Below are 72089 nucleotides of genomic sequence, written 5' to 3' on the forward strand. Positions count from 1 at the left end.
TAAGGGTAACGATTGCTTAGTGTTCATGTCTCTACTTTGTGTCTTGACATGGCACGAGGTATTCGAACGGTTCCAATTTCCCATAAAAATTGGTGGCGACTCCAACAAAAATGCAAACGCTTGTTCTCTTCCTCCCAAGCGCCCCCGTGGGCACCCCCGCTGTCCACAAACCGTCTATTTGGGAAGCTTGACAAGTGTATATAGGCCCTAGTAGATGCTTTCTCTTCTTAAGACTTTGCTTGTTAGAATACTTGTAAAACACCCTAGGATGTGTCATGCTAGTATCCTTTGACCCATGGATTAAGGCCTAATTAAGAGTACCTTGTGGTGTGATAACTCTTTGGCTACCGTTTATTCCAAGGTGACCCTTGAAACCATGCAACCATCATTCATCCATGTTCTACCATACAATTTTGTCATCAAAAAAGAGAATGGGCACAAAAATTGTTCAAAATTTGAGTACAAAAAATGAAATGAAAAGTCAAAAAGTTTGCAAAATGCATCAAAAGAAAAGAGGAGTAACAAAAATGAAAACTCCTATGCTTCAAAAATAAGGCACCCTCGTTACTAATTGGGGTGACTGAAAATGTTCAAAATAAAATGCAAAAGTTAAAAAGTTGTCAAGTGTTGAAATGCCAAAATCAAAAGAAATGACAAAAAGAAAGTGTTCTCAAATGTCAAATGCCACAAGAAATTGGGGGAAAAACAACAACAAAAAGCAAACTCCCAAATAAAACTCAAATACTATTAATCCCTTTATCCATCGTATCCATTTTTGTGCATGGTAGAGAGGGGACGACCCTTCTTCTTGTCTAGGCAAGAAGGGGAATTCCGCGATCCTCCAGTGTTTTTAACACCATAGGGAGTCTATTCTTGAAAAAAGCATTTAACGATTGAGTACAAAGGTACCCTAGCTTGACACAACTTGGAGGTGATTTATTGGTATCCTTCTAGGCTTAGTAGTTTGAAAAAACCATATCTATGAAGGAATGTGTACCCTTGAATTGTATCTCCTTTAGATAATTTCCGCCACTTAGATGAGGAAAGTGGCTATTATTTTTGTAGATGCATCCATTACTTGATTTTGTGTCCTTTAATGATTGGATGTGTCGCCATTTTGGCAAGACCCACCTTGCCTTGCAAGAAGGCATCCTACCTCATGGTTGTTTTGTTGTGAGTTGAAGGGGCAGAGTAAGACCCGCTAATTGTCTCATATCAGCTATATTAGTAGGATAGTTTAAATAAGGGTCCTAGTTTTGTCACCTCTTTACTCGGGACGAGCAAAGGTTCGGTTTGAGGATATTTGATGTGATCAATATTTGAGCATATTTAGTCCCCGAATTAGCCTCGTTCCTATGCTTTTTAGTACATATTTGGGTCATTTACTATCTTTAGTCCTTTGTTTTGCATATTCTTTGAGGTTTTGTTTCCTTGGTAGGAGAGGAATGGAAACCTTGTATTTTCATGGCAAAATAGAGCTAAATTGATCGAATCTAATGACCAAGCATCAAAGAGAAGACAAGATTAGAAGGCCTTTGTACATAATGTAGTTGATGGGCAATGATGAAGAAGACCCTTGCGTCCACGACAAAATCCCGGAGGATTGTTGGAAGAAGAAAAGAAGAAAAGAAGAAATGGAAGCAGCTCCCCAGGACGCTCGTCCAAACCACCCAGCCGCTCATCTAGCAGCTCCCCAATCCGTCCGTCCCGACCCTTGGACGCTCGGATTGTACTCCAGAGGGGCACGTCCTCTTCTTCCTTCCATTGAAGATGCGCATATTTTTGGAAGACTAGCTAAAAGGAGACCCGCATCTTTTCTTGAGAGGAGCGATTCCTCAAGGACTTAATCGTCATTTAAGCCCTTAGTAACCCTAAATTTGTGCACCTAATCCCCACTATAAATACCCCATTAGTCTAATTAAATTATCATGTTCTTCTTATCAATCTTTAGTGTAGTACTTCGTATATATTACTCTAATCTCTCTTTAATCTTGTAATCAACTTCTAATCAAATATTAATACAAATCTCATTTCCTTAATTTCTCTTTTCTTCATCTTTTATTTTGGATAATTGAAGATTATTTGGGTTTATTGGGAGATTGACAACCTTCCATCAATCATCAAGTACTTCTATTATTCTTTGCGTTATTATTTTGGAATCATCATTAGGTATAACTCTCTTAATCCCTTTTTAATTATTGTTAATCATCTTCATTTATTCATCATGTTTTGCTTTGTTAATATGATTGACAACCTTGTTAACATGTTAAACTTGATAATGAGTGAGTCGTTTCCTAAACTAGGGTTAATGGGTAATTAGGAGAAACCAACATGGGGGATGATTCATGCTTAATTTAATATGTTTTCATAATTTATTTGCTTGCTTGTTGTGATCTCAACTTATGCACATGTTATGTTTGATGAAATGCGAGCCTATGAATCCTTGCATTTTTTACCCATCACTTACCTTTTCAATGAGACTTGTAAGACATAAACCAACTCAAGTCTCATTAGACCATGCATATATTTGAGTAAGGAGGATTAAGTCGACTTGTAGGTGTTGTACAATCTAATCGATTCGGCTCCGGGACTCAAACCTTCTTAGGATTGTAAGATATAAACCAACTCGATCCTATCACAACAATAATTGCTTGCTTATAATTTGAGAATATGTTTGTATGATCAATTCCCATGAATTCCTTATGAACCCATGACACCCTAGTGCTTTTAATCAATTGTTTACATCTCATTTTAGTCATCTTGCTTGTTTACTCTTATTGTTATTTAGTTTAGAGATCTTATCTCAACCCAAATTGTGACACCCCTAGACACCACTACTTACAATCGAAAATCCTACATCAATACCCGTCCCTTGGGATCCGACCTTTACTTGCCTCTTTACTAGTAGTAGAGTTGTTTGTGAAGTTATAAATATTGTTTTGGTCTAGTTGCTCCTAACGACAAGTAACCGAAATCTAAGCTCAAAGCGGATCGACCAAAAACTATATAAATATTGGACACATCAAGTTCTCTAAACATCCAGTAGCCCAAACTTCTCTACCCAAAATTTCAGACTAAAGACTAGGAAAGGATAAGACTTAGTATGTTGTGCTGAGAATATCGGATGAACAATGTACACTCCTTGGCGAAGACTAATGGTACAATTCCATGGAGGATAGCAACCTGAAAATGATGCGCCAAAATCATATTTATGTAAATAAAAGATACCCCATTAATCAACAAGACTAAACATGGCCATTCCAAGACCAACATCAGAGAATCTGTATTGCTAGTCCCATAACTAGGTTGGTTCAGATTTGTCTTCTGTTCAGTGTATGTGCTATCCTTCAATTATAAAGTGAACCTACTATGGATGGTGTTGCGAATGTAATCCATGTAATAATCATACGTACTAAATTACCAAAAGAAAAACATACTCTCAATACTGAATATAATTCACAAGTAGTCTAACCATAACTCCAAGCGAATACTCCATACTTCGCATTGGTTGCGGTGAGAATGATAAAGAATGCCTGCAAGTTAATACCCATAAAAGATAAGAACTTGACATACACAATCACTCACCATTCAACAAAAGTAGATAAGCAGCTAAAAGATATGCTAAGAATTTATCGTAAAACTGATCAATCAATAGGAGGGAAGCTTAGCAAACACCACCAGGGTTTCATATTCTCGAATCGGATCAAAGGTGTAAATGTGTAATAAGTGCAAAGGTTATATTAAGCTTAACCATAAGTAACAGGCAACAGACCTGCAGAAAATGTTCTGCATAACTGATCAGTTTTTGGTTTAATCGATAAACTTAAACAGTTTAACATTAGAGAGAACAGTGGAGTGGATATAGACAGGTATTGCACCGCACTTGTCCTAGTTGAATTGGATTCGATATAGCCACATTTTTTCTCTCCTGATGAATCTAAGAAAAACTTGAAAAAGAATTCGAGGAATTCCCAGACAAAAATAAATAAGCTCCGAGAATATTCTAGGAACAATATGTATCTTCGCTGAAGCGAAGGGACTGCCAGAAAATAAATAAATAAATTACTCATGACAAAATGTTAGGAATAATATGTATCCTCACTAATTAAAAACCAAGTAGGATGAGTAGCCATTGACATACCTATATTCAAAATCTAAAATTGAACATAAAAATAACGGAATGGCAAACAGCACTCAAAAAACTCACCATTTTCTCTAATCTCCCTAGAAAAGTCAATTGGCTATTAATTTATCATGCCTTCAATTAGAAGAAATATTAACATTCTTAAAACAGGGAATCAATGAAATCTAGAAAAAAACTAATTAGTATTGTTTTCAAGACAAGTAGCAACACAAAAAAAAACTATGATTATGGGGAAGTACATTCCTGAAATGACTGATAGGTTATGTGAGACAGGCCTTCTGCAAATGCTCGAAGTGTTGAATAAATCTCTACATGGTCAAAACTATGATTGTAGGGAAATACCACACTAGGGATAACCAGAGACCCGGAATACAAAAGAAGGGCTAGCCACATGAAAAAGTTCTTCAAGAAAACGTAAAACATGTAAAAAAGTTGAATTAGCTCATGCTCAGTGTTAAAAGGGGATGCATGTTGAAAGACGTTTAGCTCATTTCTAACTGCAGCAAGTATCTGCAATTTGTATACACAGCAAATATAATTTCAGATTTGCTGTTCAATAATATTTAATAGGAGTTGGGTTGAGTGCAGGAGATATGGGTTCAAGTAGAAACATAAATATCACTTCCCATGTTTATGGGGAAGGAATATTTTGCATAGGCCTCACTGGAGAGTGGAGACCATCGGCTACAGTAAATGCACATAATGAGCCCTTGTTTGGCTTAGAGCCCAAAATGTGATACTCGTACTCTCTCTACTGCAGTTATGCTGTCCCAGTTTGAATCAAATGATCAAATCAAATCGACGTTGATTGATAATATATCATAACATTCAATATTTTTTACAATAAATAGCCTTGGTCAAGAAATAATTTAGGTAGTCTAACACATACCAACAAATACAAACACTCTAAATATCGTAACTACAAGGGAGAGGAAATTAATTTGACTGAACTCAGCCTTAACACACACTCACACAGCAGAAAGGACATCTTGCAATTAAAGAAGGACGAATCGCTTTACCAATGAAAGTCCTTCGGTGAGGCATACATAACACTGAAGCAACATCACAGCAGGAGGGATATGACAATTCTTAGCTGTGTCTATTACTGAATCTCTTTTCTTCTTTCCTTTATTTTTACCTGATAAGAGAAGTATACACAAGTTAAATACAAAGGGTAAAAGGCGCAGGGTGAAAGAGAAAGTCACTTTGATAGAGGAGTCATTAGCCACCCTGGTGTGGTTATTGTTTAATAATCACTAAACAGTTCAATTGTTTTTCTGCAATTCAAATAATGAACTTGATACACTGTGTCTGAAACAAGCACTTCATTTTAATAATTTCTCTAAATTAAATATGCATTCAAAAAAAATGCATTCAAAGGGAAAATTTATCAATGATTGAGAGATCATTCATACAAATATATAATCACCAACACAGCATAATCATTCACACAAAAATAAAAATTGATTTGATTTCAAATCAATAGTAGATTCATAACGTTTACCGCACTCTGGGAAACATATATTCTTGTGTGAAAACGTGTCTATAACTTTAACTATCAGAAGTTTAGAAAATGTAGCATAAAAGTATGTATCTGAGACGACCAGATCTGAAACAACTATTTTTGCAACGAAAAACCTTAATGAACACGACCTGAAAAATAAGATGACTGACCGACTGACGCAAACCATATCAATATGAAAGCACGCAAAATGGCTTCAACAATTAAGTGTCTCTATCTGGACATGTATTCCTGTATGACAAGAAGCAAAGTACATAAGTTGAGAACATGTATAGTAAATGGTTCTAAAAAAATATTCCTTCCATACCAGACCAATGTTAACATGGTAAAAAAATGGGGTTTTTAAGAAAAGAGGGTAAAAGTAAGGGTAAAGAGGGAAAAAATAGGTGGGGTATGTAATTGTGGGTTTATTTGTGGGTTGATAGGTGGGGTATGTAATGACATTTTATGTAAATATCAAATGGGTATAAGGATAATTTAGTAATGTTGTGGGCCAAATAAGGAATGTTACCATTGGTGTGGTACGGCCGTATTAGGTAAGTGTTACCATTGGTCTGGTATGGAGGGAGTATTAACCAAGGTTGCCACAATAACAAAAGATATACAAGCTTCCCAACACACCAGCTCATAAGAATATTAACGAGAGTATATGGAGTACAAATAGAATTGAATGCAAGAGGTGTGAAAGAATGGGACAATTTTCACTTACTCCATTTCGTTGATTTGCTTCTTTGGTGTAAAAATTCCCAAATTCTAGGGTTTATTGAGGTTAGCACCTCATAGTGATGCCACCCTAGAATTTTCAAAAAAACAAGTAAGTTTCAGTACTTATGAGCGCAAATCGAACCTAACATACAAAAATCCCCAAATTCGAACCTGATATGCAAATCCTAGATATTTCGAAACACAGTCATCAACAGCCTAATCGAGTTAACTTAAGGTCAGACATCTAGATTTTCAATTCGCAATTAAATGACAAACAAATTTAAAGCACGGCGAACAAAATCAAAAAATTAATCACAGCACAATCGAGATAAACATACCTGATTATTATTGGCAGTACAACAGTAGAGCATGGTCTTACGATAACTTGAGCAATAGAAGGGAACGGTGGTGGTCGACGGCAGGAGGGCAGCACGGTGTTGGTGGCCTGGTCTAATAATTAGCGACAACAGAAAGTGAAGCGACGACATGAGGGGACAGCAGCCACGCTGCAGTAGATATTAGGGTTTATTTAATGATCAGGGACACGATAACTCAAGAAACGATGGTGGTGGTGGTGGCGGCGTGACAGGAGCAATGTGGTGGTGATCGGTGGAGCACGTTTGGTGTTCGGTGGAGGAAGAGCAAGGGTTTGGTAATAGGTGGAGTAAATGGGAAAGGAAGGGATTTTGTTTAATTTGACAAGTAATAGGGAAGTCTTGAGTGTACAACGGATGGGTTTTTTTTAAATTAATAGGAGTATGATTTGCATCGGTTTTAGGTACAATGCAAAAACAAAATATCAAAAAAGTCGGTTTAGGAACATAACTGATGTATTTAATCAAGTACATCAGTTTATCTCATAACCGACGTATTTTAAACGTCAGTTTTTAAAAATAACCGACGCCTTAAGCTTAACTATAAGGCGAAATTGCATTCCCGCCAAAAGTGAGTACTTTTTGCGTCGTGTTTGTTAGAACCGACGTAATTCAGTTGACGCAATAGGGGATTATTTTTCTACTAGTGAGACGATCCATTAACGTTGGTAAATAAAGAACAATAGAGACAATCTTTTGTTGGTACACTCTGATTTGTTCAGCATTTGTAATTATTTGGTATTGTTTGGGTTGATGTGAATGAACTGGGATGAGCAATCGAGATTTATAATAGTGAATGAGCTAGGTTTATGTGAATGGACTCGAAAGAGCAAAGAGTATTTATAATTAAGTTGATAACGGTAACATTTTTGAATTTGAAACGGTTATATTTTTGAATTTTAAACGGTTACATATTTGAATTTGAAACGGCTACATATGTGAATTTGAAACGACTACATATTGAATTTGAAACGGTTACATATTTGAAAATCAAATGATAACAGAATTTGAAAGGGTTATATTTTTGAATTTGAAACGGTTACATATTTGAAATTCAAAAGGTAACATTTTTAACATTCAAACGGTAACATTTTTGAATTTGAAACAGTTACATATTTGAATTATTTGAAACGGTTACATATTTGAACGACTTAAGTTGATTTATAAAATACAATGATAATTCATAACCTAATTCAATTTTGATATCCTCCATATACTTGGAGAACATCATCAAAGTTTAATTTCCTCGACTTAAACCTGCGTTATCTTTTGTGTGACGCCCTATTTGGCGACGTACTCTAGGCATAGTTCCCATATACGTATACCAGTTTTCGAAGTTTGTCTTGTACAATTTTGCATAGTGTGCAATACTAGGGTCTCTGGCCCTTCCCAAGACATATCAACTGGAGGCATCGGTACTTCTCCCAATGGGCCTCTACAATGAAATAGCATCCAATGGAATTTGTGATTTACAATCCACAAAACACCGTATGGCACCGAACTTTGAGTTGAGCTCCTTAGGGGTAAATACGTACGATATTGCCAAGTACGCTCTGCTCCAAATTTATTTTTAGCGATGACACAAATGGTCCAATTAAACATTGATGCAAACACAAACAAATCTTCCCCATGCATCCAATGTTTCTCCCCCACAACCCGTTTTCCCGGAAAGTTCGATGCGTCTCAAGGTGTTTTCATATCTAGTAAAACCACTATTTGTCGAATTGAATGATAAAAAAAATCTTGTAGAAATCGTATCCCTCAATCTCCTTAACACACCACTCTCTCATGACTAAATAGTCACTTTCTCGCCCCCGCACAGCATGCGAGATTACTCGAAAACCACAATGACTATCATCACCAAAATCTACCCAGCCATCAAAATAACTCCATAGCTCTTCCGGGACCCCCCATATTTTACTTGAACATGACAAATGTCCCTTAGTGTAGCCAATTTCCAATGGTGCGCCTACTATCATTGATCAAAATCACCTACCATGTTGAGCATTTGTCGATCCATTTGTGGTAGTGTCCTGTACTTCTTCTTTCAGTGCTCGAAACCCGACTTGTTCCGAGTATTATAACCTCTCGGTCGCCACTTGGGGTTTTCTCTAATAGGGGTGGATGAACATCCTCGTCCTCCGGATGAAGACCATCGCACATTTTCTCAATGAATACCCTCCTATTTGCCGGGTCACTAACTCTCGCTTCCTCTATAAGCTCCTCCAACGCATCACTATCGTTCTTGGGCATTGCATTAGCATTGTTGTACTCTAAGGTTCTCCAGAAAGCGTGAACGTCATCAAGATGGACCCTCTTACCTCTTTTTTTGCAGTTGAATCAATTCACAAGTACAAGGTAAGTCATGAGTAACCCGTAAAGCACATCCACATCGATCTTCCAAGACGACCCCCAGCTCAATCCCTGTAACACCCCAAGAGTGTGAGAGTTAAGTTGTCCCACATCGGGAAAATAAGGGGCTTGTGTTATGTTTATAAAGGATTTCACCCACCACTTAGTAACATGGCCTTGTGCTTTTAGGCTTAAGTAATGACAAATAACGGTCCAAAGGTGCACATCCCATCTTATTGGGGTTGTGTTACGATGGTGGCAAGTCGGGTTGTAACACCCCTTTCTTACCCGACCAAGGTAATTGGGAGATGTTACCATCTCGGCTTCCCGAGGCGGTGAAATCGGAGTTGTAATTAAGAAACAATTAATATAAATAACGGAAAATGCACACGGTGCTCTTGAGGTTTGCCATTTTGCACGAAATACCCAAAATTTTGATCCGAAAAACTTTAAGATGCCATAAGTCATGTTTACGAGATCGGAATATGACGGGTTTTTTTTTTTTCAAATCGATCGTCTTTTCGAGAACTATGATTTGGAAAAACAAATTGTCGTATTCGGATCCCGTGGCTAGCAGTTTTTGTATGTCAAATTTTTTTTGACCTAACAAACTTTGAGTGACCATATCTCTTGGTCACGAATTCCAAACTCGAAATTTCTTTTTTTTTTTAATCGTAGTGCTCGAAAAGACGATTTATTTGAAAAAAAATCGTCACATTCCGATCTCATGAACCCGAGTTATGATCTCTTAAATTTTTCCGGATCAAAATTTTGGGTATTTAGTGTAAAATGGCAAACCTCAAGAGCACCATGTGCATTTTCCCTATAAATAAAGTGTTTAGTGGATTACATAACTATAATTGAATAAATAAAATAAATAATACAACTCATGACTACTATCCTATTCTAATGAGATGACACTCGGCTCCAAGTCCAAAGCTCGTCGCGCCTCTCACGTGACACCAACTCAACCTGTACTCAACCTGCTCCTCATATGATCGTAAATATCATATGGATTGACATAGGCCACCCCGAAAATAGGTGGCAATTACACAGACACACAACACGTCAGTTTCAATGCTTTAATATGAGACATAACATAGTAAATAAATATGCAACATGCTAAAATATAAATGAGATACAATTACCATGTCGGCACCGGAACACGTCTAGACATACCCGTAACCACCAGTGCCAGGGACAAGCCCATGACACCACATCTTACCATAAGGTACCGGGACACGCCAAGACGTATCGGGTCCAGAAGCTAACCGGATCCCCTGCCAGACGTCGTGTCTTACCCACATGAGTCCCTCCTAACTCAAGCCATTAATGTGCACACCCTCTTGGAGTGGGAAGGTCCAAGAGGCGACCCGAGCGTAAGACGGTTTCCCAACCGTCTCACGTCTCCTTAACAACCAAGTAACTCCACCAATGATCTCCAATACAACACAACAATAACCACACATGGAAAATGTAATACAACACAAATTATATGACTCATCATGAACTCAATCTCAACATATCATGGATAGAATTTCCTCAAATACCAACATGATATCCAAATCGACTCATACTTGAAATGATGATGAAAGACACACAAATATGCATACAAGATATTGAAACCGAGTAGGATAAACCTACCTTTTATCACTCTTCATAAGCTACTCGAATCCCATATGATTCCGTCTCGCAAGACCGTCTTATTCCTAAACAAACCATGTAATACCATCACAAATACATCCTACACTATTATACATTACAAACCTCCTTATTATTACCCACTAATTACCCATATTACATAGACTAATTACAACAAATTAACCCAAGTGAAAACCTCCAAAATTAGGATTAAGACTTAAACAAGGATGAGTGAAATTCGACTTAGAAGTGTGGATGATGAAGAACAAGGTGAGAGATTCCCTTAAAGCAAGTTTGGATCCATAGAAGAAGGTGTTTATGGGGTTTTAGAGAGAACGGAGAGGATTTGGAGTGATAATGGATAAGATAGAATGAATAAGGATAAGGTTTGAGATTTCTTGTCCCGTGATTCAGCGCCACTCGACCGAGGGCGAGTCCACTCGATCGAGTGTCACTCACTCGGTCGAGTGCCACCCACTCGAACAAGTGTCAAACCATCGATCGAGTGACACCCACCCGATCCGGTAAACGTCTTACTCGGTCCATTACAGCCACATTAGGTCTAGTCTAGGTCTCACTCGGTCTAGTGTATGGTCATACTTTCACTCTCGAGTACATCTTAGCTCGTGCGATGGTCCTCTCACGCATTCCAAGGTACATCTGTGGGTCCTAAAAGGTACGGGTATTACACGGGTAGTTATAATCCCTCTCTTAACTTCGGCTTCTATAATCTCAATAGTCTTGATAGACACATTTCCTTACAATAAAGAAAATATACGATTTCCAGATCGTGGCTACTCCTCGATTTTCTAGGTCATATCTGATTTTGGAGTGTTGAGATTCAAGCATGGAATTAATATAGTACCACATAGTATCAAGGTTCAGGTTAGAAGTTTTTAACCAAGCCTTCAGAAGTGAATGGGCAGACTCTACCCGAGAAGTGGTCGTGTTTCCAAGATGGAAGTATCGGTTTGTATAGCATAAAACAAACTTCTTCGTGTGCTTACCACATGCTTTCGCCACATAAGTCTCCAAATCAATCCACTTGTTACTAAAAACATCTCAACCGTTCCGAAACTCATCCACAGTAGTTACATCAATCACTAGGTTCCAACCGCTTTCTGAATTGTTCATCATAAGATATTTGTACCACACCAAATGTCACTTTTGAGTGCTTTTTTCTCCATAGCATGGTTCACGTGCCAATGACACAATAGGTGAGAAGTGCGAGGATATACGTACTCAATAACGGCGATCAACCCCAACTCTCGATCAGCAACAAAGGCTGAAGGAGATGCACTAGTACACTCGAGAAGCTCCACTAATCTCTCCAACATCCTCGCGTAATCTTTTTCCGACTCAGAATGAAGCATAAACACTAGCAATTAAGAACGAAGAAGCACATGATGTGACACCAATAGCCTCAACGAATGCAACCTTGTAGACGTTGGTCTTGTAGGTCCAATCAATGAGTACCACATGGGGATAAGCACGAAACAATTTTACAGCTTCCAGATGAGACATGAAAACATGAGAGAGCTCATTTGTCTCGGGATTTGTCTTGTGTCATTCCATATACTTCGCACTTACACGTAGAGCCAACATTTATTGAGCGGAATTATAACACTACGGATTTTCTTTGGTGACTACTCGACCGAGTAGAGCCTACTCCGCCGAGTAGTGCTGTTGTTATGAGTTGTTTTGATTCTGCCGATGAATACTCGGCCGAGTATAGTGAATACTCGACCGAGTAGAGGATACTCGGCCGAGTATAACTTTACTCGACCGAGTATTGGCCCAAGCGAGTATTATTTTGACGGTTTGATTAGGGAGCGTTTAAGATTTATTTTATATCCCGCGTCAGTTTTCAAAACATCATTTCTACTTCATCAGTTTTACGTTAACCCTAATCTCTCCCTAATCACTCCCTAATCATCCCATTGCTTTGTTGTTTGCGAAACCTTTGGAGTCCTTACATACAATTCCTCATCCTACTGTTGGTAAGTTTTATTCTATGTTGTTTGTATTTGTTGGGGTTACTGTATATTTACGGAATTGGGAATATGGGGGTTGTGCAATGTGTAATTGTGTGATATGATTATGTTATAGGAGAAGACTTCGTTGAGGAGCCTTTCTGAGTGTTCAAGTTCTTTCCCAATGTTGATTTCTAAGGTAGGGTTTCCTACTCAGTTTACTGTTATTATAAGACATGTTGTTGTGATTATTGTTATCTGTTGATCATCGGAATATGCATTGTTGTGACGATGTTGGTGTAAGGGTGTTGAGATGGCTGTAATATCTTGTGATTGTGATTGTGGTGGAGTCACTTGCGGGAGTGGCTTCACACCCTAGTTCGCCCTCCGTGGAACCCGCCACGGGAGGGGATGTGCACATTAAAGGACAGGGATTGTTGTCGCTCGTTGAGGAGCTGGACTAGGTGGGATCGGCTGCGGTCACCCACTGGCGGCGAGGATTACCTGTTGCGATGGGTAATCTGGCAGGGCTACACACTTTAGTGTGTAGTCGGTTACTGTGTGAGGATGGTGCATTGGGAATTGGCGATGATCAGTTGATTTCTCCGTTTGTTTGTCTTAATGTTTGAGTAATACTGACCCCGTGTTGTTTGTGGAATCTGCGGTGATCCATTCGGGGATGGTGAGCAGGCTTGACAGGTATTGCTAGTGTGAGCTTGGGGACTGTCTTGGGAGTATCGCCATCACCAGTCATAGCATCACCGTCTGAGTCTTAGATTGGATTTTCTTTATTGCTAAACTTTGGAGTTGTATTTTGTTAAACCAGTGTTTGGATTTGGGATGTTGTAAACTTTATGCTTTACAGTACTTTAATAAATGTGCTCAGTTCAGACGCTTTTGATATGTACTAACCTCGGGCAACCGAGATGGTAACACACTTTCATGGTAAGGTGGTCCTGGTAAGACACCTTGGTATGAGGGGGTGTTACAAAGTGGTATCAGAGCCGAAGATTCCGGCACCTAAACAAATGAATTTAATGAACCTAGAGAGTCTAAATAAAATGAACCCGGGGAGAGTTGTTTGGAGCTACCGCAAAGACTCGGGAGACGTCCCGGAGTCGCAAATTGGCCCTCACTAACTCGAGCCGGTAACATGGGGAAGTGTGATGAGAGTTAGGTTTTGTATGTACATGTATATGAAGATGCATGTTGGTAAAAGTTGATAGTTGAAAGTATGTGTGTTGAAGTTCGTAAATGTTGTGATGGGAGGAATGGTGGATGTGACGAGTTGTGAATGTTGGTCATGTTGGATTTAGCATATGCATGAATTGTATGCTGATATGATTATAATGTGGCATTAAAGTTCTTGATATATGAATTGTATGCTGATGTGAATATAACATGGCATTTAAGTTCTTAATATTATGTGTTTGCCGCGGGGAATAGTGAGCACGATAGGGGAACTTTATACTGTATACCCGTCTATTTTGTGACTCGGCCGAGCAGGGCAGGTACTCGACCGAGTAGAAAGCACTCGGCCGAGTAACCAAGAACTCGACCGAGTAGTGATTTGCAGTGAGTAGCAGTAGCTACTGTATGTGATAACTCGACCGAGTAAGAAAGTGTACTCGACCGAGTAGTGTCTACTCGGCCGAGTATTGTTTTACTCGACCGAATGATGTTTTTGAGTTTCTGACGTTCGCTTCTGGAGTCGAATACTCGACCGAGTATCTAAGATACTCGACCGAGTAGTCGTTACTCGACCGAGTGTGTTTTATACTCGGCCGAGTGTTCTTTTGGCGGAAGATTATTACGTTTTGAGTCGTAAACTTTGTGTTTACGTTTCCGTCTTTCTTGTCAGCTCAGTATACCGCCCAAAAGAACTCCCGCGCAGATCCAAGCTTCAGAGATGACTCTTGATGAGGTTGCTCGCATGATTGAGCAACAAGAGGCTCTCCTTGAAGCTCTCAAAAATGTGGGAAAGGGGAACGAGAAGTCGATGGATGCAACTCAGCTCAGCATCATCATTGCTCGCTTCAACCCTCCCACATATGACGGGGTAGGTGAACCAAAGCTACTCGAGAAGTGGCACCGTGAGATTGAAGCTCTCATGGAAATGGTTAAGTGCCCCGAGGACATGATTGTTGAGCGGGTAGTGTGCTACCTAAGAGATGAGGCAGATTTGGTGGCAAAATGTCAAGGAAGATGCTAGAGCTTTTTACCAGGCGGAAGGAGCTATTCCTTCGTCCAGGTTGAAGAGTGCTATGAGGAGCGGTTTGTCTTTGGAGCATATCCGACACAAGATGAGATCCGACTTTGATTCCTTCACCATGTCTGAGGAGATGACGGTCACTGACTACTATCATCGGTTTTTGGAGCTATCTAAGACATGCAGCTAGGACAGAGAGGTTTGGCTCTCCGTTTTGAGAGGGGTTTATCTGCTAAGATAGTGAGTCGTATGCCAGTGGGGTTGCTGCGACCTCAAGGAAGTGTACCCGAGAGCGGGTCAAGCTGAGAGAATGGTAGATCTCTCAAGAGAGATCGATGAGAGGCTGCTGCGAGAAAGAGGAAGGCCGATGGTGGAAAACAACGGTCACCGACCAACAAGAAAGGGAACTTCAACCATGCTAAGGCTTTTTCGGGTGGAGTGGTTTCTCGGGAGGATCTCGTGGGTGGGGAAAGAATGGGGGTCGGGCTGTGAGTGACAACACCAACCTTACTTGCTTAAACTGTGGTGGGATAGGCCATAAAAGACGGGAATGCACGAGCTACAAGCCCGGCACTGGTTCAGGAGCACGGTCAGGGAATTTTTCTCAGGGGCCGACTCAGAGTTTTGCTAGTAACCGACCGGGGGGGTCATGGGGCAACAGAGGTGGACGGGGGTAACCGGGCGGTTACAACCGCGGTGGTGGTGGATCTTATCGCGCGAACAACAAAGCACCACTCGAGATTTGGCCAAGCCAAGTACCTCCAATGCTTGATTCGGGGTGGAGGACGAGAAAAACAAATGGAAAGCTCTTCATGATGGACAAGCGGGAAGCACAGGATGATGCTCATGTATTTACCGGTACATTTCTTGTTCATAATGTACCGTCCTTTGTTTTGTTTGATTCAGGGGCTACACATTCTTTTGTGTCTAAGAGTCATCTTTGTGTCTATGGGTTCGGGAAAGTTTGAGGTTGTAAAAGATGATGTATTCATACCTTCGGGGAGTCGTGTCGTGTCTCAAGTCTGTATAAGGGAGTATCCATGGTAGTTGGAGGGGTAGATTTACCAGTAGACCTGTTAGAGTTTCCTATGGATGGGTTCGAGGTGATTGTCGAGATGGATTGGCTGGGTAAGTATGATGCCAGGATAGATTGTCGGCAAAAGAGGGTGTCCTTAAAGGGTCCCAAGGGTGTTAGAGTGTCCTATAGAGGGTTTGTGGTAAAGCCTAAGTGTAGGTTCATAGTTGTGATGACTTTAAAGTCATGTTTAAGGAAGAAGTGTCCCTTGATTCTTTGTCATGTGAGAGATCACCGAGTAGAGCCACCGACAGCTTCTGAGATATCTGTGGTGAGAGAGTTCGAAGATGTTTTTCCTGAGGAGATACCGAGTTTGACTCCCAAGAGGGATGTTGATTTCAGCGTGAAACTTAAGCCGGGAACGGGCCCTGTATCTAAAGCACCTTACCGTATGGCACCTAAAGAGTTGGCAGAGTTAAAAAAGCAGATACATGAGTTGCTAGGCAAGGGTTACATCAGGCCTAGTGTGTCACCGTGGGGAGCTCCAGTTCTTTTTGTAAAGAAGAAAGATGGGAGTATGAGACTGTGCATTGATTACGGAGAGCTCAATCGGGTCACCGTGAAGAACAAGTATCCGTTGCCGAGGATTGATGACTTGTTTGATCAGTTAAGTGGAGCAGGTGTGTTTTCCAAGATTGATGCGAGGTCGGGTATCACCAGCTGAGGATAGCAGATGAGGATATTCCTAAAACAGCGTTCCGATCTCGATATGGTCACTACGAGTACGTGGTGATGCCTTTTGGGTTGACCAATGCGCCAGCAGCTTTTATGGATTTGATGAATCGGATCTTTACACCGTTTTTGGATAGGTTTGTGGTTGTTTTCATCGACGATATCTTAGTCTATTCTAAGACTAAGGAAGAGCATGAGGAGCACTTGAGGATAGTTCTACAGACTTTGAGAGATAATCAGCTTTATGCCAAGCTATCCAAGTGTGAGTTCTGGTTAGAGGAAGTGGCTTTTCTGGGCCATGTAATATCTAAGAAGGGGGTATCCGTGGATCCTAGTAAGATTGAGGCCGTTACCAAGTGGGAATCGCCGAAGAATGTTGCTGAGATTCGGAGTTTCTTAGGCCTTGCCGGCTATTACAGAAGATTTGTGAAAGATTTCTCTACCATAGCGCGGCCTATGACATCCTTGATGAGGAAGGAAGTCAGATTTGTTTGGGATGAGAGTTGTGAGACGGCGTTTCAGACCCTAAAGGAACGCTTGACCACAGCTCTTATCCTAGCCTTGCCAGAGGGTTGTGAGAACTTTGAGGTTTATACCGACGCTTCAAAGAATGGTCTTGGTTGTGTTTTGATGCATGGAGGGAAAGTCATAGCCTATGCTTCGAGGCAGCTGAAGCAATATGAGGAGAACTACCCTACTCATGATCTGGAGCTGGGTGCAGTTGTGTTCGCTCTTAAGATTTGGAGACACTACCTTTATGGAGCAACTTTTAAGGTGTTCTCTGATCATAAGAGTCTAAAGTATATCTACACTCAGAAGGAGCTTAACATGCGACAGAGACGGTGGATGGAGCTGATTGGAGATTATGATATGGAGATCATCTATCACGAGGGTAAGGCTAATGTTGTTGCAGATGCATTGAGTAGGAAGAGCGATCATTCGCTATGTACAGCTATGTCCTTGCTGAAGTTGAGGGATGAGATGTCTAGTTTGGGGATCTTTATGATTCGAGAGGGGGATACCATCGGGGATTTGACGATCGAGCCAGAGTTGTATGAGAACATCAAAAGTAAGCAAGAGCTTGATCCTAAGATTCAGGAGTGGAAGTCAAAGGTAGTGAGTGGAATGGCTTCCAGGTTTTCTATCCATCCAGATGGGAGTGTTCGTTTTGATGGGAGATGGTGTGTTCCTGAGGATGCAGAGTTACGGAGAGTGATCTTGACGGAGGCTCATTGCACTCCCTATTCAGTTCACCCGGGTGGTGACAAGCTTTATAGAGATCTTAAGAAGACTTTTTGGTGGCCAAACATAAAGAAAGATATAGCTGAGTTTGTGGCCAGATGTTTGACCTGTCAAAAGGTCAAGGGTGAACAAAGGAGACCACAAGGTAAGATTCAATCTTTGAAAGTACCCGAGTGGAAGTGGGAGTCGATATCCATGGACTTCATTGTGGGGTTACCTAGGTCACAACAAGGTAACAACATGATTTGGGTGATTGTTGATCGGTTAACCAAGTCAGCCCATTTCGTTCCCATGAAAGATACTTGGTCTAAGATGCAGCTGGCATTGGGTTACAGGAAGCATGTGGTTCGGTTACATGGTATACCTAAAGATATCGTTTCTGATCGTGATGCGAGGTTCATATCCAAGTTTTGGCAAGAGCTGCAAGAGTTGATGGGTACAACTTTAAAGATGAGTACAGCCTTTCATCCGGCAACCGATGGTCAGACAGAACGGACCATCAAGACCTTAGAGGACATGCTGAGGGCATGTGTTATGGACTTTGGGGGCAGTTGGGAAGACAGGCTTTATTTGATCGAGTTTTCATACAATAACAGTTATCATACAAGCATTGGGATGGCACCTTTTGAAGCTTTGTATGGCCGGAAATGCCGAAGTCCAGTTTGTTGGGATGATAGTTCTGAGACGGTGGTTTTAGGGCCACAGCTGGTTCAAGATATGGTTGAGCAAATCCAGTTGATTCGGCAAAAGATGAGAGCAGCTCAAGATCGTCAGAAGAGCTACGCCGACTTGCACCGCAAGGACATTGAGTTTATGGTAGGTGACAAGGTTCTTTTAAAAGTGTCACCTATGCGAGGTGTTATGAGGTTTGGGAAAAAGGGTAAGCTAAGCCAAAAGTTTATAGGTCCTTATGAGGTTTTGGACCGTGTTGGCGAGGTGGCCTACAGGTTAGCGTTACCACCAGCTTTGGATAGAGTACACAATGTTTTTCATGTATCTCAACTTCGGAAGTATGTGAGCGATCCGTCGCATATCCTTGAGATGGAGAACATCGAGCTTGATGAATCCTTGTCCTACGCCAAGATTCCTAAGGAGATTCTTGATCGCAAGGTTCGTAAGACCCGGAATGGTGAGACGGTCTTACTCAAGATCCTTTGGTCTAATCATAATGTGGAGGAAGCCACATGGGAACCCGAGGAAGCTATGCGAGAATGTTTTCCTAACCTTTTTGATCAGGTATGTTTGGTTACGGGGACGTAACCGTTGTCTTTTAGGGGGGTTGGAGATGGTCGCGGTCGTGTTTTGTTTTGTTTGTTGTTTGCTTTGAGTCGGGGTAATGACTTTTGTGGTGACTTGTATAGTTCCTTGGTGTTGTTATATGTGGTTAGTATAGTCTTGTGCTGTAGTGTTGTGATTTGTTTTATAGTAGAATGTGAACTTCGAGACGAAGTTCTTTTTAAGGGGGGAAGATTGTAACACTACGGATTTTCTTTGGTGACTACTCGACCGAGTAGAGCCTACTCGGCCGAGTAGTGCTGTTGTTATGAGTTGTTTTGGTTCTGCCGATGAATACTCGGCCGAGTATAGTGAATACTCGACCGAGTATAGGATACTCGGCCGAGTATAACTTTACTCGACCGAGTATTCAGTCTGGCGAGTATTATTTTGACGGTTTGATTAGGGAGCGTTTAAGATTTATTTTATATCCCGCGTCAGTTTTCAAAACATCATTTCTACTTCATCAGTTTTACGTTAACCCTAATCTCTCCCTAATCACTCCCTAATCATCCCATTGCTTTGTTGTTTGTGAAACCTTTGGAGTCCTTACGTACAATTCCTCATCCTACTGTTGGTAAGTTTTATTCTATGTTGTTTGTATTTGTTGGGGTTACTGTATATTTACGGAATTGGGAATATGGAGGTTGTACAATGTGTAATTGTGTGATATGATTATGTTATAGGAGAAGACTTCGTAGAGGAGCCTTTATGAGTGTTCAAGTTCTTTCCCACTGTTGATTTCTAAGGTAGGGTTTCCTACTCAGTTTACTGTTATTGTAAGACATGTTGTTGTGATTATTGTTATCTGTTGATCATCGGAATATGGAGATTGTTGTGACGATGTTGGTGTAAGGGTGTTGAGATGGCTGTGATATCTTGTGATTGTGATTGTGATTGTGGTGGAGTCACTTGTGGGAGTGGCTTCACACCCTAGTTCGCCCTCCGTGGAACCCGCCACAGGAGGGGATGTGCACATTAAGGGACAGGGATTGTTGTCGCTCGTTGAGGAGCTGGACTAGGTGGGATCGGCTGCGGTCACCCACTGGCGGCGAGGATTACCTGTTGCGATGGATAATCTGGCAGGGCTACACACTTCAGTGTGTAGTCGGTTACTGTGTGAGGATGGTGGATTGGGAATTGGCGATGATCAGTTGATTTCTCCGTTTGTTTGTCTTAATGTTTGAGTAATACTGACCCCGTGTTGTTTGTGGAATCTGCGGTGATCCATTCGGGGATGGTGAGCAGGCTTGACAGGTATTGCTAGTGTGAGCTTGGGGACTGTCTTGGGAGTATCGCCATCACCAGTCATAGCATCACCGTCTGAGTCTTAGATTGGATTTTCTTTATTGCTAAACTTTGGAGTTGTATTTTGCTAAACCAGTGTTTGGATTTGGGATGTTGTAAACTTTATGCTTTACAGTACTTTAATAAATGTGCTCAGTTCAGACGCTTTTGATATGTACTAACCTCGGGCAACCGAGATGGTAACACACTTTCATGGTAAGGTGGTCCTGGTAAGGCACCTTGGTATGAGGAGGTGTTACAGGAATTCCGTCCCCTCTCATTTCTCGCCTAACCTTGGTTGACTCGCTATAAATTTGGGTGCTAGAAGATTGGTATTTATCGGGGGTTCTTTGATGAAGACGGTTTTTTATATATCTCGGGGAAATCGATGCCCGAACTTGTTGCCTCACGTACTCTTTCAAGTCTGCATCCAAAGCCGCAAAATGCCAATCCCCGTCTTTATACTTTGCTAAACCGTGGTTGTGAAATCCACCCTTGTCGGCGGTTAATATGTTCTAATGTATCGACTCTTTATCATCTATATACCATAATGCCTATTTTGCACGGCTCAAACACGGAATTTACACTCACATTTAGGTGAATTCCTTTTCTTCTTAGGCTTGTAGGGCTTGTCGGGAGTGTGGGGATCAATCTTCTTTTTGGATCGCCCTTCCCTTGAACAACGAAAGTATGAACCCAATAACTCGAGTTGTCTACGATTTTTGGCCTCATTTGTTACTTTCACCAAAGCAAACCCGTTCGCAAAAGCCATTTTCTGATTCCAGTCAAACACGTCATCCCGATATGAAAAGCTTATTTACATCACAATAAATGGTCGTAATTAACCCCTTCACTACCAAATTCCTCAAATGAATCCTGTTAAAAATTTAATAATGATTAGGTGGTTAAATACGTAAAACGTCCGAAATACAAGGAAAAAAAAGTAAAAAAAATGGCGAAAATTAATTTCAAAATCCGATCCATGAATAGACGTTAGATATCAACATCCAGCACGAGCCCAGACGTTGATACCCAACGTACAAACCAAGCCATGACATTAAAAGCCAACGTCCACACTCAGTAGAGACACTAGGCTTCAACGTGCATGCCTTCTGCACAGTTGATAATCAAAGTCTAGTGCCATCTCCAATGTTGCAATTCAATGCCTAGGCCACCCCTAACGTTAATTCCCAATGTCCCTGACCACACCCGTCGTCTCAACTCAACGTCTCACACCACCAGAAACGTTAAAAATCAATGTCTGTCACCACTATCAATGTTAGGTTTCAATGTCTATACCCATTAAAAACTCAATAAGAACGAGCAACAACGATTAATAGTATGCAATGAGACGATTAACAAGGCAATGTCATGCGGATTCAAACGTTTAAAAAAAATACAATCCGAGAGATTATACGTTAGTTAACTAACCGTGATTCATAGTTCGATGGTTCGTCGTTTGACATTCAATTCGATTAACAAGTTAAATTTTTGTATTTATTTTTAATTTGTTATTTTGGAGAGAGAGAGAGAGTGCGCTAAGGGTAATGTTGGTCCGTTTTAAAAAAAACGTCGACGATTCGTTAGAAAACGCCACCGACCTTTTGTAGTCCTCAGTTTACTGCATGTTAGACTTCTACTCTGCATTTGCCCCCCTTTACTGCAAATGAGTTGGAGACTCAATTGATAATAGCTTCGCTTGAGAGGAGTACATGAACTCTCGTGGGAGATCGTACCTTGAAATTGAAGTAATCTCATGGGAAATCATAACGCCCGAAACATTAAACTAGTAATTTTGAAATAAAGTTAAGCGAAATAGTCAACGTCAACCTTGTGGGCTATGTGTATCGCGCACCTCTTCCCATGCACCATGCTCGTGGCATGGGAGATACTCTAGATGCGGTTTTGACGAAGTCACAAAAAACTCGGCGAGCGTCAAAATCATTTCGAAACCAAAGAAGCGACCAACTCCTACCTTTATTCAACCTCGTGACACCATTAGATCTTAAAAGCTAAAACGCAAGATTCGAGCAGCTATAATCTTGCAATCATCATGAACAATTTGGGGATGAAACCCTAACAAATCAAATTGAGGGTTTCCGAGTTCCGCCACAAATAGGTGTTTTATTCTTGTTCTAATTAGGCATTAGTTGTGGGACATGTATGAAGATTTGTTTGCTTGAATTGATGCAAAAATGGCTTCATTTTGACCGAGTAGGAGCCAACAAACCCGAGCCCTAGGCTTTCAGTTCCAATTTGCTTGATTTTTATGCTTGAAAACTAGTTTGAATGCCCGTGCGTTGCAACGGGTAATTCGCTTATTTATAATGCAAAAAAAAAAACGTTATAAGTGTTTAGTGTTTACATTATATGTCTAATGATTTGTTTACATATTATTATAATATCTCTTTCCAAAAAAAATAAAAGATTAATATATATTTGGGTTAACTCTTATTTATAATCATATAATCACACCACCTTATACTAATCTTTCGATGTGGGACAATTCTACTATTTATAAATAATATATTCACAAAAATTGGATTTTTTTCTGATGTGGGACAATTCTAATATTTATACGTAATATATATTTATCAAACCTGCATTATTTTTCAATGTGGGACAAATAACATACTCATAATTACACCATCTTTTTTGCACTTAGTTCGACATCCAACCAGATCTCGAATACCGAATACAGACAATTGCTACTCATTATATCTAATAGTTATATTTAAATTTAATAATATGATCAAGTACTCTCCATTAATATTTGTACGTTGTTTTTCTTCAAAAAAAATTTAACATAATTGAGATACGGAAATTTTCCGTGGTACCCCTTAATTTTGTTAGATTTTCCATGTTACCTCTACTTTTAAAAATCTGCCTATGGTACCCTTGAGGTTCCATTTTTTTGCCCATGGTACCGCCTAATGTAAAGGTTGTTAAATGGACGTAAGTTTGATGGCGTGACAATAAAATAACAATTAAAAAATAATACCCCTTTATTGTTTTATTGGTACGGATATCTTCTTTTAAATGCAAATTTAATTAACTATATCATTATAATATTGGAAATTTCTCATGATAACCTTGAACTTTGATAGTTTACACATGCTACCATGGACATTTGTTTTCTATTTTTTTATCATAATTAAAATATGTGCAAATGAGAAGAACCTATACTCTAATGAAAGAATACTTTTTTAACACAATTTTAATTATATTATTTAAACATAGTATATTTACCATACCTACATTATTTTTCAATATGAGACATATAAAATCTATAGGTAGAAAATATAATGATATAAACTTTTAAGAGCTCTCCAAGACAATACTTACGCGACTCAAAAGATTTTGGGTTGATGCCTAAGTTCCAAAGATGCTCACAGAATCACCCACCTTATGCTATATTTCGATGTGGGAAAATTCTATTTTTTATATGTAGTATATTTATCACACTTATATTATTTTTCAATGTGGGAGATATAACATACTATGAAATACACCATCTTTAATATGTGTAAATTATATGGAATCTATATATACTCTAATGATAGCATTTCTTACCATGAATCTAATAATATTATTTTCATAATTTTTTTACCGACATTATTTTCTCAAATGAAATTTAAAAGTTTTTATATAAAAATTAGAAACATCACTTGAATATAAAATAAGAAATACATGGTATATATATTATAATAACTAAAAAATTTTCCAAACATTAACTTAAGTTAGAAATCATTATTGTTGAGACAGTAATACACACTCTTTTAAGAGTTATCTCTAACAATACTTAAGGGAATCAAAAGATTTTGGATTATGACTTCTATTTATAATCATAATATCACCATGCCTTATGATAATCTTCCGATGTGGGACAATTCTAATATTTATACATAGTATATTCACCACCACTTACGTTACTTTTCAATGTAGGACAAATAACATACTAAGTACACCATTTTTTTTTTGCACCTACTTTGACATCAACCCGATTTAATAATGAGAAAATACAATACAATACAATATATACACTCTAATGATAAGATCACCATGACTTATGGTAATCTTCCGATGTGGGACAATTCTAATATTTATACATAGTATATTCACCACCACTTACGTTACTTTTCATTGTAGGACAAATAACATACTAAGTACACCATTTTTTTTGCACCTACTTTGACATCAACCCGATTTAATAATGAGAAAATACAATACAATACAATATACACTCTAATGATAGCATTTTTTTGTCACAAACTAATTATATAATTTTCATACGATACTATTTTTTCAAATGAAATATAAAGTTTTTATATCAAAATTATAAACATCACTTTAATATAATATAGAAAATGTATATATATGGGACATTTCTATTATTTATACATAATATATTCACAACACCTACATTATTTTTCAATGTGGGAGATATAACATTCTAAAAAGTCTATATCTTTTATATCAAAAATTTTGGATTAATACCTAAGTTTCAAGGATGCCTCCTGTTTATATTTATAGAATCACCCTACCGTATACTATTATTTCAATGTGAGATACATAATTAAATTATTTAGACGTAGTATGTTCATAATGCCTACGTTATTTTTCAATATGAAAGATATAACATACCAAGAAATACATGTTTCTTCTTAAAAAACCGCTATTGTATACATATTATTTTTCTTTGAAGGTAAAACCACTTAGTCTCGATCATTAGATATGGATCTTTACATCGTACATATAAGGACTCATTAACGCTCTATTACTGCATTCAGAAGACAACAATTAGTAAAATCTTTAGTTTTGTATTGTGTTAGGAGACTACCATTAATAAAACCTATTTTTTGATTTTCTTGTTCATGTTCTTAACTCTTTCCCGGGTAGTTCCCAACGATTTCCACTTTAATTTTTATTATCATATCGTAGATAATGATAGAAAATCTTAAGAGCTCTTTAAAACAATATTTATGAGACTCAAAAAATTTTGGGTGGATACATAAGTTCCAAATATGCATCATATTTATACTCATAGGATTACATCACCTTATACTAATCTTTCGATGTGGGACAAATCTTTATATGTAGTATATTCACCACACCTACTTATTTTCCAATGTGGGACAAAACATACTAAAAAGTACACAATTTTACGTATTAAGAAGTACATCATCTTTAATATGTGCAAATAATATAAAATTTATACTCTAATGATAGCATTTTTTAACACAAAGCTAATTATATTATTTTCATAATTTTTTTTTCGATATTTTTTTGCCAAATGAAATGTAAAAGTTTGATATAAAAATTGGAAATATCACTTGAATATAATTTAGGAAATATACATATTATAATAATTAAGAGATTTTCCACTTTATTTTTTACATCAAAAATTATACTTTCCTAAATTGATTTTTGATGATGTGGACGCTCTCAGATCGCTCGAAAAAACTCTCTTTTATATATATACTAGATTTAATGCCCGTGCAATGCACGGGCCTTTTTGTAATGTTTTATCGTAGAAACTGAAAAATGTTAAAGGGTATAATTTAAATTTCTTATCAAAAATATTGTTTTTAAATTAAATATATATTCACACTCTTTCATATTCATTGAAATTTAATCAATAAATCTTAAGCACCTAATAAAAACCGAATCATCTAATATAGTATACAAATCTACACTACTACAAATTTAGGCAACTACAACGCCCCTTTAACAACGAATATTCACGAAAATCACAATAGACGTTGTAGAATGTATGGCGCGAATTTTACTAAAATCAATTACAACGGGTATGGTTATACAAACCGTTGTTATTATTTTTAACAACGGGTCACACATGCGGAACCGTTGTTAATAATTTGGCGCAAAATTGGCGCAAAGTTAGTGAAAAGTAATCACAACGGTTACTTTTGAAACCCGTTGTTAAAACATATTTGACAACGGTTGTTGTTTAATAACCGTTGTCAATACTTTCCATACTATAAACCACACAAACAGAAGTCTGCTGCAGCCACAAAACACAACCCTTAATACACAAACACAAACACAGCAGACAAACAAACACAAAACACATACACACTCTCTTTCTCTCTTTCTCTATTTCTCTCTTTCTCATCGTCGCTTTATCTTCTCGCCGTCACTGTGATTTCATCGTCTTACGTTCTGTATTTATCAGGTAAATCTCTCCATCCACCGTTAGTTTCATCGTCATTATTTTCTTTTTCTATTTATTTCTTTTGCATGTATGTGTTTTTATCGACCATTATGTTATTTGTTTAAGTATTGTTCGCATAATTAGTTACTAAAACAATGAAGAAGCAAGATGAAGAAGTAAGATAAACATAATTAATATATATATATATATATATATAAATACATAAATTAAAAAAAAAAAATTACATATGTAAAAATGCAATTCTTATATTTTCATGGAGGATCTTATTGTGCTCTATCGTATCCATCCTCTCCTCCTTGGCTATTTGGAGGTTCCGTTCAGCAGTTGCTATATCGTCATATAGCCGCAATCGCGCCGCTCCGTCAAGCCATCTTCTTTGGCGTGCTTCAGTGCGGATCGAGCTTCCGCAAGGTAGCTCCTGAAACTTTCCTCAATATGGAGGAACCGGCGGATGAAGTTGTTGTTGTTCTCGATCATGGTAAGAGTCTTTAGGATGAAATCAGTCATTTTGTTAGAGTTTTTTGAGTTTGATTTGAAAGATTTAGTAGAGTTTGTTTTAACAGTTAGAGTTTGGAGATGAATATATGAGATAATGGAAATGTTAGTTGAGATATGCAATGTATTTATACTAAGCAATGTGTGGGTTGAGTTAATTGCTTTTTAATTAATAAATATGTTAGGAAGTTGTGCCATAATCATCATCATATCTCTCAATAATGCTGCTTCAAATCCTATTACTAACCCTTCTCATTCCATATTATCCGTTCATATGTACAGTGATGTCAGTAATAATGCATGCATTGGAATTCTAACAGGCCGTAATTATGCATGCATCTAGTAATATTTAATTTAATTTTTTTTTATTTTTTAAGAACAAACAACAACGGTTATTTTATAACAACCCGTTGTCTTTAGTTATAACAACGGTTTTGTATATTAAAACCCGTTGTTATAACTTTTCCCCCAAAATTGTGTCACACTTTCCAAAACGGGTTTTAATACATAAAACCGTGGTTAATAGTTTTAACAACGGTTTCCTTAAGTAAGCCAACCGTTGTTAAAACCTTCTACAACGGACGCTTTAACAACGTCCGCTTTTTTATATAACAACGGTTTTTGACCGTTGTTATAGCCTGTATCTGTAGTAGTGCTAATTCAACTCCTAATAAAAGCGGTCGTAAATAAATTTTCTGAAATGTGTTTTAATTATTAAGACGCTACCTAAAAATGTAATGTACACGTATGCATGTTTAGGTGAAATACACTTGTTATACTTATATAATTACACTCTTCAAATTTCACACACAAAAACGGTTCTCGTCCCTAAGCTATCAAATTAATACGGAGTACATAGTACTATATAGTTGTCGACGAACTTTTACTACTACAATGATCTCGTCTTTATACTTCTTTTTAACCCAATCATATATCAAGTCCACCTCCAAACGATAGTAAATTACTTTATATCTTAATCATACTCTCTCCGATTCTCAATAAACTTCTTCTCTTCCCTTGTCCACAAATTTTAAAGAAACATATTATCCCATCATACAATTAAATTTGGACCACACAAACATTTATTCTACAATTAATTTAAAATAGTGTTTTTTTTTATCTCGTTTGTGTATGCATCCTGATACTCTAGGTCTTACCCATCTAATAACCTTGAAATATTATTTCACTTTAATAAAATCCCACTAAAACTCTTACAAGTCCTTTTTTTCGTACAACTCTGTCACACGTCTTTAAGAAGCTCTAACCATACCAATCTATATCTGTATAACCATAAAAAGAAAAAAAATTATAGTTTGATTTTCAATTTAATTTTCTTCCATAATTAATTACGTTAATTTTTAGTCCTAAGCCAAATAGGTCTAAATATAGATGAAAGTAAATGATACTCATGTTAGAGAAGGCACGAGATACGTAGAAATCTCATATAGATAAGAATGATTTTGTTTTATTAAACATTGATAAAATTCCTAAATGGTACATTATATAAACATGAGACATAAATTTTAATATTTTCCTTTGGTGTAATGGAAAAAAATTGATTATTTGATTGCTCAACAAAATTAGAGCACGTAGTAAGAAGTTGTTGGCTAAAATTTATATGAATTACGCTATGAACCTTAAAAACTTCGTGTAAGATACTAAGATTGCGATTACTATGTATCAGTTCATAGGAAATATGAAATTATTAAGTTTTGACTTGGTTATAATGATATCCAATTATCCATATAAGAACTTGTATTCTTTTCGTTACAATTAGTGGCTAAAAGTAATTATGAAATCTCGTTTTATAATAAACTTTATGTAAGACAGTAATTCTCGAATATAGATAACGACGCTGTATAATTAAAAAAGATAGTCATGACAATATTAATGCGCGGAATATGTTGGTGAAAAACCTAGCGTAAAACACAATCCCATGCACTGATAATCTGAAAGGAAAACTAAAATAAATTCAATCTCTTATACTATGCAATATTAGTATATTGCCCACAAATAACGTAAGAAGGAGTCTCTTGATTTCTCACTTAGTCCTGCATTATACAACATAATATTGTATAAGATGTTTTTTTGTGACAATATAGTTATAAGAATCCTAAATTAGTTGTACATACTATTAAGTTTACAAATTAATTATAATAGTTAGTAAAACTTTTAAATTTTAATAAGAACTCTATCGATGATTAGGATGAAGAGAATATAACTTAGATAAAACTTACCTTAATAATAATTAATATAAATTCAACTAATCACCTGCAAAATTGAACTAAATATGACATAGTCAAATTAAATGAAGTCATGTGTTTAGTCTAAATTCATAAGTACCTTTGTATACGAACAATTAATAAGTACCTTTATATATGAATTCATAGGCACCTGAAATTGTAACACACCATCGATTAGAACACGAAGATCTCAAATATAGGCGAAATTCTGTATCCACACATGTAATTAAAAAAACTTGCATGCATAAATCATATAGTATACAATAAACAAAAGTTATCAAAGAAGGCAATCAAAATACGAAAGATGAATGAGTTGAACGCATGAAACCATTCTTTTTATACTATACAGATCCAAAGTTCAAGTTGTATGCAAATTCTTTTTATACACACATACAAAGTTCAAGTTGTAGTTGAATTCTAAATAATTTATCTTCAATATTATATCAATTTAACTAAAATTCTATTCATAAATTAATTAGGTAGTTTTAAAAAGCTGGACTCTCTATAATCGCTCCAAAAAAACTTCCTTTATTAATATAGATAGATACTAGATTTAATGCCCGTGCGATGTACGGGCCAAGATGTACATGCTTATGTAGTGTTCAATAGTTTATAATGTAGTTACTGAAAGATATTATAGGGTAGGATCTAAAATATGTGCTACGTTGGTGGTGTTCTACAGAAATTGATCTTTTGTTTAATAGCAAATTAATCTATCATATCTTTTATAATTATGTACTTTTCTTTTTCATGTCAATGACTAAAGTTGATAATTTTTCCTTTTTAAAAATTGATATGATCATTTTATTCGATTTCACGTCCTTTTTGCTAATCTTTAATCGTATGAACAACGTTCACATATTTTATAGTTCAACTTAAATACAACAACAATGATTTGTGTTTATTGGTCCATCATCAACTTGTTATTATAAGTCTCATAGATTATTAAGATTTTTTATATTCAATCTGATAATTAACTTTTAATTGTCAACCAAAAGATAGTGATTGTTTTGACTTTTAATCGTAAGAAAATTTATGATTATTAAATTTTAGTACCAATATGATGAACACATTACACTCATACCAATGAACTCAAAAAAATTCATCTTCCCATTATTTAGGATAATAAAAAAAGTTTATTTTGTTTTTAGAAAATATATATGGTTTGTCTACAACATGTAGTGTCTATTTTAATGGAACATGGTTTGTTTACAAATACTCTGCCTTCCGTTAAACTACTCCCAATCTTTTAATTGTATATGTATAGCTATTACAAACAGTTCTATTATTCATCGAACTCGGCTGTATGGTAGTATTAGTTTGACGCAAGGCAGCGCAAAGTCGAGTCCTAGAACCCATTTTTTATTAATTGCAACCAATTAAGCATAGTACTCAATTGCATGGACAAGCTAGTTATAGCATGCAAAATAGAAAGAGCTGTTTGTGAAGATTCTAGTTAAATGAATTGAATACCTCCTGCAAAATGAAAACCAACATTATCAACTTAACACAAACTATCATAACAGCAAGTTCATTGTTACTTCATCCGTATTCTTGTGGTCTCTCATTAACACTACAACGTAAAAATAGTACTGTATTAGACATGTAATACAACAGTTGATGAACGAATTAAGCAGGTCTAATAAATCATTAAAGCTCTCGTATGTATATTGATTGATTACGGTTTGTAAACCCGCGGTTGTTGAGATTTTCATCCTGTCATAACAAAAGAAATGTATTAGTACTAAAAACATACATCCTCCATTTTAATCAATTCTATACATAAACATACGTTGACATACATAAAGTGAAGAAAAATTGCGCTAACATTACAGAATTTTTTTTTCCTAAATTCAGTTAACATTAATAATAAACAATAATAACCAACATAGCAGAAAAGGAAATGAAGTGAAGCTAAGCTATGTGAGCTCAACTTTCTGAGATGGGTACCGGTAGTTTGGTAGAGTTTTTTTTTTGTTGTATTTTTCAGTATATTTAAAAAACTTTTTCTTTTTATCGCCCGAATTTACTAATATAGCCCGAGTAATTTACGAAATTACCCCTTTACACTTAAAAAACCACGAAAATTCCCCTTCCATAACAAACTAACCTCTTTCAAAGAATTTATCAAATTAAACACTATTGCGACCCTACTTTTCAAATCTTATGAATAACCCCCTGTCAAATTCACATTTATTTAACCGTTTGTCAATTGACGACAACAACGACATCAATATAAGGTAAATTACTCTAATCCTTTATCAATTCATATAATAACTTGAGTTAACATATTAAAACGATGGACTAAGTCAGCATGTAAACTTGTCCAAACAATCCACGCGTCCGAGAAAATCTTCTAATACACCGTATAACAAAACAAAAAATTAAGATTGGAAACAAAATAACGAAAAACAATACAAAAAAACCAAAACGGAATGTGTTTGGTGCAAACAGCACGCCATAACTCTAGAATTCTCGTGTAAATAAAACATCCATGCTATCGATGGATCATGTAATGCACAACTGCAGAAGTAAAGGTCGTGGTCTCTGGACTGCTCATGTCAATCACACATTATAGCCATCAACTAATCGTGTAAGCTTCACAAACGAACCGTGTTATGATCGTGTAAGCTACACGAACCAACGAGGCTGAGTTGTGTTTGGGACACGAACACTCAGTGGGAAAAAAGAAGGTCGTCAAAGCACAACAAATACATAAACATAATTGTAGCCTCGTAGGAGATTGAAATAATAAATTCAAAGAAAAATTCTACTTATCATATACTCCGTATACCGTACGCGATTAAGAAAACATGTCCGGAGTACTATCATGAGAATGTGGGTATATACAGCGGGGTAGAGTTTAGGAAAACTTTTGCCTTGTGATCGAAGTGCTCCTAAATAATTATGCATCTTTATAATCCGTAATGTATATTTAAACAAAATTACAATGAATGTTTGATGTTGACTTACTTGTCTACTTGAATATAAAAATAATAGGATTTTAGTTACTGACTTATCATTATTATCATAGTAACATATATTCCGTACTACTGAGTCCGTATATTCCTCTCCTTAGCCAGAATTAAACCTTGTTTGAGAGCGAAAAGATCGGCCGCCAAAACAATATTCTGGATGCATGCATAATCCTTAAACTTATACCCCTTCGTCCATATTATTGTTTGCCTTTGATTACAATCCAACCTTCATATGCAATTAACATACGTCCTGCATGCAAATAGTATATCAGATTAATTAGAATCATTTGAAAGCATCAAAAATAACATGAATAACCAGAGACTATAATAAAACGGGGAACGACAAATAAAAAGTACGTAAAAAAATAACAATAACAAAAATTCATCAATGCAAGAGAGATACGTATAAGTATAAATAATGAAATATGGGGAATTTGGGAGCATGGTGAGTATATATAGGATTATTGGCATATAGCAACTCTCAAGAGTCCAGATAGAATTTCATCAAGAGGTAACTTGAGGCTGAGGGTTTAATACTCTGCCTCAAGTATGATTCTAATGTAACAAACCCTCTTAATATTATTTATTTTATATTATATTATATTATATTATATTGTATTTGTATTCTTAGACGATAGTTATTAGAAGTGTTTGGATGTGATTTAAATTTTAAACGGTGATAGAAGTTGATTACCTCAACACTTATTGTCTTCATGTACGATTGTCTTCATGTATAAACATTTTTTTATCTTTTGCAATTCTCTTTAGATATATTTTTATTTAAAAATTATTTTAGGTAGTTTTACAAAGTTGGACTCTCTGTAATCGCTTGAAAAAAGCTTCCTTTATTAATATAGATAGATACTAGATTTAACACCCGGGCAATGCCCGGACCTGTTTGTAATATCTTATGATTATGATGTAACAGTACTCTAGGTCTCTATTCTTTGGAACTTAACTTTGATGAACCGAACTAAACTTATAAGAGTTTAACTTTTCTGAATTGAAGATATAAAAACTGAATTAAACTTATAAGAGCTTAACTTTTCAGAACTAATGAACTTATAGAAGCTTAATATAACTTGACTTATAGAAACTTAGCTTATAGAAAAATGGGTATGAATTGACTCATTGAGCTTAACTTTTTGAACGAAACTTATAGGAACTTGGCTTTTCTCAACTGAACTTGTAAGATCTTAACTTTTCTTAACTGAATTTGTAGGATCTTAACTTTTCTCAACTGAACTTATAAAAACTGAAATGGAGTTAAAGTCCAAAAAAGCATGACCTAACTACGAAAATTTTGTCACTAATTATTTCTAACTCTAGTCCCATGTGACTAAACTGAATGAGATAAGTTAACCTAAAACTTAGAGAGATAAATCCAGACATGCGAAACATAAATCGTTGCAACAAAAATCAATAATAATAATAAACAACGAAGACCAACATAGTAAGGACACTATGTCCGTAGAGGCACAAACCAATATTGCGTCAATATATGCCAAAATAGTAAATAAAATTACAGTACATGATTGAACACCAATATTTATGTTGTCAATAGCCACAACATTTTTATAATATGTCTCTATCTTCACAATTTTAGACAATCTTCATATTCAAAGCTTAAAAATCAGGTATTAAGCCTCTTATTTGACGTAGTTATAATATGATCCAAGTCTTTTATTATAACTTTGTACTGTGCCTGGTTATGATGATTGATTTGATCTTAGCTTGTTTGTAGTAGAATTTAACGTTTTAACGTATAATAAAGCTACTTTTATTATTAGACTTGGTTTGAAATTATTTTATACCTCTACAAATATATCTAATCACATAGATTTTTAATTTGGGAGCTCGAAAGTCTAGCCTTTGTATCAAAACTAAAAGTAAACAAATGACGGAAATGGAGAGAGCAATATATAAGTGTAACAGCGTAAGTTACAATAGTTAGGGAAATTGACTTCAATCTCTATGTGTTAATGGTGCAGCACAACTATTTGCTAATTGTTTCGAATTCGATCGGTATTGTCGTATTGATGTATTTATTTTCTACCATATTCTTATGTTGATATTTATGTTTAAAAAAACTACATGGTAGCATGTTGATATTTATGCTAACAATCATATATCACAAAGTATACTTTTTTGTTAATAGTAATGATTTCAGACGAATGTAAACTATTCTTATTTAGTTGACAAAGTATTTAATGATGGAACTTCCCGTCTTTCGCCGTGACAGACTGACAGTGTAGGAGTTCTTTGTCCAATCATCAACCTTCCAATTTTCACAACAGAACTCTGGATTTGCTTTGCTACCATGCTTGCGACTTATTTGACAAAATTGATCAGAACTAAAAAAAATAACCATAATGATGTAACGATCGATAAATACAACAAATAACTTGCAAGAACATCGTTTTTGATACCTTTACAGCTTTACATCCACCAAATCGACCAGAAAACATGTACGCATCCTGCCTAATGAAAGTTCCTTCACACCTTTCATTATAGACTTCGCTGCAGATCGAAATTCATCACTTCTATGATTGTAAATAAAACGATAAAAAAAATTTAAATTGATAAAAACTCTTTAAGTTTCTGTTTGATTATGATTCAATTCTTGCACCCTTTCAACAAAAGACTGAAAACCTACAAATATGCAAATGAAAATAGAAATAGAACACAATTAATGAAACGAAAGACTTCAAAGCATCAAACCTGCAAAACTACTGCAAGAGATATATCCGAAAATCAATGGGGAAATAAAGTCATATCCCTGCAAAACCAAATCAAAGGGTACCCAGTTAATTTAGAGAACCAAAAAAATAAGAACAGAAAGAACAACAAACATGTAGAGTGTAGACTAATCATATTTTGGTAAACAATGAGGCTATAAGAATCATGTTTGGTAAACGATAAGACATTAATAAGGGATTATATATGCACATTTAGGTAATTGGGTTTTCTTAGTGTTGTTATTCTCGTACAATTGTAGTTTGCGAACAAATCAAGTACATGTAACGGAGTAGTAATCAACTTCATATCATACGTGATATAGGATTTTTTTTTTTGATATAGTTATTGTTATTTAACATTATCTATTTTGTTTGGGTGTTTTGCGAATGTTGGAGTCTCTGTAATCACTCGAAAAAAGCTTCCTTTAATAATATAGACTAGATTTAATGCCCGTGCGATGCACGGGCCAACTTGTAATTTCATACCGTTTACAATTCAGTAGTACACTGGCTACATATGGTTTCAATTGACCTCATTTTTTAGCATATAAATCATTTTTTGATGAATTAATCTCATGTATCATGCTTGTCTTTAATTGGGCTCGGCTCGACCAACTTACATAAGCTAAAAGAAAATTTCAAATCTGGTTTATTGATTTGAAGAGTTTTAAACTTATACGCATACGTGAATCTATATCCTTTATTCAAATATGACTTAAATAATAATTCCATGTAAAATTTGACTCGTTACATACAACCAAAGTGAAATCCAACAAAGTCCTGCTGGAGGTCCATATATAACACTAACTTCTCTTTTTCCTAACAACAATCTCCCAAGTTCTTACGGGAGACACGATTAAATAGACTCTAAGTCTCTAACTAATAATCATCATCATTTCAATTGGCAAAATAAACACCCCGATGAGAGAAGCAAAGAATCTAAGATTGAGAAGTTAAGCCCTCATCTAATCTCTAACCCCATCCTTTATAAGACAAAAACATATCTAAACTAAATGAATTACTCGTACGTATTAACACCCTTCAGTTCTCACAAGCTCAATAATCAACCTAGTTAGGCCATAAACTTAAGTAACTTATCATGAATTTTTGTAATGGTGATTTCTCGTGGAATATTACCTAGGCCTTCATTTGGTAATGATTTTGTAGGAATATATCCTACTCCGTTTGAGATAACGTCATTGGTAGAAATTGTTTACAGAAGAAGCAATTTGAAAAATGAAGATGATAAGGGTCCATGAGAAAACAGACGTTTTATAAGTATATATACATCGTCCAAGTGCCTCTATAGCAAACGTATTCACAATACAATAAGGAATAAGGAGTTACTCCGTATTATTTAGATAGTAGTTTACTCATCAACTATGGTACAAACATCCTACCAGCTAAATAAGTAAATACATACAATTATTTACTCCATGTTAAATATAGTATAGGTAGTTTATAAATTTAAGGAGTCTCTAATGTACACTTTGATTTAACACGAAATTAGTATGGTTCTCCAAGATGACTACAATTCATGCAAATAACAAATATACGACAATATGCGCTCTAGCTTTGACGCATGTCTTAATAACCAACATGTTTTGTATAGAAAGGGAGTATTTAATGATATACGATGACGTACCTAATTCTCAGGAAAACTAATTGCAACGATGGAAATATTAAATAATTGATGAGCTAGCCACTTCAATTGCAATGATAACAAATTAACAATAGCTTGATTGGCCTTTCAAAATTCGTCTAACTACATAATCTTTTATTATGCTATCAAATATATATATTGCATATATGGCATTGAACAACCTCTTTCGTATATGTGTAAAGGATTAACAAAAGGATCATTTGATTAAACAATCGTATTTTACCTATATAAAAAGGAGTATATACTCCCTCCTATTCACCATTTTTTCCCCTTTTCTTTTTGCACAAGAAATAAGAAATCGAATTTGGACCACACAAAACACACTACCCCACATGCTATTGAATTTGGACCACACAAATCAACCCAAAAAAAGAAATAGGGAAGAAAATCTGAATAATCCGTTTAAGGAAATAGGGAAGAAAATGGTGAATAGGAGGGAGTATTAAGTATTGAAAGGAAACACAATCTCAAAAGTAATTTGTTTACCTTGATGCAATATTTTTCTCAAATTAAGATTATGAGACAATCTAAATGAAATCTTGCGTAGAGACATTATTGCACTTGACTATGCATATTTGCCCTTTTGTAATGACGATCACCTACGTACATAATTCGTACATAATAAAGAAGACCCGTTAAGAAATACATAAAAATAAATCATAGTTAATAAAATTATAAACGGTAACATATAACTAAGTGTAGATTATCAAACTATATTCATGGACTATAACATAAGTGATAACATGATGATCAATGAATGCTGAGAAAACAACACATAACAAAGTAAAATAAAGCTATTTGTACAATTTTAGGGATAAATTTTACTTGGATTGAAATTCTAAAACAGCTATGTTTTTTAATTATTACAGGAGTAGATTAGTCTTTGTTGACCTATAGGTTTCCTCTAGGCTCTAACCATAGCACAAGAAATACTCCTAGTGATTAGATTAGTATTGCCTGTATTGTTGTGCTCTACGGAGTCATTCGTATCCTCTTATTTGTTTTTTATTGATTGATCTTATTTGTTTTTTATTGATTGATTATTGATATTAGGTTTCATTATTTACGTATATAGGATATAGTTTTTTTTATTTATTCCAAATATTTATCTATTGCTTATCATTTACTATATAATTAGATTTTTTATATAATTAGGTAGTTCGTGAAAGCTGGAGACTCTATAAACGCTCGAAAAAAAGCTTCCTTTATTAATATAGATATATATATATATATATATATATATATAGTAATGTACCATTAATTGTTGTTTATTGATGTTTGTTTGACGATTGACAAAAAGGAATTTTACGCTTTATGCCGCCAAATTTGGTTCGACATAAAAAACCTTGTTAGCTCGACTCGAAACATGATTCCGACTATACTAGTCTAGCTTGACAATTGTATTTGAGTTGATTTGAATTAATTCTGACTTGTTTGATCCTTATCGTCCTTTGCAGAAGAAGACGGTTACAGCACAGTAAACACCATGACACCGATATGACAATGTGTTCATGACAGATAACATGAAGAGGGAAGAAACCAAGTTTTTTTTTTTTGGTGACAAGGAAACCAAGTTATTTGTACCAATGAAACTGGAGAATCATACTCTATATAAGTCGCGTACATCTACAAGTTCGTACTTACTTCCCGCCAACTAAGAGGTCACTAACTCAGATCCAAATAACAGCCTAGAATTTCCTGGTAGTTTATTACACAAAAATATAGTTGGAACTTGGAGCAAGACTAGGAACCAATATTGGATTAAAGATAAATGGAAAGAAAAAAAACTCCATCAGCAAGGAAACTACCGGCTTTATACTACCTACCTTATTTGAGAAGGAGAGCAAAGCAAGCCGGATGCATCAGCACCAACAACAGCAAGATCACAAACAGCACACATTTGGCCTTCTTCAGCTGGTACAAATCGTGAAGTACAATAAGGACAGGACACATCTTTCTGACCCCGATATATAGGAACATAGGTGGCCCCACAAACCACAAATGGGTTCCTAAAGTCATAGTTTAGCTGAGTTGTATCTTTCATGTTCCTTTCGGCAGCCTGAAGTACTTGTCGAGCTGTCTTCGCTTGCTTCTCAAAAGTAGGATTAGTGTCAAGAAGACGACGTGCAAAAATAGCAGCTGTACTAAGATTCCCGGCTTTATAGCAATTTGTCATGGCCGTCAGTAATGCCAGTCTCACATGAGGCAACTGAAGGTTACAGTGAGTGAAATAAGCAGCTAGTTCCTGCTGGCGAATTGGGTTGTCTTTCAGTTCCCTTCTCTGAAGCTCCATCTTCAAACCCATAACATACTCTTTGACTATGGCTATCAGTTCCTTGATTTCGTCAACCTCCCTCCTTGACTCAACCACTACCAACGGAATAGTGTGGAGTATATTGACAAAGGTCCGAAGTGCCTCGCTCAATCTCCCGTCATTTGTTAACTTGTAGCCAGCCCTTAGTTTTTCTTCCAACTGAGAGAAACCAAATATAAGGGCAGGTGGCCTCCTCATATTAGGGCTGGCGGAATCACTCCAACCCCTCTCAAGGGCGATAGAAACCACAGGTGCAGAAGCAAGAGCAAGCAAGTAGGAGTGGCTGCCGGAAAATAGATCAATAAAAAGATGCTTGAGTGGAGCAAAGTTCTTGATTCCAAGTTGCCGGTTAAGCAAGCGCATAGCAGCATCGAAGTTCCCAGCGGCAACATGTTCGGCAGCAAGAGACGAATTCTGGGTCCATATTTGGCTGATGGGCATTCCAGGGGAAGGTACGACAAAAAGAGAAGATCGCCCGTTATTGGCCATCTTGGGAGTTTCCACGTCAGGTGGAAGGTCAAGATCGTCAAGATCCCATCCTACCTCTCCATCTTCGGGAACTCCCTCCTCTTCGTCTAAGCCGGACAACTCATCCCCATTACCCTCGATATCCAAAGGTTCACCCCACTCCTCTCCAGGATCTTCATCACCCTCAATTGGTTCATCCTGCCTTCCATATTCAAAACCATCAAAGATTCCCTTCATGACAGTTAGTAGTGGCCAGTTTGCAGCACAGCTTATTGGGCTAGGTGGCATCAAGAGGAGTGGTGTTTTTCCCTTGGGTAACTCAGGTATGTTATCACCAACTTCGGCAGCTAGACGCACAACAACATCATCAAGCCCATGGGCTTTAGCAGTTACATAAGCAAGAGGGAGATGTCCAGCGGCTTCGAGAATCTTTACACGCTCCTGGACGTCGCCCAGGTAAAGAGCATTGTGAAACTGACCCATAATATTATTTTTCACCTCAGCAATTTTCAACATTTTGGACAATTTCTCCACATTTCCAGTTATTAGATAGAGGAATGAGAGCCTCTCAAAGTTCTTTGTCTTTTGATATGCATACTCCACTATGTCTGCATTGCCTTGACGTAAGGCCTCAACCCCCAGCCTGTACCAATGATTCTTATCATCAATTACATTAGCTGAAGCTACAGCAACCTCAATATTACCACTCTCTAGAGCCAGGTTAAAGCGAGTCTTCTCATCCTTAACAAAATGAAGAGCAACTTCTGGAAAACCTTTCTGCTGAAGATAGGCAATCATGGCTTGCCCACAAAGCTCCGAGCGCTTAATCATACCCATGACCTGATCATATCTCTTTCTCAGGAGGGAAAGTTTGAAATAATATTCCGTTGCGTCAATAGTAATAATACGGTTCTTCCCATCTCTATCTAAGCAGTAAATGGTGTTTCCTGTCACTTTTGTAATGTATAATGGCACATCAAGAGTCTTAATGATACCATTATCTCCATTGGGGAGGCAGTATTTCATGTGATTCAGAGTGGTATAGATGAAAACACCATTGTCATCCCAAGCACCACTCTTAACACGGATTGTTTCATGGAGAGTGCAACGGTGCTCAAGTGTCTTCGTGGCTATAATTATTGAATGTTTGCTCAACAAAGCAACACTATCCATGTCATTAGACCAAACAATGTATCTAACCAAATTAGTTTGGAGTTCTCCGAGCACAAGCCTCTGCTGAAGGTCAAACACTATTACCCTATCCTCAGCTCTGCATAGAAGACTACCTGTAACAGCAACAATCTAATAAGAATTTGATGGAAAGGATTGGGTGAGCAGAATAAGAAAGAAAAGGAAGTATTATGAGGTTACCTGTTCCTGCATAAAATATAGCATCTGCAGGAATAGGAAGGGGAACCTTCTTTACCATTTCGTTCTTAAGATTCTTTACTAAGACTTGCTTGCTGCTCCTCTCTAATACAGCAAACCTGTTCCGAGCAATAAAGACAGCCGAACCACCAAGGCCTCTCTTTGCCTCATGCGACACATCACCCCTACCCCAGCCTTCTTTAGGCACCACATAAAGTTCATAAGATCCACCGTCTATATCTGAAGCAATCAATATAGAATTCTCTGTAGGACTGTATGAAAGAGTTCTTGGGCTTTGATTGAGTATGCTGGCACCAGGTCTTCGGATGGGGACGACTTGTGTATCCTTTTGGGTTGAGAATTCGTAAACACGTAGAAAACGATCTTTCACATAATACACAAGATCACCACTAACCGCGAAAGCAGGACGCTCTCTTTCCAGCTTAAAGACAATCATTCCACTGTCATGACCAGCAGCCAGAAGGTTCATCTCAGGATGAGCTGTAAGAATCCAGAAGCGATCATGCTCCCTTCTGAAAGTCTGAAGACCAGTTCGCTTTGTGGCATCCCACACACGAATACTTTTGTCCTCAGAGTTTGAAACAATAAGATCTTGCCTAGCGTGAAATAGCACAGAAGAAACATTGTTCAGGTGCCCTCTCAAAGTGTCCACTTCCCAGGCTTTTGTATCTGCGCATAAATAGAAATCAACATTCCATATCAATCTCAAAGAAGGTATAGTACGGCCAAGAAACTACCAACTAAAACATCTAAACTGAATCAATCTGGATGCAGCAAATGTACACTTAGCTAGCATATCAAATTTAACTAGTTATATCTAGAAATCATACCATGATGTATGGTAATGTGGCCATGTGGGTAAAAAATTAATTCACAATATTATATTTCTAACAGAGATATTTACTGTTATTATATATAGCAATAACTTATGTATCCAACCTATACACCACATTAACAGCAAGTTTCCCTTGAAGTAAAAATGAACTTGAAAGGATGCTGCCAGAAAATAAAAACTAAAACACAAGCGAGAGAAAAGGAAAAAAAAAAGTAAGAATCTACCATTCATGCGCCATATTTTCACCAGACGATCATCAGCACCAGAAACGATCAAAGGAAGAGTAGGATGGAAAGAAGCCCAGTTGACTCCACGATCATGACCCTCTAAGACATACTTAACAACAGAATCAACACCGCCAAATAGATCTGTGTTCATATGACTCAGTCGCAAAATGTCATCTGCAGGAGACACCGTTTTCTTCCTCAAGGCGCCGATATCCCAAACACGAACTGTCTGATCAAGTGAAGCAGAAACCACAAGGTCTTCCTTGGGGTGAAAAGAGGCACACATAACATAGTGATTGTGTCCGGTTAGGACAGAAATGCATGTGCGTGATTGCCAGTTCCATATCCTTATGGTCTGATCGTCACTAGCGCTAACAATCCATGGATATTCATGGTGAAATTGGACTGTACGGATATAATCAAGGTGTCCTAGAAGAGTGAAGAGGCATCTATGCAATTTATAATTCCAGACTTTAATCTTGTAATCATCTCCTGCAAAACCACCAGGTAGCAAAGACAACTGGAATCTCAAGTCTCAACACATAATTGGCATGATGGAACGCTACATTGACGGAGTTAGAGAACGAACAAAGAAACATCATTTTCTGGGCAGAAGGTTAAAAAAATACAAAAATTAAACACCGTCACAGGCTTAAAAACATATAGCGCCAATACAAATCAAACTGTCACTCAAAACATTGAACAATACCAAGGCGCAACAAGCAAATATCACTCCTAAACTGAACCTACACACGAAACCTAGTTACCTCTATTGGCGTGTGGATCAACAGTTTATGATCCTGAATCAGATACATAAAACAAACTTAATATCATCGATTAAACTACGACAACGTGAAACAAATACAACTAAACATAATTACAACCACATACCATCATGTCCAGCAAACTAAGTTACAAATAATTAACATACGATACCGAAATGTACAACTCAAATAACGTTGATCAACAACTACTCTCTTATTAGACGGCCGCATACTAATATATTGTGAAACGAAACCATTTGATTGAAATCATAACCCATTACCAACATACCCAGTAAGTCACTTAAAACCTAATTTAACCGCAAAACCGTCTCATACAAGAATTAGTGCTTGATAAAAGTGGCAACATGAATCAAATACATTTACCTAACCAGCATCACAATATAAAAACAAATGTGCATAAAAATGAAAAGCGTAAAAACAAAAGAATACCGCCAGAGACAAAAAGAGGTTGAGATTTATGGAAATGAACACCGCGGACGGGACCGTCGTGCTCATCAAAGCGATCAATGAGGGTACCCATACGATAATCCCACAATTGGATAACACCACTGTGTAAACTCGCCAAGATCCATGGCCTTTTAGGATGAAAACTCAATCCTTTCACTCTATTACTCTTAGTTTCAAATTTCGTCAGCATCTTCTCCTTTTTATACGCTCTATTTCCTGACGACCAATTGATTGATTGATTAATTAACAAGGGAAAATTTAGGGGGAGTTAGAACAGTGACTGGAAAATAAGATTGAAATTACGAAAACCCTAAATTGATTGTCGATTGAAATGTGAGAGAGTGAGGATTGGTACCTTAGATCTGAATATCTGATAATCTGATATATTAAGGATGGGAAAGAGCTTTTCTGAGTTTCCTCCCTTTTAGTTTTTGATTTTGGTGTTACCAAAATTTAGAATAGCTAGACTATATTCAATCAGTTGGTATTTACCCAAATTTTATTGTATACTGGGTAAATAATCGGGTAATCTTACTACTCTACTTCTTTGTATCGAGATGCAAATGTTCGAACTGCATGCAAGAGAGTCGAGCTATCAAACGGTTTGGGTTCGACTCTGCTCTTTGGTTTGGATTCGGATTTAGTTTCGGGTTCGAACAAAAATGTAGGTCGGGTTAATTATAAACTGGATTAAAAGAAGACTAAGGCCCTGTTCTTTCTGGATTTTTTTTTTGAATCGAATCGAAATGAATCAATGGAAAGCTTGAATTTGAATCGAATCGAGTTGAATCGAATCGAATGGAATGAAGCTAAACTAAAATGAATCGAATGGAGTGAAATTTGAATCGAATCGAATAAATTTGAACTGAACTAAGCTAATTAGAACTAAGGTGATTAGAGCTGAATTGAACTAAAATAATATTAATATTAATATTAATATTGATATTAATATTAATATTAATAACTATAATACGGTTTTTCTATCCTATGCCCACTATAATATTAATATTAATAACTATATTACGGTTTTTATGGGAACTTACAATCAGTGGCGAATCTAGGATTTATGGAATGGGGGTGTTTAATGAAATTGGAATATGAAGTTTATGCCACATTGGTAAAATCCTTATAGTGACTTATATGTTTACACTTTATTTTGTGACGGGGAAATAAAGAAAGTGTAAACATATCACTGGAACGGAGGGAGTACTAAACAATACACAGCAACAAGTGCCCAATCACTCAAAATAACCTAAGGAAATTAAAAATTCCGAATTTTAAGAACTTCAACATAATAAGCTTTAGTATATCAGTAATTAGTGTGTGAGACGGTATGATATTATAAGGCGGTTTATGTGTAAAAAAAATTACTCAAGTGATAGTAATAAATGAATGAAATTTTATAGAAAAGGATCGTCTCATGGTATAAAACGTCTTATTCTAAAATTTGGGTTATTATATAATTGTTAAATACTCTCTCAGTCCCACTGTAAACATATTACCGGGACAGAGGAAGTAGTTTGTTATAAATACATAATATGAATCAAATTGTAAGTATATCATATAAATCGAATATCAAAATCGATAATCGAATATTTACAAAGTTATCCGTTGACTAATGGACTAACAACGAAGGCCACATGTGACATATTCCTTATCCGGTTAAGAGCATAGACCGATCCGACAACAAGAAGGAACAAATATAATCAAAAAAGAAAAGAAAACAAAGCTCAAACATAAGAGACTGATCTCCTTCTCACAAACTCCATCACCTCTTCATCTTCTTCCCTAACTCCAGTTGTAATACTCCGTATTTATAAGTCTTGGGGTACTCTATCGAGTAGCCCTTACTCTGTCGAGTAAGGGTAAGTTGCGAGATAAAATAGTTTCTGACCTGTTGGGTACTCGATCGAGTAGCTGGGGTACTCGATCGAGTAAGGGGGTACTCGATCGAGTACCTTGGGTACTCGATCGAGTGTCCGGTTTTACGGGGAGTTTTCTCGGGTTTTGTTAATTATGCGATTAAGGTATTTAAACATAGTCGTCATTGTTTTAAATCACTTTTACAAAATCTAAAACCCTGTTTAAGAGAGAAAGCAACCAGTTCATCTTCCTAATCGCATTCTTAGCAATTCCCGGAGTTCAGACGGTCAGTTCGTGTCGTTGTTCGTATCGTTGAGTTCCCTGCGTCGAGGGTAAGCTTTTAATATAATTTTTATAATGTTTTGTTAAGTTTGGTTAAACCCTAATTTAGAGATTGGGGGTTTTGTGTGTAGTTTGTGATGTGTAGCCTCTATGTGTTATATGATAGGAGGAGGGTTCGTAGAAGAGACTTTTGATACAAATTGTTGATACCGTCTCGATTGTTGTGCTTTCGGTAGGATTTCTACTCGGTATTAGTCCCATAATGGGATATTGGTGATGTCTTTGTAGTTAGTTGTTTGATATGATGATTGTCTTTGTGGTTGTGGTTGTGATTCTTTGTTGATGGTTCTCGAGATGCGTTCTCTACCGAGTGGGGTCACTTGCGGGAGTGACTTCACGCCCTAGTTTCGCCCTTCGTGGAACCCGCCACGGAAGGGGATGTGCACATTAATGGACAGGGTTATCGCTCGGTATGATGAGCGGGGCTTAGGTGGGAACGGCTGCGGTCCCCCACTGGCAGGGCTGGTCTAGTGGACAGTCAATGATTGAGGTGATTGGAGTTGGTTGGTTGTGTGTGTGTGACAATTAAGCTGTCTGTTTATCTTATTGTTGATATATGTATTGAATTGTGTGATTAGTACTGACCCCGTTTAAATGTTTTAAAAACTGTGGTGATCCATTCGGGGGTGGTGAGCAGTTATTGAAGTGTGATATGACGCGTATGAGATAGCCGGGATGAGTCATCACGTGGCAGTTAGAAGTCTTCCATCGTGTCGACGAAGTCTAGTAGCTTTGATAGTTTTAGTTGTAGACCGTATGAGAACCTTGTAATTCCTTTTATTAGTTTTGGTTTGAACATGTAATCACTTATTCTATAATTACTTTAAAAGTACGTTTCTTTATTGTCTTATGATATTCAGTACCTCGGGCAACCGAGATGGTAGTATCCTTATACCTGAGTGGTCCTGGTAAGGCACTTGGAGTATGGGGGTGTTACAAATGGTATCAGAGCGACGATTTTGGAACCTGTAACAAATGAACATAATGAACATAGGGAGTCTAATAAAATGAACCTGGTGTATGTGTAATGGGAGCCCCGGCTGATGCTAGGTTTTGGGTGAGTAGGCGCCCTCACTTCAAAATCTTGGCCCCATGATACTTAAGCCAGTCACATGGTATGGGAACGTGGAGTCCGTGTGTATATGTGCGACGTGTATGTTAATTGTGCTGTATATGGTTTGTTGAAAGCATGTTGCATGATAGTTGGTCGACATGTTGGTTGGAATCGTTGGAAAAGTATATGAGAATGATGAATGATATGGTAGAAAAATAAAGTAGTTCGTATATGATGATGTGTGATGAAGTGGATTTGTAATGTTGTTGTATTAGCAACATGGAAATAGGATTTGTAGTGTATGGGTGTGGTTTGTGTTATGAAAAGTTATGAAAATTTAAAACATGCGGGTAATACATGATTGAAAGTTGAATGTTATATGAGCATGATAGATGGTAATGTTTGACTTTTGGTAAGTAGTAACATGAAGAATAGAGGTTCAATGATATGTGTTTTATATAACGAATTGGATGAAAAGCATGATGGTTGTTTATAACGTGGCACTTGATAACACGAAGTAGATTATTGATGCGTGTCTTTTATATAAGGTTTTCACCTCATTTTTACACGCATTTCCGTACTTTTTATGTAGCATCTGGCTACAAATACCCCCCGAATGTTCTACTTTGGTCTATTTATTGTAATTTGCAGGAATTGACCGAGGAGGAGCTAAATCGAGCCCTAATTGTCCTATTTGTACGCATTCATGGGAAATAAGGAGCCGGAGTTAAGGAATCTTACACTTGGAGGACGTATGAGCTGAGTTAAGGAAGATATTCAAGTCCTGTTGCGCCTATATAGCTCGATCGAGTGCTTTAGTGCTCGATCGAATGCTTTATACACTCAACACTGGTCGATCGACCAGATCAAGGAGTCGATCGAGGATGTTCAGCAAGCAGTGCTCGATCGAGAGGCGGTTCTAGCTCGATCGAGTGACTTAGAGTTCGATCGAGTGATCATCTTACTCGATCGAGAGGATTTCGCGTGTTTTGTGTTTATTTCCGCCTAATCTTCTATGGGCTTTTGTAATCAGTCCATGGATTAGGTTTAAGACAATTTTTCAGTATAAGACTGAGGAGAACACTACGTTACTCCCATCTCCTTTACTACGTACATTTGATCTGTTATTTTTGACTGTTCTTGGGAATTCTACTCTTTACCTTGCTACTCGGATTTGGTATTATCTATTTAATTATTTCTTTATCGTATTTATTGCTTTTAATCCCTTTTCTCTCTTTGCTTATAATCGTTTAATCAATTAGATCATTCATTATGTTTAGTTTGAATTGTTTGGTTATTGTAATTGTTAATCTGATAATTATGAGTAGCTAAATCCCTATGCTAAGACTATAGGGGACCCATGATTTGAAGGGAGAGTAATCAATTTACTAGGTCAATACCGGTATCGTCTTTGTTGTTTAAATGCTACAAATAACTGTAATTGCCTAATTGAGTCGACGTAATTAGACCCTTATTCTTAGTGGACCTTGACCTGGACCGAAAGGTTGGAAGAGGGAGACTAGTAGCGAACAATAGAGTATTGCAGCGAGGGCGAAAGTTAAACTGTTTACACTTTAGGGTGAATTAAGGACCGAAAGGTGACGTTCGCTAACCCCTAGACCGTACTGCATTGACCTGGGACCTAGATTACTCGACCAGATAATTATGGTGAACCGCTTGTCTTAGCTATTCTCCTTTATCTGTCAACCCCCTTCCTTTTATTTCTCTTTTCCTTACTCTGTTAGTTTAGAAATCACAATTTACAAACCCCCAATTTGGTTACCTTGGCGAACTTAGTTTAGCAGAAAAGTTCCTACCTCTCTGTGGATTCGACCCGACTTCCCTAGCTATATTAGTTAGTTGGAACCAGTTGGTTTATTTTTGACAGGTACGCGACAGACGTGTCAAATTTTGGCGCCGTTGCCGGGGAGGTGGCGCAATTTTGTTGCTTAAATTAAGTTTGTCTTTCGTCTCAAGGAATTTATTCCTTGAGGTCGATCTTATTTTTTACGCAAGTTTTTGACAGTTTTGCAGATTAGCTGTTGCTTCGAAGGTTGGTTGACAATATGCCTACGATTACAGAGCATACAGAGCCATGTGGTAGATGTGGCGATGAAGGACATGACCTCTATGAATGTGTAGCGAGTATAGAGCGCGCTCTTGCATATAAGAGGTACAAGCAGGGAGTTCCTTTCTCCCAGCTATATGAAGAGATAAAGAGCGTTGCTACCCCTTCTACGCCAGTATCACGACCGGCTTCTCCCTCTGCAAGAGAAGAAATTGCCGAGTTGAAATCCATTATCTTTGAGTATGTCACGTAAATCGATACGGTTATATCGAATTGAAAGAACAAGTCGCACGATTGACACGGGCCACGGATCAAGCCAAGCCTTTTCCAATTTGTGACCCGGTCGGTAATCGAACTTCCAAATTGACCTTCCTCATGAAGAAGACAAGACATTGGCGACTAATGATGATTCAGATGATGATTTAGACGAGTTCTGCAGAAATACTTGTCTGCGTGTGCGCGAAGAACCACTCGATCGGCGTTCTAATCATTCAGTCACTCGATCGAGTGACACTGGCGGTCGATCGAGAAAGTACTGAGAACCCCAAGTTGGTCGATCGAGAGACCATGTTGAAGAAGACACTCGATCGAGTGACAAGATAGGTCGATCGAGTGATATTGAAGAAGAAAGCGGTCGATCGACCAAGTAAAGGTACTCGATCCGATTGCATTAAGTGGCGGAATTCCTAATTCAAGTATCTAATACCGCCACCGTGTCATCTTCCCCTGCTGTGGAGACGTCACGCGTTGATAAGAGTAAAGGAAAGGTTGCAGGACCACTTATCGCTACCAGGGTACCTTTCCCAAGTCGTCCCGGAAGGACGCAAGGGTCGAGCAACAAGACGGTAAGTTCGTGGACATCGTGAAGAACCTTCGTAACTGTCCCTTTTCTCGAACTTGTTACTCGGAGGTTCCTACTTACGCTAAGTTTATGAAGGATATTGTGACGCGTAAGAGGAATTTGAGCGAATTTGAGACGATTTCATTTATGGAAGAGTCTAGTAACCTGCTGTTAAATAAGGCCCCTCCAAAAATGAAAGACCCGGGCAGCTTTTCTATTACCTGTGTCATAGGTAATATGGTTATTGATAATGCCCTTTGCGATTTAGGTGCCAGTGTCAGTGTCATGCCCCTTCTTGTTTGCAAGCAATTGAAGATGAGTCACTTCAAGGTGACTAACATTACCCTACCGATGGCTGATAGATCTGTTAGGAGGCCTTTAGGTGTCTTGGAGGATGTGCCCGTGAGAATAGGCAAGCTTTACATCCCGGTAGATTTCATTGTTTTGGATATTGCTGAGGACACCCGGACCCAAATTATTTTAGGAAGACCATTCCTTTGTACAGCTGGGGCCGTTATTGATGTCAGACAAGGGCGTCTAACTCTTGCAGTAGGGGATGACGCTATCACATTTAGTTTGCCCAGTACTTTAGCCCACCCAATGATAGAGGACACATGCTATTCGGTCGATATCATTGATAAGTCTATTTATGACTTCTGGTCGGGTTCTTTTATGAAGGACCCGCTGGAAGCTCTCATGCTTTTTGATGAGTGTGCAGATAGCCCGGAGGACGATGACGCCGTGTTGGATTTGCTCGTTGATGATTTAGATGAGCATGAGGGAGAGCAGGTGGAACAAATGATCAGCACTCTTTGCTCCATTGAGGTAAAGGTACCGGAACGTAAGCCTCTCCCATCTCATCTCAAATACGCTTTTCTAGACGATACAGAGCAGTATCCCGTCATCGTTAGTGCCAAGCTTAGTGATGATCAGCTAACCTCTTTGTTAGCTGTACTTAAGAAAAACAGGAAGGCAATGGGCTATTCACTGGATGATATCACGGGGATTAGTCCCGATATTTGTATGCACAGGATAGAGCTGGAGGAGGATCACAAACCTTGCAGGCGGTCGGGTCGGCGTCGGTGAACCGGGAAGATGCAGGATGTTGTGATGGCTGAGGTAATGAAGCTGCTGGATGCAGGTATTATCTATTCGGTAGGTAATTCTAGATGGGTAAGCCCAGTACAGGTAGTCCCGAAGAAAGGAGGGACAACTGTAGTTAAGAATGAGAAAAATGAATTAATACCTACCCGAGTAGTGACTGGTTGGCGGATGTGCATAGATTACGAGACGGTGAATGCCGCCACCAAGAAAGACCACTTCCCCTTCCTTTTATTGATCAAATGGTAGAAAGGTTAGCCTCTCATAAATTTTTCAGCTATTTAGATGGGTATTCGTGGTTCTTTCAGATCCCTATCCACCCAGAGATGATCGGCCAAGACTACATTTACCTGTCCTAAGGGTGTTTTTGCGTATCGCGAAAATGCCTTTTGGTTTGTGCAATGCCCCCGCCACCTTCCAAAGGTGTATGATGGGGATATTTTCAGAGTATATTGAGTCTATCATGGAAGTTTTTATGGACGATTTCAGTGTTTATGGAAGTGATTTTTCTAACTGTCTGTCTAACCTTGAGAAAGTGTTCGGCGCTATATCGAGGTTAATCTTGTCTTTGAATCGGGAGAAGTGCCACTTTATGGTCAACGAGGGAGTTGTCTTAGGGCACTTAGTTTCGGATAGGGGAATAGAAGTTGATAAAGCAAAGGTGGAAGTGATTCAACAATTACCACCTCCTGTTAATGTTAAGGGGGTGAGGAGCTTCCTTGGTCACGCGGCTTTTATCATAGGTTTATCAAGGACTTCTCCAAAATTGCTAAACCACTTACACAGCTGTTGCTTAAAGATGCCCCTTTTGTTTTTTGCGATGCTTGTCTTTCTCGCTTTTTAATAAAAGGTTAAAGCAGCCCTAGTCTCCGCGCCGATCATACTGCCTCCCAACCGGGACTTGCCGTTCGAGATCATGTGCGACGCGAGTGACTATGCACTAGGAGCGGTGCTAGGCCAGAGGAAAGACAAAGCCTTGAATGCTATTTACTATGCGAGCCGAACTCTGGATGAGGCTCAAGTGAAGTACACTACCACCGAGAAGGAGCCGTTAGTTTGTAGTTTATGCCTTAGAGAAGTTTCGCACTTATTTAGTTGGGTCGAAGTCACCGTTTTTACCGACCATGCAGCTTTGAGGCATCTCCTTGCTAAGAAGGAGGCTAAACCGCGCCTGCGAGATGGATACTCCTTCTTGGGAGTTTGACCTGCAGATTAAGGATAAGAAAGGAGCCGAGAACGTTGTGGCGATCACTTGTCGCGATCGATGCGACAAGAAGGGGAAGATTCTCTACCTATTGATGATTCTTTTCCTGACGATACTTTAATTCTTTGTTATATCGTCTATTGTTGACCAGAACCCTGGTATGCAGATATAGCTAACTTCGTTGTCGTGGCAAGTCGCCCGACCTTTCTTCTCGCTGAAGAAGCGTTTTACGTATAACGCTAAGCGTATACGGGATGACCCTTACTTGTTTAAGGAGTGCGCAGACGGTCTCTACAGATGGTGTATTCCGCAGTGGGAGACCAAAATAGTCTTGGAAGGCTGTCACTCCTCTTCATATGGTGGTCACCATGGTCCATCGCGCACCGTGGCTAAGGTACTTGATCGGTTTTTGGCCTTCTTTGTTTTTCGACGCCAAGTCTTTTGTTTCAGCTTGTGATGCATGCCAACGATCAGGGAATATTTCGAAGAGACATGAGATGCCACAAAACGGCATCCTAGAGGTTGAGGTTTTCGATGTCTGGGGCATTGATTTCCAAGGACCGTTCCCGTCCAGTAAAGGTAACAGGTACATTTTAGTAGCTGTAGACTATGTGTCGAAATGGGTTGAGGCAATTGCTTCACCTCATTGTGATGGTAAAACCGTGATAAAAATGTTCAAAAAGATCATATTCCCCCGTTTTGGTGTCCCTAGGGTCGTCATTAGTGATGGGGGGATGCATTTTAAGGAAAAGAAACTCACTTCCATACTGTCTAGAGTTGGTGTCCAACACCGGCGTGGTTTGGGGTATCATCCCCAAACTAGTGGTCAGGTAGAGGTCTCTAATCGTGAGCTGAAAGAGATCCTGTCTAAAGTAGTTTCTAAATCACGGAAAGACTGGAGTCTTAAGCTAGATGACACATTATGGGCTTATAGAACTGCCTTTAAGACACCAATTGGTGCATCACCTTATAGGTTAGTTTATGGGAAATCGTGTCACTTACCTGTTGAGCTGGAATGTAAGGCCTGGTGGGCAATCCGTGAGCTTAATTATGATCCTAAATTGTGTGGTCAGAATCGTCTTTTGCAGCTTGATGAATTAGAGGAGTTTAGGCTTAATGCCTATGACAGCTCGCGCATTTACAAGGAAAAGACAAAGAGATGGCATGACAAGAGAATCTTACCTCGGGAGTTTCATGTGGGGGGCGAGAAGGTGTTCTTTGTTTAATGCCCGGTTGAGATCAAGCATTTCTGGCAAGTCAAGTCCAGGTGGATCTGGTCCATACATGGTGACGGCCGTCACCAAATTTGGATCCGTAGAACTTGAAGACTCCGAGGGCCACAGATTCAAGGTGAATGGCCAATACGTGAAGCATTACCACGAGGCGAGTGAAGCGGACAACCGCGTTGAAGTCCTGCGCTTCGACGAGCTCGACGCGCCAGTAAATTGATGCCAGAAAGGTCGTGCGGGACCTCTTAAACCAGCGCTCTCCGGGAGGCAGCCCGGACAGTTTTATTTTTGCTTTTGTTGAACTATTTGTTTTCTTTGTTTTATTTGTTTTTCTTTAGCTTTACGTTGACATTAGACGCTGCTTCTGAACAATTTTTCTGCTTCCTTGCTTTTATACGTCTTTTGCAGATTAAAAGTACTCGATCGAAGGTTTTTGTGTTCGATCGAGCACTTTCTGATGCGGCTGCTACTCGATCGAGGGGTCATGTCCTCGATCGACAGATCCCTATCCGTGCTTACTCGATCGAGTGATTCGAGTGCTCGATCGAGTCCACTCATGTCGCAAAACATTCGATCGAGCCATTCCACGTACTCGATCGAAGGGATATGACTTCCAGCCGCTACTTTACGTATACATAGCCACTGTTTGACTTTCTTTGACCTCCCATGTTCATGGTCGGTTTGGGGAGGTCCCGCTATATGACGTTTTGTAAGTTTTCCGACTCCACTCTTCCTCTCCCTTTCAGTTTGCATTTCTTCCCTATTTTTGGTACAATGAGGGCATTGTACGGTTTGGTTTGGGGAGGTATGCATCCATATCTGTGTCTGCATGTTCTTGCATTTTTGCTTGTTTTAATTTATTTATTTCCGCATGCATTGTTGTTTTAATTAATTTCAAAAATCATATAAAAATCATAAAATTCAAAAAATTTTCATAATTTTCATGTTTGCATTGAGTCGGAACGTTTGAACATTGACGCTACTTTGAATCTTTACTTGAGCCTTGCATATTCTTGACATTTAGCTGGCATGATTATGTGCATAATCTACGAGTTTTTGTTTCTCTCTTATCTGAACGAATAGACTTGATTCTTTATGTCGGCAAGCTACAATACATTCTGAGGTTAGAGCTTATTAAACTGGTGACATTCATGACCGGTTTCATTTAGGATGTGAGTAGTACTCTCTTTAAGACATGTAACATCAATTTGCATAAGCATGAGTCTAGTCTTCTTAATACCTGTATGCATTCGGTCTGTGGATGGTGACACGTGTTAGGAGAGGCAGTCCCCCTTATTTCATTCTACCCATGAGCCTCACATAGCCAATTTGCCTTTTTGTCCTATCAACTACTTTCTATAATATTTCCTGCCCTAGCCGAGCTAGTAATGAGTAGTTCTTGGAATGTGTTATTGCAATACGGTTATTTCATCTGATTTCAGAAGATGGTGGAAGAATTGAAGGAAGAAAAAAATGTGTTGAATTGAAAAAAATGAAAAGAAAAAAAAAAAACGAAAAAAAAAAGAGACAGAAAAAAAATTCAAATGAAAAAAGAGGAATGAAAAAGAATGAGAATTAATCAATGTTTCACACTCCCATGCCTTATTTATATTTTATGGGGAGTTGACGACTTTTTGGTGTTTTGTGAGTTTAGTGCATAATTTTGCACCGTTTCATCTTGCTGTTATGAGTACGAAGTTGGGATGCAGTCTGTATTTGGATCCGTTGTTGCTAGCCTGGCTATTAACCCCACATATCCAAATTCTTTTTAGCCCCTTCTTACCCATTACCTCACTAACCCAAATGTAAGTCCTCGGCACGTGTCTTGGTCACTAGTATGGTTGGAATGCATATGTACGGTTGTAGAGACTTTATTCATGTTAACTGCATGCATGTTCCTATAGGTTGAGTTAGGTGAGTGTCTTGCTTTTTCCTATCTTTCACATATACACTTACCCTATACCTGATTTAGAGTGACGAGCGACCCGTGAGAGTCCGACATCTTTGAATCTTGCAAGGTCGACGGTTCAGTAAGCTTGAAACAATAGCTTAACTCGTTTGCACTTTTCGGTTGCCACTTTGTCATTTTGTTGCATTAAATTGGTTCTAGTGGATGATTGGTAGCTGATGCGTTGGTTCCGTTCTATTGTTCGCCCTTAGTTGCATTCATATTTGCTTGGGGACAAGCAAAGGTTTGGTTTGGGGAGATTTGATGCATGTCTTTTATATAAGGTTTTCACCTCATTTTTACACGCATTTCCGTACTTTTTATGTAGCATCTGGCTACAAATACCCCCCGAATTTTCTACTTTGGTCTATTTATTGTAATTTGCAGGAATTGACCGAGGAGGAGCTAAATCGAGCCCTAATTGTCCTATTTGTACGCATTCATGGGAAATAAGGAGCCGGAGTTAAGGAATCTTACACTTGGAGGACGTATGAGCTGAGTTAAGGAAGATATTCAAGTCCTGTTGCGCCTATATAGCTCGATCGAGTGCTTTAGTGCTCGATCGAATGCTTTATACACTCAACACTGGTCGATCGACCAGATCAAGGAGTCGATCGAGGATGTTCAGCAAGCAGTGCTCGATCGAGAGGCGGTTCTAGCTCGATCGAGTGACTTAGAGTTCGATCGAGTGATCATCTTACTCGATCGAGAGGATTTCGCGTGTTTTGTGTTTATTTCCGCCTAATCTTCTATGGGCTTTTGTAATCAGTCCATGGATTAGGTTTAAGACAATTTTTCAGTATAAGACTGAGGAGAACACTACGTTACTCCCATCTCCTTTACTACGTACATTTGATCTGTTATTTTTGACTGTTCTTGGGAATTCTACTCTTTACCTTGCTACTCGGATTTGGTATTATCTATTTAATTATTTCTTTATCGTATTTATTGCTTTTAATCCCTTTTCTCTCTTTGCTTATAATCGTTTAATCAATTAGATCATTCATTATGTTTAGTTTGAATTGTTTGGTTATTGTAATTGTTAATCTGATAATTATGAGTAGCTAAATCCCTATGCTAAGACTATAGGGGACCCATGATTTGAAGGGAGAATAATCAATTTACTAGGTCAATACCGGTATCGTCTCTGTTGTTTAAATGCTACAAATAATCAGTAATTGCCTAATTGAGTCGACGTAATTAGACCCTTATTCTTAGTGGACCTTGACCTGGACCGAAAGGTTGGAAGAGGGAGACTAGTAGCGAACAATAGAGTATTGCAGCGAGGGCGAAAGTTAAACTGTTTACACTTTAGGGTGAATTAAGGACCGAAAGGTGACGTTCGCTAACCCCTAGACCGTACTGCATTGACCTGGGACCTAGATTACTCGACCAGATAATTATGGTGAACCGCTTGTCTTAGCTATTCTCCTTTATCTCATCAACCCCCTTCCTTTTATTTCTCTTTTCCTTACTCGTTAGTTTAGAAATCACAATTTACAAACCCCCAATTTGGTTACCTTGGCGAACTTAGTTTAGCAGAAAAGTTCCTACCTCTCTGTGGATTCGACCCGACTTCCCTAGCTATATTAGTTAGTTGGAACCAGTTGGTTTATTTTTGACAGGTACGCGACAGACGTGTCAATTATCTTGTTGATTGCATGAGGAGTCGCGCAGATTTGAATGCGTAGTTGTAATCATAATGTTGAAATAATAACGAATACATAGTACGTTAGGGTATGTGAGATAACATTCGGGTAGTATTCACGAGTCTGCATGACTCGATCGAGTGGGTTTGATTCGATCGAGTGGGTACTTGTCGTTATGTTGACCAGAATCGTGTTTTTGGGCACTCGATCGAGTACCTCGGGCACTCGATCGAGTATGGGGTCACTCGATCGAGTAGCCGGGCTACTCGGTCGAGTAAGTCAGAAATCAGAAGGTCTGTTTGGGTTCTGGAGTCGGGGCACTCGATCGAGCATGTTGGGCACTCGATCGAGTAGCCTCAACTCGATCGAGTAGGTTCTGGTACTCGATCGAGTGGGATCTGTGCAGGTCATATGCGTATTTCGGGTCATATGTTTGTCTTTTGACATTTCGCTGCATATTATGTTTAATTCAAAGGTGTTGTATTACTTCTTTATGCATTGTTTTACGTATGTGTTGGTCCTGAAGCGTAAGTTACCCAATCTTATGATGTAAAGAGTGGCACTATGATGAGTATGAGTTCGGTGGGGAGGACATGAGATATATGTGATTATGATAGATGGTGGAAAAAGAAAAGGAAGATTGGTATAGTTTATTGAGGCATGGCGCACGTTTTGCGAGACGGGATGAGTGGTATGATTGTGTGTTGAGTAATGTAAAAATAAGTGAATATAGACAAGGGATGACGTGAGTATAATGAACGTGAGAATGAAAAGATTGAAAGTAAGAATGTGGATAGTGGCAGCTTGAGATGTGTAAAGAGTTAAGGAGGGAAATGGCTAGGAGTCGTGTGGGTTATGGATTTATGTAGTGAAAGTTCGTTTAAAGGGGGTTGAGAAGAGTAATATATAGTGAACTTTGTGGAGACATGTCGCGAGGTGTATTTGTAGACAGTGAGTGAGCTTGGGAGGTTTGGTTTATTAAAAGATGAAACTACTGTGTGATTTCCTTGGGTAATTAACGGTACTAAATGAATTCTGATTTCTAGAGATGTAAAAAGGGAGATGCAATTGTTTGAACATTAAATGTTGGTTCTATGAATAGATTAGTGGCAAGTATGAGTGATAGCATAATAAGAGAAGATCCATGGTAAGAAAGAGTGAGATGATGTCGGTAGAAAATAATGGAATTAAGTTTTGGAGCAACGAAGGGGTAACCAGATTTCTAAAGAGTTAGCTAGAAGGAATAAGGAGTTGAACTATTAATTGGTATTATTGAGTGCAAAGAGAAAAGAAGGATAAAAGTAAGCTGAGAAAAATGTTCACCGGAGCTATGTGATATAAAGATAAGAAATCATCGAAATATGTGATGGTATCACGAGGATGTTAGCTAAAGGTTATATAGGAGTTTCAGGGCAACATGATTGGTAATGAGTTTCGAGGAATTAAGGGAGTAAGAAGTTGGTGGAGTATTGGCACGATACGAGATATTTGGTGGAGAGTTGGATGATAATACAAATAAGATAGCATTGGGAATAATGTTGAGGTAATTTCGTGGATGGGTTTGATGTTCGTTATTTGCAATGTTAACCAAAATGGTAGAAAAACCATGTTATTTTGATATGAGTGTAAGAGATTTGATATACGAGCAGCGGTGGCATTGTGGTGTTATCACTAATGGCTAAGAGTGATGGAATATTAGAAAGGTAGCAATTCTAAAGAGGTTGATTTGGTAGGGACCTGATTGTTGTGTATGATTGTGAGAGGGTATAAGATGTGGTTAGATGAGGCGGACGTTATTAGTTGAATAGGTGAAGGTGTGATTATATTTGGCAGGAAATGATGGTTGTGCGAATGGGGGAATATGTTATGAGGGGCATATGAGTTAAACTCGGGCGGCAGGTAACCTTTTTCGAGTGGTGACTTACGTGGTCAGGATTGACTAGTTGGTTGTGATTACGGGTCTGTGATTTGTGTAAATGTTTGTGTGAGGTTCTGACCTCACAAGAAGTGGTATGGTATGATAATTATAAAATTGTTTTATGAATGTTCGGTAATATATATGTTGGACACGGTAATTTAATTTAATGATATCCAAAAAGGTAATAATTTGATTGATTTGACATGGCTAGTTATAATTTTATGTGTATTGATAACACATGTGTATTCTAGGAAATGGCAGAGAGGATGTTCATGAGATGCTTATCTGTTTATCCATATAATATGTTGTGTGGTGATTTAATAAAGTGGATTTGAGTAAGTTTTTCTTGTCTGAGAAGTTATGCCAAGTCAGTATTTATGGGAATTGTATGCAGTTGTGATGTCTATCGGTGTGGTTGTGGTGCCTCGGGTGGTGATCCGGGCACGGTACATAGTGCTGTGATGCGGGTATTTTCGCACTACGGTGTGGCTGTTGGTGGCGGTGTTGTGATGCCGTCACCGGTTGTGGTGGAGTAGGCGGGATGATTATGATTCGGGTTTCGAAAGTACATACCAGTTATACATAGATTGTTGTTTTGTTTGATGTTGCTCTCTGCGAGTGTCAGTTTGGGCTGATAGACAGTTGTCTTGCTTATTCATGTTTTCTTTACCAGGTTAAGTTGGGAATGAGTAGAGTATGATGTGAAATAGAGTTGTATATGTTTCGTTGTTGTCATGGGATAATGATAATCTGTTGATGGGACACGGTTGTGAGAGGTTGTTACGGTAATTTTGATCTTGTTTTCAGATGAGACATCGGTAGACATGGTAATGGAAAATGATTCGTGGAACATGTGTTGTAATGAGCTGAAAGCGGCAGGTAGTTCATAATCTTTTGTTGAGACAGTGAGTGTAGGGTGTTGGGGAAATTAGTGTCATGTTAAGTTGTGTATGAATTTTGCGGTAATGAAAGAAAGAACTTGAGGATCTAGTGTGCGTATACGTAACGAGTGCGGACCGTGAGTTATGCTTCTGGGGGATAAGTGCCTTACGTAGAGAGGTATGTTGTTTGGCAGTAATAATGAAGAGTGGGTATGGTGATTTGCTACGAGTTTATGGTATAGGTTAGGTCTTGTTGCCGAATGAGTTGAGGAATGGGAAATGTTTAGGTATGGGAGCCTTGGATATAAGAATGGTGAGTGTTTGGTTGATAGACGGTTATCTTTGATATGTGGTGGTACAGAGGGTAATAAGATATAGATATGGTTTGGTATTAGTGAGTTACGAGGACGTAACATTTGTCTTAAGAGGAGTAGGATGCGATAAAACAGATTTTGATGGTTGTACATATGGTAATATATTCGGAAGTTGAGTCTTGATGTAGAATAAAAGATCGATTCGTGTTGTGGGTGATTTTATTAAAGATCATGACCGTGCTTGTAGTAGCGTGATGTTTAGGAGTGTGAGAATATTTCGCTAGTGTTGACAGTTGGATGATGAGGTTACGAGTGTGAGTAAAACTTCGAGGACGAAGTTCCTTTTAAGGGTGGTAGAATGTAACATCCCGTTTGATGTCTATGAGTGTCTTGGTATTGGATTTGATAGTTGATGATATTATGGAGCTAGCAGCATTAGAGGATGGTAGTTGGTTATGTATGGAGTTGGTGTCGTGAGAGATATATATGTGGTAGATACGATATAGTGAGTCATGTTGTGGAGGTAAACATAGTTGGTGGAGTGGGTGTTAAGAGTTCATGTTCTATGTTCGGTCGAGTTCTTGAGTCCTTAGCTAGGTTGTTGTGTCTTGGTCGAGTCTGTATGGTTGTTTTTATGTATGGGTTGAACATCGGGGACGAAGTTCCTTTTAAGGAGGGAAGACTGTAATACTCCGTATTTATAAGTCTTGGGGTACTCTATCGAGTAGCCCTTACTCTGTCGAGTAAGGGTAAGTTGCGAGATAAAATAGTTTCGACTGTTGGGTACTCGATCGAGTAGGGGTACTCGATCGAGTAAGGGTACTCGATCGAGTACCTTGGGTACTCGATCGAGTGTCCGGTTTACGGGGAGTTTTCTCGGGTTTTGTTAATTATGCGATTAAGGTATTTAAACATAGTCGTCATTGTTTTAAATCACTTTTACAAAACCTAAAACCCCGTTTAAGAGAGAAAGCAACCAGTTCATCTTCCTAATCGCATTCTTAGCAATTCCGGAGTTCGACGGTCGATTCGTGTCGTTGTTCGTATCGTTGAGTTCCCTGCGTCGAGGGTAAGCTTTTAATATAATTTTTATAATGTTTTGTTAAGTTTGGTTAAACCCTAATTTAGAGATTGGGGGTTTTGTGTGTAGTTTGTGATGTGTAGCCTCTATGTGTTATATGATAGGAGGAGGGTTCGTAGAAGAGACTTTTGATACACAATTGTTGATACCGTCCGATGTTGTGCTTTCCAGGTAGGATTTCTACTCGTATTAGTCCCATAATGGGATATTGGTGATGTCTTTGTAGTTAGTTGTTTGATATGATGATTGTCTTGTGGTTGTGGTTGTGATTCCGTTGATGGTTCTCGAGATGCGTTCTCGGTGAGTGGGGTCACTTGTGGGAGTGACTTCACGCCCTAGTTTCGCCCTTCGTGGAACCCGCCACGGAAGGGGATGTGCACATTAATGGACGGTGGTTATCGCTCGGTATGATGAGCGGGGCTTAGGTGGGAACGGCCTGCGGTCCCCCATCGAGTGTGGTGGTCCAAAGTGGACATCAATGATTGAGGTGATTGGAGTTGGTTGGTTGTGTGTGTGTGAGTTAAGGCTGTCGTCTGTTTATCTTATTGTTGATATATGTATTGAATTGTGTGATTAGTATTGACCCCGTTTAAATGTTTTAAAAACTGTGGTGATCCATTCGGGGTGGTGAGCGATTATTGAGCAGGTGTGATATGACGCGTATGGGATAGCTGGGATGAGTCATCACGTGGCAGTTAGAAGTCTTCCGCTGTGTCAGACGAAGTCTAGTAGCTTTGATAGTTTTAGCTGTAGACCGTATGAGAACCTTGTAATTCCTTTTATTAGTTTTGGTTTGAACATGTAATCACTTATTCTATAATTACTTTAAAAGTACGTTTCTTTATTGTCTTATGATATTTAGTACCTCGGGCAACCGAGATGGTAGTATCCTTATACCTGAGTGGTCCTGGTAAGGCACTTGGAGTATGGGGGTGTTACACCAGTCACCCGATTGCTCGGACTCATTCCATTCCATCACCGATCTAATCAATAGTAGTCCTTTTCATCTCATTTCTCTATTTTACCAATCTAATCCGAATTGAATAGGATGTTGAAATACTACATACCTTGATGAAGATATTTTGTCTAACGGCTGTTGCTCGCCGGAGACGATAAATTAGAAATTTGGGGAAGATGTAATAATGAAATAGGATTAAACTGGTCAAACAAGGAGGAAGTTGGAGAGATGGGGTTTGCAATTTGTTCCTCTGTCTGTTAGTAAGAATACTGGGTAACGATTTTAATTTTTTTTTTCCAAATTAATGGGGGTGAGGGTTCACCCCCATCACCCCCTGTAGATCCGCCTATGCTTACAATATTTCATTATTTTTACTTTTCTTTACAATAAATACATTTATTTCTTTCCTTTTTTGTTTTCTTATCCTATGCCTAGTGGACATAGGTTAGAAAAACCCTAATTATTATTATTATTATTATTATTATTATTATTATTATTATTATTATTATTATTATTATTATTATTATTATTATTATTATTATTATTATTATTATTATTATTATTATTATTATTATTATTATTATTATTATTATTATTATTAGAAGAAGAAGAAGAAGAAGAAGAAGAAGTAGAACATTAATAATAATTATAATAATAATAATAATAATAATATTAATAATAATAATAATAATATTAATAATAATAATAATATTAATTCTAGTAATATATTAATTTGAGTGATTAACTAGGTAGCCACCATGAACCACGGTTCACCATCAATCTAATTAGGTGAAATAATGAAGCACCATTTTTCTAGATTTATGTTCAAAGTCTAGCCGTTTATCATCCTAATTTGACAAATTATGTAGCCACCATGAAGCAGCAACAATCCTAATTAGATAAATAAAAATCGACAGACCCTAATTTCATCTTTAACAAATAAATAAAATTTGGTTGATTAATTAAAACTCAACAAATAATATTAATAATTTATAATAAGTAAATTAATTTATTATTTGAAAAAATAGAATCCGTCTTGATAGTTTTAAGTCATTTGAGCAATTAAATTAAGTTTTAGGGAAAAATATTGATTTAAAAGTTCACTTGGTTTAGTTTTAGGTGAAAATGGTACAAAATAGAACGTTATGAAAAAGTGTATGTGAAAGAGTCAAGTTCATATATGAAAAAACAATTAGGTATTAATAATAGTAATATTAAAATTAACAATGTTATTAATAATATTATTCTTAATTAATATTCATATTAATAATAATAATAGTAATAGTAATAGTATTAATTATATTAATATGAATATTATTGATTTTAATAACCATAATATTCATAATAATAATAATGAGGATGATTATTTAATAATAAATAAATGATAATGATAATAGTAATAATAATAATAATAATAATAATAATAATAATAAATAATACATAATAATAATAATAATTATTATTATTATTAATTATAATTATAATTATAATTATAATTATAATTATAATTATATAGTATTAATAATATTAATAAAAACTATTTAGTTTAAGATTCGCAAAATTGAAATTGGCTGAATTTAGTGGAGTAGAATCAAGTGAGCTAAGCGAATCGATTGAATCGAGCATAAATGAATGGAGCCGAATGAGCTGGATCGAATGAATAGAGTGAATCGAATCGAATCAATAGAGCTAGGTCGAATCGAATCGAAATCGAATGAATTGAATAGAAAGAAATTTGAATCAAGTGAGTGAAAATAAGCCAGAAAGAACAGGGCCTAAGTTTAATGTGGATCTGTCTTACATTATGATAACACTAGGTTTGGTGTACGGCCCCGTCCGGATTACCTCTATTTATCGTCAAATTCTATTTTCTAGGAAATAAACTACATTAAACTTGCTTAACTAATACTTTTACCATTTATACTGAAATGTTAAAATTTATCAAAAAATTATGAGACACATTCACCACTCATGCGGTTAATATTATTACCTTCACGACATTGACAGGGCTGTCGTGTACCTATCAAAAATAAACTAACTAAACTAACTATATAGGTAGGGAAGTCAGGTCGATCTCCTCAGGGAGGCAAGATATCTGTAAAAGTCCGTCTATTTGGTCACAAATGGGGGGTTGTTTAAATTGGTTTCTAAACTAAAGGTTTAAAGGAAAGAGAAGCAGAGACAAGAGCAGTAAAGGCGGAAAAATAGAATTAAACTATCAAATAAGAAGGGATATGTCAGGATTTCGGTTCACTACGGTAGTCCAGTGACTCAACTGTAAACAACTTAGACAAATTAATGCGAGACAAATATGGAAAGGTCCTTCCGGTCCACTTTCTATCCTAAATTACCACTAACTTAACTTCCGTCCTCGCCAGGGTAGTCTACTGTTCATAGTAGGCCTATTTAGTCCAATCTTCCGATCCAGGATTAAATTTAGCCAGATTAAAAGGGTGACTCAGAAACGTGCACTCAACTAAGTCGGTAAAATACAGTTAAATTGCTATGGTGACAGGATCTCACAATTAATTCATCTAACATATTTACTACATCGTCACATTTCTACCGTAGATCCCCTAATCCCAACATGAAACAAGTTTAGCTACTCATATCGCTATTATTATTATTATCAAAACTAATAACAAATGATGAACTGACAATAAACATAATGAAACAATAAATAAATTGCATAAAAGTGAATTAGGGCAGAAATTAAATAAAGCAAAACAAGGAATTAAAGTAAACGAAAGAGAGATTATTATTAATAAGGGAGAAAGAGATTACAATCGCAAGAATCCGGCATAAAGAACAATCAAATCTGAGCGAGAAAACCCCGAAAGCAAAGTTACAGAGAAAAGGGAAAAGCAACGTAATGTGTTTACTGTCAAAGCTAAAAAATGATAGATGATAAGATAGCTAATGACCTAGTAAAGTTGCGCTTAAATAGAAAATAAACTAAGTCCAAAAGCTAAAACAAGATTACGGGCTTATTAAAGCCCACGCCAGACCAAGCCACTCGATCGAGTAGAATAAATCCACTCGATCGAGCAAAACTCCAGAACATCTACTCGGTCGAGTAGAATAGTTACTCGATCGAGTAACCTCTCTTTTCAGCACTTCTTGATCGAGTATAAAGGTGCTCGATCGATCAACCAATGACGTAGAAACCATTCTATCGAGTAATAAAACCACTCGATCGAATGTTCTTCCTTCAAATCAGCTCAAGTTCATGCCCGATTGCCTCGTAAACCGCGCCTTCGCGCATCCCAATGCAGTATCTCACTCTGGAAAATCCCGTCTCCTCAAAATGCATGCAAAAAGGACGAAAAATGGTACGATTCCACTACTTTCGTGTTCATTTCTACAAAACGGACAAAACGAACCAAAGTAGCCAATTCGGGGGTAAAATGCGATATAAACAGTACAAAGTACATGGAAATACGTGCTAAAATAGGCTAAAAAGACTATACATTTTGCACGTATCAAATCTCCCCAAACCGAACCTTTACTCGTCCTCGAGTAAACTAAAATGCAACTAATGGAACGGAAATGAAAACTCAGAGCTTGCTTAACTTGTCTACTTGAATTAATTTAATGCAACAAAAGTTAACAGTTATAGCTAAGCAGTCAATACGCAAACGAGTTATAAGCTGTTCAGAAATATAGCCAACCTATCGACCTTGCAAGACCAACAAAATCGGACTCTCACGTGGTCACTGTTCTCTCATGAAGCAAAGGTTGAATGTTATATGTAAAAGAGAGAGAGAAGGACAGTCACTCACCTAACTGCGACCTACATAGCATGCATGCAACAAAAATGAAAGACAATTCAAGTACTAATGCACACACTCCAACCAATAATGTCCGTCACAGCCGAGGGCTTACAAATAATATGGGAATAGTGAGGTTCAGGTGAGAAAAGGCAGAACAAGTTATGGTAATGTGGAGGTAAAAGCGTCAAGCTAGTTCCTAACAGGACCATATAAAACCATCCGAATCTCAACTGACTAAAAAACTAAGTACAAGTGCCCTTCATTTGGCACACAGCTCACTAATCTCATACACAATCTCCTCAAAAATATGGAATACGAATGGAGGAGTTAGACGGTCACAAACTTCCCTTTTTTTACATCGTCTAAATGAACCAACTGAAACAAATCAATTATTTCAAACTTCTTTTTTTTTTCTTTTCTATCACTGTACAACGTGATTTCTGATTTTTTTTGTTTTCATTTTTTTTCTTTTTCTTTCTCTTTTCACGTTTTTCCTCTTTTTTTTTTTTTCAATTCTTTTTTTTTCCCTTTTTCCATTTCCACCAACTCCAATCATATACACACGGGCCAAACTGCAGACGGAAAATCATACCACAAAAGGATATACTAAACTAGCTTGACTAGGCAGGCTCAATTTGGGATGTAGCTAATGGGTCAAAAAGGCAAGTTTTGGCTTAAGTGGAGCTAAATGGGTGAAAAATATAAGGAAAAGGGGAAATTTGCAAGCACCTCTCTGCATGTGACACCAACCACAAACCCGAATGTGTGCATTTGACAAGAAATCGAATGTCATAAAAGTGCAAAAATGATGAACATGCTGTGCAAGGAGTACTACTCTTAATTCCTAACTAGTATAGTTCCCGTGCTACAGCACGGTATTTTTTAGATTTGTTTTATAAAGAAATTTTCTTATTAAATTAATTGTATAAATTAACTATATTTGGAGTTTAATGTTATAATGTACGGAATACTAAATATAATCTTAGTAAGAGGTATAAACAAAAGTTTACTACCATCAAAAGACACTTTATAAGTTATTTTTGTCTGAAACTGTTTTTACTTTACTGTTAAAAATAACATTGTTCCGGGTGTAATTCCAGAGCAGTTACTTGTTACCACCCGTGCTTGTAGAATGACGTCCTTGGTTGAATCCTCCTCTCGGTCTCCTGAAACAATGAACAAACTGAGGGCTCGGCTTTGGACCGAGCGAACTCACTCCGACGCTCAAGTCAGTAAACTTAAAGGATTAAGTTATGTGTTACTTGGCGAAGTATATTTTGTAGAGAGATAAGGAAGATATTACCAGATGAATAGTGATTCTTAGGTTAAATTATGGATCCTCTCCTCAATGAGAGTTGAGGAGTATTTATAGACTTTCACCTTTTGTCACGTAGTGGCCAAGTGGCCAAGTGGCTAGCAGGTGGAAAGACTGATCTACCCTCGGCCGAGGGACCCATGGCAGACCGGCGGGCCCTGTTGACTCGCCGCCGAGGGGTCTTGGATATGAGTACGCGGATATGTGCCCCGGCTGGCTAGTTGCCCCAGCCGGGACCTCAGAGACAGGCCGACAGGCTGCGTCGGTTAGGCAGTCTAAGTCGTTGACTTGCTTGTGGATATCTTTGACCTTGCTCAATATGTTGACTCGGTCAGCAGGTGCAGAATATGCCCCATCAATTTTCCCCCAGCGTAGTCTAAGCCGTTGTGACACCCCGCGATAAAGCGGAAAATATAACTAATAAAATGCGGAATTTTCGGGAATTTTTAAAACGTTTAAAATTTAAAACGCGGGTTCACCAAAAACTAAAACATAAATAAAGAGTGCGGAAATAAAGACTTTAAAATTATACAAACGTGATAATCAAGGTGAGGGAAAAGATATCCCTCGAATGACAATACAATAAAAGGTGAGTCTAAACAATCCTAATAAATCGACTAAAAGGCCAAAGTGCTCGCTAGCTCACACATGTCTTCACCCCACGAATGCACCAACTAATACCTGTCATTCATGTAAACATGAACGCACAAGTCGTGGGGAGTAACTCAAGGTTCTCCCACCACAAAATGTCGAAACGAACATAACAAATAACTAAAATAGGTAAGTCATGTAAGACTCTTATAAAAATATGGATATCAAGTTTATGTTTAAACATGGTAATTAAATGAGATGGAACAAGATAGATCAACATTAGCATGATAACGGTTAAACTACTCATGTGAGACAATTAAATAATATGAAAGGCAAGAATACGGCAAACTATACCAAAGCACGCATTTCAAGGAAATACATCATAGATGTGAGGTTAGAATCCGAATCATGTGAAGGAGTTAAGGAAGGGATCAACCAATGCAAATTACAGGAATAGAAACCGTAGCCATTATTTGGAAAACCACTTAGCAAACATTGCACGGGACGTGGCTACTAATGTCACATTCATACTTATGGCTTGCATCTCACCATAAGAACGGATGGGAACATCAATCCCGACGATCATATCGCAACTAGAGGGCTTATAGCTCACCCCTAGTATCCGATAGGACCAAGACAAACAACACAAGGCATCACTCTTACCTTGAAAGACAAATACCAATAACTATAACCAAGCAAGACCTTTACTACTCATATATCAAAATATAATTCCCCTGGTAGGACGACAGTGGTACTCCCAAGACTCACCCTAGTCTAAATCGCCAGACTCTCGGGACGTAACGGTTCCCGATTCGACATGCGGCGAACAGTCCGCATCCAAGACTCGATCGACAGTAACGGAAGTCGAGAACCCACAATCGGCGAAACGTCCGAAAGAGGCGGAAAATATGAGCTAAACCCACAATCGGCAGGACAGTCCGAAAGGGGCGTAAAGACAAGTCAAGCAAAATGTATAACATAAAGGCATTATCACCAGAATACGATATGAGCTAACCCACAATCGGCAGAACAGTCCGAAAGGGGCGGGTAAACATAAATCAACCAACTCCGTGAGAACGACGAGAGCGGCGCAAACCAATACTTGGCAGAACGGCACAAGTAAGGCGAAAAGATATATCATAACAATACGACTCAACCAAGCGATACGAATCAACTTGGAAAGAGACTACTACATGCAATGAACCGATGATAATCCAAGTGAGACATTTCATGCCAAATCATAATCATGAATATGAATAAGTAACCCATTTCCTCAATATTTGTCACTTGAATAAAAATGTAAACAACGGAAATGAACCATTTATAAAAGCAAAACAAGCATTAATTATAAATGACTCAATTTAATTAAACAAGTAGAATAATTCACTCATATTTGAGATACGGTAAATAAATGACGATGAACGGATTAAAAATTCATATTATAGGTAAATGAGACATTTCATCAAATTTTGACTTGAATAAATAATAAATTCCACATCTACGATTAACCCGTCCCAAAACAGAGCTCAAAACAGCATAGCCATGGGTTGAAAACTGTCTTTAATAGCTCTATTTTGGTTCCATTTTTAGACGGAACTAAATCGGGGTTGGGGACGGGTAAGAGCATGCTTGAAACAAGGATAAACACCATCAATTTTCTGCATAAACATCCCAGAAAATCTAGCAAGGAGGTACGCATTTATTCGAAGGGACAACCAGTAAATAAGCTACACATAAACCTTTAACCGGCTATACATGAAAACCCAGCCATGGAAGCAACCAAGCGACCATGTAAACTAACCACAAACATTACAAAATCAACTTCATACATGAGGAATACATGAGGAACACAGTTAAAAACTTAAACTTTACGATAAACAAAGACAAAGCCGAGTAAGAAGGGCGAGTTTCCCGACGTTTTGTCGAGTAACCTATCACCGTTACCTGTTTTTGATCTCTTAAAGTCCAAGGAACCGTCCAAGGGTGACCTTAAACCCAAAAATAGAAGAAATTAACCCAAAATCCGAATCCTTTGTAAGACGGCCGAATTGAAATAGGATGAAAGCTTGGCTCTTTCTTACATATAAAGAAGGAGGACGAGATGGGGAAGCTATTGGTGTAAAATTTATCGAATTTGGTTGAGAATGGAGGCGGGATCTGAGGTTGGAGGTGACGAAAATGGTGTTTTGGGTTCACTGGTTGATGGTTGTTGTTGTTGTTGCTGATAGGTCGAAAGAGGAAAGGAACAAATGAAAGGGGAAAGGGTAATGACGGGGTGGGGACGGTGTGATGCAACAACAATAATAGTAATAATATTAATATTAATAATAATAATAATAATAATAATAATAATAATAATAATAATAATAATAATAATAATAATAATAATAATAATAATAATAAAAGAATTATTAAAAAGTAGAGTGTAAGAGAGTGTGTTGTCGGAATCGGGTTGGTCCGAATTGAAATAGTTTTATAAGAGAAATGCGACGATCTTTGCTAGAAGGAAATGTGACGGTCTAAGCTAGTCGGAATAATGTTTTGAGTCTATATTAACTTAAGACGGAAACTAATATTATTATTGTCACTATTATTATTGTCTGACTAAATACGTATTTTTATATAAATTAAGTTTTAGAATATTCTTTTTATAAAATTCGTGCTTAAAAATGAATTAATTAAATTAAATAATTTTAAAATATAAAATAAATTAATTAAACGGTTAAATAAATTTTATATCTCAAAATGGGAAATTCGCGGGGTGTTACAATCACCCCATCTTTTAAAAAGTTTCGTCCTCGAAACTTGAAAGTAGAAATCAAAGGTTATATAAAATAAAACTGGAATTTTGGAATCGGTAACCAAAACATTTAAAAGGTTAGTTATCGTAAGAATTAAAATTCTTTCAAAAGTTTCAAATAAAATTTTAAAATGTAACTCGATCGAAAGGTAAATCATTGGTATAAATCAAAAATCAAAATGTTTTCAAAAATATTAATGAAGAGTTTTCAAAAGTATAAGTCTCATTCATGGAACGAAATTGCTCTTGTCGTGCACACAAGAACGCTAACTTTCCAAGCCAAAGACACATTTAAAACAAAAATCATTCGCCGACAAGCGTAGAACAAGTTATTAAACGTCTCTAATAACGAGTTCTAACATCCGATCAACGTTAAAATCAAAAGAAAAAGGTAATTTACTCAAATTTTCTTTTACAAAAGCCAAAATAGGGGTAAAGGTTTCACTTTTAAACTAAAAAGGGAATCAAATTCCTGAAAATGTAATATTAAACTTTGACAAAGAAATCATAAATAGATCAAAATTAACAGAAATTGGATAAAATTTAAAGAAATCTCGGGTTTAGCAATTAGAATCATGATAAATGAGTTTATACTCATGGAATAAATAGGGAACTAAATCAAATTTTCATTTTCAATTTTTTTAAAATAGGCAAGGTTTTGCAAAAGTAACATCAACTTTTAACAACGAATCAAAACTGGTAGCTTGAAAGATTAGAAGTTGTACAAAAATGACGGTAACTTAGACATCATAAAAACAAGTACGCTAAGAGAATCCAAACTTAACTAAGAAAAGAGCTATGATGAATTTTCTATGGTAAGAATTGAAGTAAGGTCAACAAGGATGTCACAGATAGAATTTCATAGGTTACGAGTTCAAACTTAAAGGAGGAGCATGATGAAGCGAGAAAGAGAGGTATGAATGGTGACACTTATGGTCAAAGAATAAAGGAATTAGACAACAAGGAACGCCAGGTACTCAAACCTCAAACAACAACATCATCCTAAACGGTTCCAAAAACTTCCTAACAATAAAATTTATAACCACATCACTCCCAAGGATTTCCTCAAATCATCTACGTTATCTCATCCTAAGTTATTCCATGTAACAAGGTACTTCCCTATAAGTGCGATTTCACCATTCCAAATCCTCAAACATCTACAAACAACTTCCACAAGATCAAGGTTCAAGGCTTCTAACAAAGCTATACTCCTATCCCACTAGTGTCAAATATGAGTTTCTCTGAATGGCACAACCCTTAATCAAACTCCAAATTCAAAAATTCTTTTGCACATTCTACCATCCCAAAGAGATCTTGTTATACTCTCGAGACCTAAAGCATAGATGGTGACATTTTCTAAGTTACGAGACAACCACCCAAAACATCTGGCTCATCTCAGCTCAACATCTATCGGTCCTAACTTATAATCACATCTCAAGGACTCTGGTGACTAATCCTCATTACCGCAAGGTGAATACCCAAATGAGATTCCAAAACTAGCAACAACTCTCACCTAACATGGTTCTTATGTAATCATCGTAACACTCTCAAAAGTATACCGACTATGCTAACCTCGAGCTCAACTCAAACTTCCAAGTATAAACAACAAGGCCAAGTTCCATAATCTTAGTATCATAGGCAACTCACACTTAATACACATAATTCCACCGATCAATTATACTCACTTTACCAAAGAACTAGGTATAAGAATCACTAAGTATGTCTCACCACACTACCTAAGTCCTTCCAACATCACAACTTCTCAAAACCAAGAGTTCTGGGTCAACCACAAACAAACTCCACAAAGCCAAATTATCCAGCCAAAATTAATATCTCACAAGAGAAAGAGAACTATCCAAAAGGCGTTAAGGGAGGATAAGCAAGGGACAAAGGACAAGTTGAGAGGGTACAAG

General features: G+C 37.5%; 1 protein-coding gene across 2 annotated transcripts; it reads right to left on the reverse strand.

Annotated features, from left to right (window-relative positions):
* Positions 1-38358: 38358 nt before the first annotated feature.
* LOC141596979 (coatomer subunit alpha-1-like) lies at positions 38359-43687 on the reverse strand. 2 transcript variants are annotated; one of them, XM_074417264.1, is made up of 5 exons: positions 43602-43687; positions 43229-43462; positions 42012-42506; positions 40935-41621; positions 38359-40849 (listed from the first exon to the last, which is right to left on the reverse strand). In XM_074417264.1, exons 2-5 carry the CDS (start codon positions 43434-43436, stop codon positions 38604-38606), a joined length of 3636 nt encoding a protein of 1211 aa, XP_074273365.1. In that variant the 5' UTR covers positions 43437-43462; positions 43602-43687; the 3' UTR covers positions 38359-38603. The 2 variants fall into 2 exon arrangements, with proteins under 2 accessions (XP_074273365.1, XP_074273364.1); XM_074417263.1 differs by having other exon boundaries at positions 43229-43638.
* Between the last annotated feature and the right edge of the window lie 28402 nt (positions 43688-72089).

Source organism: Silene latifolia, chromosome 8 (genome assembly GCF_048544455.1).
Source record: "Silene latifolia isolate original U9 population chromosome 8, ASM4854445v1, whole genome shotgun sequence".
Classification (NCBI taxonomy): domain Eukaryota; kingdom Viridiplantae; phylum Streptophyta; class Magnoliopsida; order Caryophyllales; family Caryophyllaceae; genus Silene; species Silene latifolia.

Coding starts and splice junctions, on each gene's coding strand:
- LOC141596979 (XM_074417264.1), bottom strand. CDS start 43,436: ATGCTGACGAAATTTGAAACTAAGAGTAATAGAGTGAAAGGATTGAGT. Junction 41,622..42,011: donor GAAAATATGGCGCATGAATG/GTAGATTCTTAC, acceptor ATTTATGCGCAG/ATACAAAAGCCTGGGAAGTG. Junction 40,850..40,934: donor TATATTTTATGCAGGAACAG/GTAACCTCATAA, acceptor TTGCTGTTACAG/GTAGTCTTCTATGCAGAGCT.